The 68,218-nt window shown below is 36.5% G+C and overlaps 1 protein-coding gene across 1 annotated transcript; it reads left to right on the forward strand.

Moving 5' to 3' along the window:
- The first annotated feature begins 13,753 nt into the window (after positions 1 to 13,753).
- Positions 13,754 to 60,388, forward strand: LOC112046918 (hemicentin-2). The gene is made up of 16 exons (XM_052888180.1): positions 13,754 to 13,757; positions 14,074 to 14,206; positions 17,454 to 17,662; positions 26,104 to 26,214; positions 28,083 to 28,286; positions 30,387 to 30,538; positions 34,384 to 34,531; positions 35,536 to 35,666; positions 37,783 to 37,942; positions 39,846 to 39,949; positions 43,125 to 43,314; positions 46,204 to 46,337; positions 47,495 to 47,675; positions 48,559 to 48,803; positions 50,560 to 50,718; positions 52,841 to 60,388. The coding sequence occupies exons 1-16, from the start codon at positions 13,754 to 13,756 to the stop codon at positions 53,045 to 53,047; spliced, it is 2,472 nt and encodes an 823-aa protein (XP_052744140.1). The 3' UTR covers positions 53,048 to 60,388.
- The last annotated feature ends 7,830 nt before the right edge of the window (positions 60,389 to 68,218 follow it).

Genomic DNA, 68,218 nt, shown 5'->3' on the forward strand with positions numbered 1-68,218 from the left:
GCGAGTAACTTGTGATCAATGTTTGTAGAGTTGAGTCATTCTTTTAAAATCGATACAATATAAAAATTATTGTAAACAACAAATAAAGTTGTTAAATACCTCATTAAAGATTATATAAAGAAACAGAAGTACCAAGGCGACGACGGTGTCATGGCCTAGCGTAAGACCCTGTTTCAGACGTTCCAAGTATATTTTTTCTTTTCGTAACAAGATAGGATTTTCACGTGTTTTAGATGTAGCAAAATGTAATTATGCGAGTTGGATACGAATGTACTTAGCCTAACTGGCTAGCAGTTGTTACTCGTGCGTTTTTATACACTGTTTTTCCTTTCATTAAAACCAAATTTGTTTTTAATTTGAGTGTGCAATTTTGCATCCGAATATTCCGAGTTTACACTCCGAAATTGCAGATGCCGTTCTTTGCTGTGCAATTAACACATGGTGCGATTAAAACACTTTTAATAAATGTTTTAATAATCATAATTAATTAGAAAGAAAAATTATAATTCCATGATTCTGTAATAAGCGATGATTTTCAGTAAGAATCACAACCGTTATTGTGTAAATATATTGTTTTTGTTGTATGACAGTGTGTGTTTTGAACTGGTCTACATAGATATGCATTCGAGGCCATAATCTGAAGTTGTAGGAATATAATATATTCCTACATAGGTATTAAATATGACATTTAATGGTAATTCACCCCATACTAGTATTTTGAGCCGCAACCGCAAAAAACTGACGAATCCAAGTGACAACATCACCCAGATCCGAAAGAAAATTTTTCACGCACGTTTCATCCCTCACCGGAGCTTCCTCAAGAAATGTTTATTCTTTAACGTTCCGATGCAGAACGATATTTTTAATTTATGTAAATACCTATTTAAATTATTTAAATCATCATCACCATCATGATATCAGCTGATAGACGTCCACTACAAGACATAGGCCTTTTGTAGGGACTGCCAAACATCACGATACTGTGCCACCTGCATCTTGCGAATCCCTGCGACTCGCTTGATGTCGTCAGTCCACCTGGTGGGGGAACGACCAACACTGCGTTTACTAGTGCGGGGTCGCCATTCCAGTACTTTGGGACCCCAATGTCCATCGGCTCTTCAAACTATGTGCCCTGCCCATTGCTACTTCAAATTCGCAACTTGTTGAGCTATGTCGACTTTGATTCTTCTGCGGATCTCCTCATTTCTGATTCGATCACGTAGAGATACTCCTAATATAGCTCGTTCAATCGCCCGCAATATTCTGAGCCTTCTTATGCGGCCCAGAGTTAGCGACCAAGTCTCATTATCATCATTTCAGATCATTGGTAACACTGTGTTGTGCCTGTGCCTGAAGACAAAAGTCTTCGAACAATGCCAGTGCAGTGTTGCCAGTATTTAAATACAAACATTTAAATTACGTAATTAATAAGTGTGAGCTGTTATTACAGCTGGCATAATTAGCTCAACTGAAGAGTTCATACAAAACTTCATTGTAAAGGACTTCATTAATGAAAAGTTTTGAAGTTTTCAAGATGACTGTTCCACTTGTATCCGGGAATAATACTTTGACGACGTTAATTACGAGTAGCTAATTTTACGTAGTTTCATGGAATTTTGTCAACGCTACACGATTCACTTCACGTTATTAATTAAACTCGTTTACAATTCCATTAATATTGAGGCTTTCAGAACTAGTTGCTTGAATTTAATAATGTTTGAAAAATCAATACCACTTACAATGTAGGTAAAAAGAAGTTTTTTTTTAATGATGACTACTTATATACAACAAGCTAGTGCCGCGCGGTTTCACCCGCGTGGTTTCCGTTTCCGTAGGAATACGGGGATAATATATAGCCTATAGCCTTCCTCGCCTTCCTTATAAATGGGCTATCTAACACTGAAAGAATTTTTCAACTCGGACCAGTAGTTTCTGAGATTAGCGCGTTCAATCAAACAAACAAACTCTTCCGCTTTGTAATATTAGTATATATAATACTTACTACATCACATCACACCTATACGAGTATTATAAAGCCGAAAGTTTGTGAGTGTGTGTGTACGTTTGTTCCTCCTTTACGCTGCGGCTACTGAAGCGGTTTGGCTGAAATTTAGTATGGAAATATATTTTACTCCGGATTAACACATAGTCTACTTTTTATCCCGGAAATAATCATGGTTCTCGTGGGATTTGTGAAAAGCTGAATTCCACGTGGACAAAGTTGCGGGCGTTCGCTTGTATTAAACTACTATCTGACGCCGCGCGGTTTCACCCGCGTGGTTCCCGTTTCCGTACGAATACGGGAACAAATTATAGCCTATAGCCTTCCTCGGTAAATGGGCTATCTAACACTGAAAGAATTTTTTAAATCGGACCAGCAGTTCCTGAGATTAGCGCGTTCAATCAATCAAACAAACTCTTTAGCTTTATAATTATTAGTATAGATAACACTGAAAAAACTGAAAATAAAAAAAAAATTACATTATCTATAACTACTACCTCTTTTACTATGTTTAACCACTATAATATCAAAATAATAATGAAAGCGCTTGGAGGCCATTGGATCAGCTTCCACCTTCACACAGGAAATAAAACTATAAGAAATTGTAATTGTTATCAATTGTAAATTATAATACTGTATGACTTTTTCAAAAGAGCAACTGTTGAGTTTCTTGCCGGTATCTTCTCAGCAGAACCTGCCTTCCGAACCGGTGGTAGAATCTTTACAAATAGTCAACTGACGTGTCAAAAGTGCTTGTAAACTGAGCCTACTTGAAATAAATGATTTTTGATTTTGATAAACGTGCCAGCAAACTACGCGGATCAAAATCTAAATTTTTATACTAAAATTCCTATAGATGAATCTTGCGAATGGGATCTAATTAATATTAATAATATAATTACCCTATCAACGGCTGTAGTACCTATTAGAGGTAATTTCGTACTTGAATATCCAATGATAGACATCCCTTGAGGTTTCGTCAAATACGTCTCATTTAGTTTTTCTTTCTTTCATTTTTACAAGCCAACAAAGTAATGATCCACTATCGGATGAGAAGATATCGTGGGCTCAAAAGAAACCATAATGACTGTTGCTGATGTATTTTTCCCACGCTTCATATCAAAACACAGCAATGCTGCGAAACTAAGTCTCACTGTAGTACTTCCCAGTAGCTGCCACAAAAAGCTCTACTAGCTCGTAACACTCCTGATGGTCCGCGCGGTCCGGGCGGGGGGTAATGATGCCTCGTGCGCACTGCTTCTTACCCGCGCAATCTTTTTCCCCCGTCGGCTGCATATCATGGGAGTGTCGTCAACAAACTTGCCGAGCTATACAACCAAGTATAGCTTGGCAAGTTGAAGCCTCAATAGCTCAACGGTAAGAGCGGTCGGACTCATCACCGGAAGGTGGTGGTTCGATCCTGCCCCGTTGGTCTATTGTCGTACCCACTCCTAGCACAGTCTTTCCCGCCTAGTTGGAGGGGAATGGGAATATTAGTCACATTATAAAATATATGGCAAATATTCCTTTTAAAAAAAAAAAAAAGATTGTGTAGCATTAATGTTGCTTAAGTATAGCATGCCACGCTATATGCTACGCTTGCCGTAGAACACGCGTAGCACATCTGGTTACAACGCTCTTCATAACATTAAAAAGCAAGAAGTTTTTTAACTTCAAGCCATTTTTAAAGCCGCTTAATTTATTACTACTCAATCTCTCTTTATCATTCCGCAAAACCTTTTCAATACTCTCCTGAATAGTAAATACGAATTTATATAGTGGTATGTTTTTTATTTAAAGTAATACGTGCCGAAAGGTTTCAAGATATCATTTTACGATATCTATTGAATACCAAACAACCTTATCGAAAGGGTTTAAAAAAATACATACATTTTAGGGAATTTTTACGACAAAACAGCATAGGGTGGGGCTCTTTATAAGATTGAAAAGGGTTTCAGCGAAAGCATTGAGTCATAGGGAATTTAGGGGATCAATACCCTTTAAAATGTATGCAAATAACCAGAGACCGCAAACGGCTAAAGCCACGTTTATACTCAGACAATTGTGTGTAATGTAAAAGTTTCACAAAATGTTTCTCTGAGTAAATATCAGATTGCAATATTCTTTGTTCACAATTGAATTTTAAGTTACATAAAGGTAAATGGATACGGCTACATGTATATGTAAATAAAAATATTTTACAAGTGATATAGTTGATAGTAAAAACGCTTAGCCAAAAGTACCTACTAAAGGAATATTAGTCATACTTTAAAAATGTGCCGAATAAATTTGAAAAAAAGGAAAAAACATAAGCTAAAATTTGGAAAATATTTATTGTCTAGCATATAATAGATTAAATATGGGTTTTCTGAAATTATATAGTTAAAAACTTTTATTAATAGATTTCAACGACGATTTTGAAATACCTTTTCAATCTATTGCACTATTTTGTTACTTGTTTCTTGTAAAAAGTTTTTGCTTAGTTGGCGAGAAATTAATTTACTTTTTTTAATATGTTTTTTAATATCTTGCGTGTACAAAGATAGCTCTGTAACAGTATAAATTCTAGTAGTACATATAAAGCTGTGCCATTTTTAGAGTGCCTTTAGTCGCAGTGTAAACGTGGCTTTTGTGTAATAAATTATACATTTGATTCAAAGCACTGAAATCGTGAGGATTGAGATCGGAAAATCTTCCGCTGAGGTCTCACGATTTAATACTATTTGAATTTAAATACTGTTCGATCTCGGAAAATACCTATTTTGCTAATATTCAAGTTACTTACATTGTTCATTAAAATGTGGTAAATTTAAATGGATAGATATACTTATTATCCTGACGATATTCTTTATAGATTTAGTGTTCGTTTTGTCGTGTTTTGATGATGAGGTCCATTAATAGTCAGTTCAACGGGTGAAGATGGAAATCGTAACTTATCCAAGACCACCTTTGTAGATTCTAAGTGTTACTTGAAAAAATTGGTAGAACCCCACTATGTGGACCGAGGACATCAAGTGGGTTGCACAAGTCGCTGGATACATGCGGCGGAGACCTTGGTGTTTGGAAGTCCGTGCTAGATGCCTATGTCCTGCAGTGGACGTCCATCGGCTGTTAACGATGATGACAATGACTCATAAAACGTGTCAATATTATATTTCTTATCTAAGCGAATGCAAAGCGTTGAATGCTAGTTTTTCGCATATTTGCATCTAACATTTGCTAGATATACATGTCCCATCTAGACCTCATCATTGCCGTCTATCAGGCATGATTAGTTGACGCAAGCCATTTGACCATTACCATAATTATGCCTAATTTAACAGCCCAATAAAGGGCCAGGCCAAGGATATGGAACTCACCCCGCTCACACAATGCGGGTTGGTTGACTTAATCGTTGTTTTTAACGTCCACTGTCAGCTAGGCTATTCTGTAACGATATTTTTATAACTCGCAAGTGCGAGTTTCGAATTCACCTCTATCTCTCTCTGTTTAACACGATACTAGAGAATGAGAAAGATAGCGGTGAATTCGAAACTCGCACTTGCGAGTTACACAAAACATCGTTAGAGAATAGCCGTGCTCATGTCAATGAAAACCAGCGATGGCTTTACGTGCTTTTCGAGGCACCGTAAATTTCACTACTCCGGGCTGAGAAATTGTACTTAGAATTTCGGAGAATTCAGTATTTTAACACGTTCATTGGCAAGCGAAAATCTTGGAATTACGTAAATGGCCAATGTTTTATAGCTCGTACAAGATTGTCAGGGACCACCACGCGATGTCGCGTTACCGGCCACAGCGTAAAAGGCCGCTTCACGCGACGTCGCGTGGTGTGGCAACGAAAGTGTTAAAGCCTGACCCAAGATTCCCAAGGAACTCGTGATCCGAAGAGCTTACGTAGACTACTTAGAAACATTTAGGCTTACCACTGGACTCACAAAGTAATTAATCGTTCATAAAAAAAAGTAGACAATAGTACTGAAACAAACAATCCAATATGACCAAAGCCAGTGCGATATGTAAAGGAATAAAACTTACATATTATTTCTTCTATAGATAATCTCGACAATACCCCGCTGCTAATATAAAGAGAGTATAACGGCACGTCATATCTCGTAAGCGAGAGACGAGCGGGGATTTCCCTGAGGATATTTAGGGTCGTCTCATACTTGTGAATCTACTTCATACTTTACTAATCAAACTTGGGTAGGTAATATTTAAAGTTAATATGATATATTCATGTTAATTAAGATGCACGTTTAGTCATTATTATCAAACTATATTCAGCTCACTGCTGAACGCGAGTCTCTTCCCAAAGTGAGAGGGGTTAGGCCAAGTAGTCCACCACGCTGACCCAATGCGGATTCGCAGACTTCAAACACACAAATAATTAAGAAAATTTCAAGTCATGCATTTCTTCACAATGTTTTTCCTTCACCGTTTGAGACGCGTGATATTTAATTTCTTATAATGCACATAGCCGAAAAGCTGTAGTTACATGCCCCGGACCGGATTCAAACCTACACCCTCCAGAATCGGAGGAACATGTCATACCTATCCACTGGGCTATCACGTTTTATATGATAACGTTAATCAGTATAGCAGTTAGTAAAACATGTTGACATTGTTAATAAAATTTTCTACTAATTCTATCACCCACCTAGCGCTCGACCGTAACTTCGTCCGCCCTTAGAACTCCTTAATCCGGCCCTGTTACAAAATCCATTCTAAGCGAAAATCTACTAACTAAAAATTTAACGGTTTTCAATATTTCGTAATAAGTAACCTTACGCGTTTATATATTAAGATCAAATTGCAATTACACTGGGTGATACAAATGTTAGATTTTTTATACATAGAGCTAAATTGACATAAGAGTAAGATGAGAGACTTAATTATATGAGGCATTTCTAGGCCCAAGTCCAACTTCAATGTCGTATATGGAAAACCATTCAATTAACAATTACAGGTGCAGGTAAACATATCAAATTTATTTTAGATTGTTTTTATTTTAAAGCTTTTATGCTCTATAAGCTCCTTCTTAAAATATGAAATTGGATGTTATGAAAAATATTGTACTTATTTTCTTAAATATTTTTTTTTAAGAATAGCTAAGAAATTAGCTTCATTAGCAAAATACCCGAGAAGAATACTGAAATTATTCTCGCGCCAAAGCAATCTACTCCATTAAAAATGAGGACATAAATAAAACATAATATTAAGAATATTCTATATTCCCGACAATCCTTGCTAATATCTATACAAGAAGCATTTTACGTCATATCTCATATTATGCGAGAGACGAACGGGGATTTCCCCCGGGGCATACAAGGTCGTTTTGTACTTTTGTACGAATCCAACAAATATATTGTTGTAAGTAATATTACAATGTTATAAATGTATGCTGACTTTTTAATCGAATTAAATATGGAAGAAGACCTATTAAATTTTACTTTTCAATGGGCCTTTGGCGTGCAGTGATTCTACATACTAGGGACGGAGTAGTTACTCGGAGTAGTCCATTGAAATGTTACATTTTTTAGGCCTTACCTTGCGTTTTTTAGAGGACGCTATTTTCCCGCGGCCGCCATCTCGTAAACTATTTATCTGATAAAAAAAAATAATAACATTTTTTTAGCAAATTAAATTCTCTACAACTTTGATTCAGTAACTTTTTGTCGTAGAACAATAAATAAAAAAGTTATAAGCAAAAATGTTGAGAAACTCCAGAAATATAATAATTTATATTTTTCGATATAACTTTTTTTTATGATATTACGAAAAAATAACATCAGACCATTTTTTTGGAAAACAACTTTTAAACGAAACATTTTTTCATTAAGTCAACAGTTAAGGTTTTACAGCGCTCCGAAGTGACTACTATTTTTCAGTACTCTCAATTATACATATATTCTTTATTTTTGGTAATTTCAAGAACGAGTTTTTCTAAATTCTCAATTTTATGATATCAATGTTACAAACATTCAAGAGTGTGGTAAGCTAAATAAGACATTTCTTGTTCCCATCAATCTTCCGCCATAATTCACCATAGTGACACAATTCCTACGTTCAGTTGTGAATATCGCGTGCAGGTAGCTGATATGGGGAAATTATGCAGACTGTAGCACAATAATTATTATGGTGGTGCCAGGTTTACATTGTTGTGATTTAGATGAGTGTGCCGATGCTTATATTGTATTTTCTATTTTCGTAATATTTTTATTCATGAGTTATTGTGTTTTTTCTTATATCTAAGAGTAAGAGCAAATAACCAGAATGATTGTAAGTTACCTACTTATTTTAATACTTAGACGGTGTTATAGGCTTACTTTTTAGTAATTTTTATACAACATGACAATCACATTAATATTTTAAAGGCGAAAGTTTGTGTGTGTATAAGTCTTTGTGTCACCTACGAACAACGGCCAACCACAAATGGCCAAGTGCGGAAAAGGCCCAGGAAAGAAGAAGAAGTCTTTGAATATAAGTGTGTAGGTATGTTTGTTCTTCCTTTGTGCTGCGGTTACTAAAGTGATTTGGCTAAAATTTAGAATGGAAAAATAAATCGCTGTACTCTGGATTAACACAAAGGCTACTTTTCAACCCGGCAAAATCCATGGGTTCCGTGGGTTTTGTAAAAAACTGAATTCCACGCGGACGAAGTCGCAAGCGTCCACTTAATATACAGGTGACAGTTTGGGTAAATGTGAGTGTGTGTATATTTGTTATTCCTTCACGCTGCGACTATTGAACAAATTCGACTGAAATTTTGAAGATATAAAGATTCCCTGAATTAACACATGGGCTTTTTTTCATCTCGGAAAAATCTATGTTTCCCGCGGGAGTAATTAAAAAAAGATTTTTACACGAATGAAGACCCAGACGTCCACAAGTATGTAAATAAATGCGAATGTGAGTAAGATTGTTTGACACGCTTCCACGCCTTAACCACTAAACCATTCTAAAAATTATATCATCAATTAATTTGATTTATTTTTAGTTACGCTCTCTATTATAAGTTTGGGCTTACATATTTTTATCACGAGAATTTGCGAGTGCTTTTGTGCAAAATCAATTCAAAAAATATGACTGAAAAAGCGCACTGTATACTTGGTTGAACCGTTGATAATTGGTGGTAAAAAAATCTTCAATCCATCGCTAAAAATCCTTCAACCCTGAAACGAAAAATTCAGAGCTGAGCCAAAAGCTAGCGAGTGCTCTCAGACATTTTGCCGTGGAATTGGCACAATTGCAACTTTGAAGTCTACTAGAGAAAAAAATGGATGAAGTTTGCTCTTCAAATGCCCTAGAAGTTAAAATTACACGTTACTGTATTTTCACTGTAATACGAATTTTTACATTTACTTACCTTACCTATTATCTATATCATCATTATCAACCCATATTCGGCTAACTTCTGAGCTCTAGTCTCCTCTCAGAATGAGAGGTGTCAGGCCAAATAGTCCACCACGCTGACCCAATGCGGATTGGCAGACTTCACACACGCAGAGAATTATCTATATACATAGAGGTAAGTAGAACTGGCAAGTCACGGAAAAAAACATCCAAAAGGAATTTACAAAAGAGCAAAAGCAAATATAAATTGGCAATTTCTAAATGCAATTGCGTTGCTGCCAAGTTACCGTCTCAGCCCTTAAATTTCAAGCCCAGTTTCAATATTGTTAGCTTTATTCTAAAAGCATCAATAACTTAGCAAACTTCTATAGTAATCTATGACTTTCCTAGATGTTTTCACCAGTTAAAATCGATCGATTGACTTTAAATTTTTCTTTTTTCCAACTGAATAGGTAATTGTAAAAAAGCTTATGGTAAGAGTAGCACAACAAACGAGAAACTAGCGGATTCTCTTATAATCTAATTGTTTAAGTTTAAGGCTTCTTACAAAGTTGATTTTACCAAATAAATCGTAATGGGTCTTTTCGTGCAAATTAAATTAAATCCGAGACCTGGTCGCTAACTGTGGCCCTCGTAAAAAAGCTCAAAGTCACTCAGCAGGCGAGCTATGCTTGGGTTTTACTGTATTCTGAGGCTTGGGGTTTCTCTGCGTGATCGAATCAGAAATGAGGAGATCTGCAGACGAACCAAAGTCACTAATATAGCTTAACTGAAGTGGCACTGGGCAGGCCACATAGTTCAAAGAGCCGATGGACGTTGGGGTCCCAAGGTGCTAAATTGGCAACCCCGCACCGGAAGCCGCAGTGTTGATAGACCACTAGGTGAATCGAGGACATCAAGCTGGTTGCATGGAGCCGCTGGATGACTTGGCGGCTCGAGATTGTTTTGTTTGGAAGTCCATGCAAAAGGCCTATGTCCAGCTGTGGACGTCCATCGGCTGTTGATGATGATGATGATGAAATTAAATCGCTTATACGTCAATGGAAGACACCTGCGAGTTGCGAAGGAACCCGCATGGTTCCTTTCGAATCCAAGCGGCATACGTCCATTACTTGTTTTGTTACGTGTTTTATTTCTCAAAAGGTTAACTTTTTTATTGTGGGATACAATAATTATCATATCATCAACCAACCAGATACGCCATATTAGCGTCCTCCAGATGAATCTCAATCACCGTGTGGTACTGCAGTCCATCGCACAGTGCATCTCCTCCCACCCTCGTAGACACCTCTGAGTGAAGCAAAGAGCGCGTCGGGATGTAAAAGTGCATGCACTTCGCGATCCTTTTACATCCCAATAGGATGCAGGTGGTCCCGCTGGGTTTTAGTGGGTATTCTTATGTTCAGCGAGTCCCACATACCCGGCTGTAGACTGCACAGCTCTGACTGTGGAGTCTCCGCCCGGGATGCGTAAACGCATATCCCAGCGACAAAAAACAATAAGAATCATCAACCAATTTAGTACCTTGACAAATTATGTACCTAAACTTTCTTCGGACATCTCTCTAACTATTGGAAAAAATCGACTGAAACTCCGTACTGCAGTTTTGAGTTTACCGCCGACAAATTGACAAACGTGGTTTTTTTAATAATATTAATAGCTGTGTAGATATTATTAATAGCTGTGTAGTAGATCTAAAATCCATTGCCTCGATTTTGAGGGATTGGCCCATTTTCCTTATCGTCGCTACCTTACTTTTTGTCGGTTTGGATTTTCAGTTGGGGATAATAACGCTTTTAAACAATTTGGAGTGACGACGAATGGTCCGCCTGATAATAGCACTATTAACATAATATTTAAGCGGCTATTTCATCGGAACTTTGAATGACCATTGCGAGATTTGTAAGGATTATGCTAATGTTATTATAGAACTTTAACTTTATTCAGCTATGTTTTATGCAATATTAACATTATTTAAATATTTACCTATGTAAATAATAAATATTAATTGATTATGAAACACGGCTAAAACTCACGTGATATTACGTCGGAGTATGCCCGACTAGTTTCGAACCCATACGGGGCCCTTAGTCATGAGCTGGTTCTTGCATCGCGGCACGATCCAAACTGCGAAGCGGCTGCGCGATGCGCTGCTGCACGCATTGCGCGCGCGGAGAGGGGTTGAGTGGTGGGGAGTGAAGGTTCCGTTACACTCTCCGACGGTTCATTAATGTCATCTTCATTAGACTCGTCTTCTTGTAAGCAAACCGAACTAATGCTATCTTGTTCCAAGTTTGTTGTATGTGACAATGAAAGAAATAGCGGTTTCCACGCTATTTCTTTCATTGTCACATACAACAAACTTGGAACAAGATAGCATTAGTTCGGTCATCATGACTAAGGGCCCCGTATGGGTTTGAAACTAGTCGGGCATACTCCGACGTAATATCACGTGAGTTTTAGCCGTGTTTCATAATCAATTAATATGAATAACACTCACGATAGCTTAAATTCTAAATATTAAATGTTTGTTAATATTGTTAATTCTTCTTTAGATATTTGAATATATAAAGTTATAATAAAGAATAACTTCTGCGTTACTAATTCATAAGAAACAAAATTTCGATGAGTTGTGCAAAGATCAAGCCTCAATACAATGGTAAAGTTAGCCCCCTTCCATCTTAGATTCCAGGTGAGATTGTAGTCAAAGAACAAAAAAACATCTTATTTTGTATAATCTCATTTTGTAGAGCCTTAATAGCTCAACTGTAAGAGCGGTCGGATTCATCACCGAGGGGTGGTGGTTCAATCCTCGCCCCGTTGGTCTATTGTCGTACCCACTCCTTATACCGTCTTTCCCGACTAGTTGGAGGGGAATGGGAATATTGATCATATTAAAAGATGTGGTAAATATTCTTTTTTTTTTTTTTTTAAAAAAAAGGAAGTATGTATTGTGCCTACCCTAGCTAGTACCTTGTGCATGAAACAGATACTAAGTGAAATCTCGTATCAGGAAATAAACAAACTCTTCCGAGATGCTACCGAGTCTATTCGACATTCGGAAATTAATGGTATTTCCTGCAGCATCGCCGATAGCCAGCGAAGCACGTTACGTCTAAACTGTTATTCGATTCTACAAATGATCTAGAATGTTCGCTTCTACCTAGTCTGTTTAGCATGTAAATAGAACTGCTTCCTTGTCCAGTAGTTTAACTTTTTGGTTTGGTCATCAGGTTCTGGATTTGACTCCTGGGTCAAGCATTGCATACAAGCACGATTCGAACTCAGGACTTTGTGATTTGACGTAATCCAGAAAAAATTAACACGCCGGCGGCACTGATTTTTCTGTACTTTCCTCTGGCGCAGCACGAGGTTTTTTGACCTCCTAACTCTTGAATACGCTAGACGTACGAGGTCAATCGATCTCGTACCGCGTAAGCTAATCATGACTAACGAGGTAGTTTAATCGTCACTACTATTATAAATTAAAGCCCAGTTCGAAAGGCATTTACTCCTGAGAAGAGCGGACAAGAAACTAAACAGTTACTTTTTCCTACTACCTAAAAATCCTACTTTACTAACAAATTGTTCAAATTATTACAATTTCTTTTACTATTACCACAGTGGTAAGTGTTACTAGCGGCTTTAAAAGTTATAATAAGTTTAAATATATTAAATTCGCTACTAAATCAACTGAGTTCGCTATTTTTAAAATGAACTTTAGGTACTGAACAAGTAATTGGCTTGACATAATGGATTCTCCCGATGAAAAAGCAACAACGATTTTCCATTAAGAAGATCGTCCAGTATATAAATTAAAATGATAGCAGTTTCACGGCGTTCCCGTGCTATATTTTCGTTTTATCCGTACCCGGGTAACAGGATAGCGGAGCACGGATAACCGGACAGTAAGGAGCGGATATCCGGAGCCACCGGACGCCTTACTTATCCGGATCGCTTGTTTTTCTGTTGCACCGAGCTCGGATGCTTAAATTTTCATGATGCGATTCAAAATGTCTCTTGTGATAACTTTAGCTTAAAGCTATTTGACTTACGGTGGTCTTGATTTTATAAATTTGTAGCATAGTTTTTATGAAAGTTAGACATAAATTTCATGATATCAGCTATTTCTTATACGAGAGGGCTTAGACCCACCACGTTGTTTTAATGTGGGTAGGCGGGATGAAAAACTTGAAATTAACAAAATGTATACATTAAATTTAAAAAAAAATGTGCACGGCAGATTTCTACCACGAGACCGTTCATAGCGGAACTAATGTAGAAAATATAAAGTCCTAATCTGCTGCTTCTGCGAGCTGGGAATTCAACCCGAGACCTCTGTGTTATTTACAACACTACTTAATAATGCCCAGGTTGTAAGAGAGTTGTTACACCATGCGTATAAAAAATAAAGATTCAATACACCTCTAGGGATGTCAATGACATAGGGATGGAAACTTTTTTTTTTTTTAACGTAGGGAAATCCTCATGGATGCGATCTTGCCTTCCCGTGGCGAGACTTCGGACTATATTCGGACTGTCGGACTTCAAACGACTAAAACCCCACGGTGTTCCGATTCGTCGCCTGATGACTGAGCCACGGGAAAATGTCGTAACTACCACTACAATATCGATGGAACCTACCTTATGTCTATACGTATATTTTCTCTCTCTGCAGTTCGTACAATATTAATTTATTTTTTTCTTTTGTGCAGTGCCGATGTCAGCAGTGGTGGCGGTGGCAGGCGAGCCGGCCTACCTGCCCTGCGACATCGCCACGCAAGATGAGGACGACGCAGTGCTCTTGGTTTTATGGTATAGAGAAGATTTAGGCACGCCTATTTACAGGTAAGTCCTTTTTATTTATTATAACTTTATTTATTACACACAAAACACATGGTCAAAATACTGGAGCTTCAAGGAAGTGTTCAAAAGCGATATGCCTATAAACCTAAAAAAGAAGGTAATGGACTCGTGTCTTATCCCGTGTTTAACATATGCTTGCCAAACCTGGAAATTCACAAATAACACAAAACAGAATAGTTGTATGTCAAAGAGGAATTGAACGCAGCATGATGAACATAAAAAGAATACAAAAAATAAAGCACTCAGATATAAGACGAAAACAAAAACAATTGATGCTCTTCAACAAGCAAAAAATTAAAGTGGAAATGGGCCGGGCATGTTGTTCGCCTGAAAGACAACAGATGGACAAAATCGGCTACAGCATGGCGGGGACCGCCAGGCAAGCGTCGTACGGGTAGACCCTACACACGCTGGGAAGATGACATCAAGAAGTTAGCTGGACCGCAATGGAAACAAATTGCCCAAGATAGAGAGAAATTGCAATTCTTGGAAGAGGCCTTCACCTGAGAGGGGTTCCTAACAGTATAAATATGATTATGAAACAAAAATTGTACATTGTAAATAATTTTCGTTTTTGTTAGTTTAATTTTTTTTTAGTTTAAGATACCTAATTGTAAAATTTATATAGGAAATAAAAGCCTTTTTTTAATTTTTTTTTTTTTTATTTATTATTTTATTTATTATTTATTACTAGCGGACGGCACACCCACACTTTTAGAGCAGAAAGTAGTGAGATAGTCCACTGGACTATCACGACTCTCATTACTAAATTTTTAATTAAGGTCAGGTTGGCAATCATTTAACCTTCAAGGCTTTTGACTCTTTAACAAATAGATAAGTGTTTTATTAAATAATGAATAAAATAAAATAGGTACAAACTCTGTAATAAAAAATAAAAAAGTCTTTGAAGATTTACCAAACAACTTGTCAGTAAATTAAATTTGTAGGTAGTTACGAAGTCGATTCTTCAAAAACATCCACTAAACAAGACATAGCGAAAGAACAAAAAACAAATTAAGTTTAAGAATATGTTAAATCAAGCGAAAACTCTTTATCTTCTCAAGTTTACAAACGATCTCTTCGTTCCAGACGAAGAACCTTTCGCGCCCTTGTCCTAATGCTTGGAGTTCACGTATATTGCGACTAGTTGCTCGCTCTGTCTGTGCTCGATTCAAAAAAAGTGTGTGTCAGCTCCGTCGCTCGAATGGAGTTTACTCTTTCAGATCGACTGTCTATATAGGAGTATTTTGCCCCACAGCATACCATTATGTACGTCTTAATAATACGCCTGAAAGGTGCGCAACCGAAGAGCAGCAGGCAGTGGCGTGGTGCGCCAGCACGCGTGTGCACGCTGTGGGCGGCAGCGCACGGTAAAAGGTGTGCAGAATAGGTTGCGCACAAAAAACGTAACGCTGTCATTCGTTCATCGAATTTTACTGCTCATATTTTTTCATACCGGATGCTTTATATGAAAAAATAAAATAAGGAGCTAAATCCTCAAAAATTTTACCCGTTAACATCAGCCCGGACAGCAAAACACTTCGCATTCCGCACGGGGCAACTCTCCGGATTAGACTGCCCCAGCGCAGGATAGCGAATAATTGCACTCTGCGCGGGGCACTTTCCTCCAAGAAAACCTATTTTCACCTTACGATGGAGGAACGTAACGTAAAAAAAAACAAAAAAAATAAAAAATAAAAAAGGGAGAAAGTTCCTCCGCGACGTACCCGGGCAAAAAGCCCATACCTCCAACCAACTTCATGGGGAGGAGATGTCCCATCAGAATCAGATTCAAAAATTCTTCGTTTGTACTTTTTATTATTAGTAGTCCAATTTTGACAGAGAGCTTTTGGTCCTTACCAATCGCGATGCCATCAGTGTTTCTCCATTATTAGCAGTTGGTTTTATTGCGGGAACACTTGGTTATTGTGTTTTGTATTGCCTTTACTAGGTCCGCCCATCGAGTAAGAAACCTCCTGTTTCTAATAGGACGTCTGTCAGGTTCGTTGGTATAGGTACTATCATCATCTTCATAATTAGTAACCCGGCTCACTGCTGAGCTTGAATCTCCTCTCAGAACGAGAGGGGTTAGGCCAATAGTCCATCACGCTGGCCCAATGCGGATTGGTAGACTTAATCCACACAGAGAATTAAGAAAATTATCTGGTATACAGGTTTCCTCACGATGTCCTTCACCGTTTGAGACACGTGATATTTAATTTCTTAAAATGCACACAACTGAAAAAGTTGGAGGTGCATGCCCCGGACCGGATTCGAACCGGAATCGAAGGCAGAGGTCATATCTCTCACTGGGCTATCACGGCTACTATAGAATACTATATAATACTATAGGTACTATAGGATGTGATAAACTTAATATTAATATTTATCAGTGAGATTAATGTTTGATCTTATTTTCTGTACCACGTCTGTGGTATGAACTTAGCTTAACGTTGTTAAAGTCTCCCAGTATGTTATTCCAAACAACATCTTTTTGCCGCACGCGACATTTTCTTGTGATTTAATTTGTCACAAGTTCTTAGAGTATTGTGTTTCGGGGAGACGTGAGATGGCATTTATCTTGTTCCATCTAATTACACATCAAATTATGAGAAGGCTTTTAAAATGTTTCGCTAACATTTATTTTGTGTATGTTGTTTTTTACTTGTAATATATTCCTAGTATTTATACTAAGATTTGTTTCGTTTCATCTTTTGTATCATATGACCCAAAACCACATATTATTCTAAGTACTGGACCAACGATGCAGTCACTGGATTTAAAAGGAAATTTTTCAGGTTGTAATAGATAAAATATGATTATTTATTATTAAGTGTATTTTTCAGTTTAATGTTTGTGTAGATATTAGTTTAGATTATAAGGGTGTGTTGGCTGTGTTCGTGGCGTTACCCAATCTGTGGTTCCGGCTGAAAATCAGCGCTACGTGTCCTAATTCAAATGGTCTCGTAGCATTATGCTAAGCCGGAGCCATTTTCTGATTATGCCACACATCGCAGGGTATTGTCCTGGCTGATCTGGTGTACTGGATATATTGTGATGTGTGGCATAATTTCGAAATAAACGCATTTTTCTTACTTTCTTTCCATAAAACATCCCTTTTTTTTCGGTACCCCTAAATACTGTTGTTTGTAAAATTTCATAATAATCAGTAAATATAAAGCGGTATAACTTGACAAACGTCTATAATATTATGTTCTTCTGTTAACAGCGTGGATGCAAGAGAAAAAGACTTTGGAGTAGCAGAGCGGTGGTCGGACGAAAGCGTGTTCGCGTCAAGAGCATACTTTCTACCCGACAAGAGACCAGCGGAGCTCGGCGTAGATAGAGTCAGGGCCACAGATCAGGGAATATACAGATGCAGAGTGGACTTCAAGCAAGCTCAGACAAGAAACTCTAGAGTCAATTTAACAGTGATTGGTGAGTATTCATTATTTATTAAGTTACAGGTAATCTTTGATTTATATGCACTTACTTTTTCCCTACTCCTACCCTACTCCTGGCCTAACCTACCTTTACTCTAATTCTAAACTATTCTATCTGTCAAGTTAGATCAAACTGCATACGGGGTACAAATTTGATTGAAATTGATTAAAATAAGAGTCCATCGAGGACAAACAGTGTGACACGTAATTTATTATATATATTAAGATAGACGATTTCATTTCCTATGTTGGATTATGTTATCCATGAACATAGAGTGCTTCTATTGAAAAAGAATTGAATTGGCGGTGAAGTGAAATTTTTGCTATGTTACATGCAATGCAATACAAAAAACAAGCCAAATATACTAGAAAACAAATCTCACTAAAACAGGCACAGAAAATTTCACCAGTAAGAGGAAATTCACGAATAAATTTTGATACAGCTATATTCCCTGTATGCTTTGTAGGTACTTAATATTCTTCATAGCCTACAATAGTAGTATTAGTACAAAAACATTGTCATTCATATAAATGTATAACATCAGCAATTTATACATTTATTTTAATGTTACTTTGATGTAATAGATTGAGTAACTAAGCCCTAAATCCGTGTCAACTTTTAATGTAATATTATTTAAAAAAACCATGGAAAGGTACCGATCTTCCTTAAAAAGAAATAGACTTTACAATCTTAAACATACCTACTGAAGCAGCAGAAAAAGCTGAAACCGGTAAGTGGCTCAAGTATGCCTCTCTGACAGAGAGTTACATATTTGTACCTTTTGCCGTGGAAACCCTTGGGCCATGGAGTCGCAGTGCCAAAAAATTTTTCCGAACCATTTCACCGCGGCTTGTTGCCTCGACTGGTGACAGAAGGGCTGGCTCATTTTTTGCGCAAAGGATCAGCCTGGCTGTCCAGCGCGGAAATGCAGCCAGTATTCTTGCCACCATTCCACGTAGGCATGATTTGTATAGTTATTAGGATAAGTTAACTTAAGTTCCTTATTGTATTCTTTCTCAATAAAAAAAAAAAGTAACTATACAACATACCTACTTCACAAAATAACGCAAAAATGTGGTAAATTTTTGAATTATGTCGCGCAGAGAGCCAACATAAGCTCACCGGAATATGAACATCGTGATTTAAGCAAATCGCTAGGAATGCGAAGATAACAATTTTTTTTATAAAAAGCCCCAATCCGGATCCAATTTATTTTAAAAATGTATGAATCCAAATTGAAGTAAAATACACACGAGGCGGCAACATGTAGGAGAAAATCAATAGCTATCGTAATTTGAGTTGAAATCGCGTTCGCGTGTCCCTCTGCTAACGTAACAGGGTTGAAAATAGAATTGTGTTGTACCTATTTGTAAAATTATTTTATTGTGATGCTGAGGCGGACGTAAAAATGGAAATGATTGTGGTAAATCCGCTTTACGAAAAAGTGCCGGCCATTCAGACCCCGGAGGCTATTGACAGGTTAAACTCTGACATTAATCCAGTGTTGTAGCGTGTAATGCGATAATAATTATGCTGCGACGGTCGTTTCTACGGCTTCCGCACTCATGTCGCGGTCTGGAGGTTTAAAAATATGAAAAACTGAGATGTTGATTATTTTTTATTGGCTTACTCTTGACTACAATCATGTTTGATTAATAACAATTATGCGGCAGAATTACGAGTATTATATCCCAGCTCAGAAGTTTGAAATCACGCTTTTTTAGGAGAAGCCTATCCATTTTTGATAACACGTTCGCTGCGGAAATGAGGTTTTTTGACCTCATACTAGAACTTTATGTGGTCCGACACGAGGTCCATCGACCTCTTGAATACGCTAGGCTTACGAGGTCAATTGACCTCGTACCGCAGCGAATGTGTTAATGGTATACAAATCATACTTGGTACGAAATACAAAGGTCGCAAGGCCATTTCACGCCTTATGCACGTTTCGTACTGACCTAATGGTGTGTCACCATATAAGGATTCTTATACAAATTACTGAGAAACCAGATAGACGCACCAAATCTGCTAAGCAAAATTAACTTTAGGGCACCTAGTAGATACCCTCGCAAAGCCATTACTTTACTCGTACCATAACGCACTAGAACTGTTTTTTGCTCCTATTCTACTATGCCTAGGCTATGTAAATTTTATAACGCATTTAGTCGGTCTATAGATATCCACATAGACTCACCAAGGACATATCGCAAGTTAGTTTTACTAAACTAATTTTTCTTATTAAAAATTTTAGTTTATACTAATTTTATTTTATTCTTTGTATTATATAATACTCAAATAGTAGTTGTAAAATGTTTCTTTTTTTTATTATCTGTAAAATGTATTTTGTTTTTTTATGTAATCTTTAATTTATTCTAATATTACGGTAATAAGCATGCCGTGTCTACTTTAATTTGATTGTACAGAGCCTTGTATTTGTATTTTTTTAGATTGTAATTATGTGAATAATGTAACAATTACTAGTGGACCAAATAGATAAATAAATAAATAAAAAGGATATATATTCGATGTAAAAAGTAGAAGGTAGAACAAATTGTAAACTTTCTATAGTCTAGTTCATCCTTCTTCTTTTGTTCCCTCCTACCTAACTTTGCAATTTTACTCATTTCAACAATTCGTGCCCCAAGATAGATTATTATTCATAGACCCTTAGCTGTAACCCTACTTGCGCAGCGATTTAGCTAATTTAATGATGCATTAGATCAATGCTGCACCGAGCTGGTATTTGGCAGAGTCATCCCTAAATTGGGAGGAAGTAATGCTTGATCGAATCTGTTAAAATCGCTTAAGACCTTTGTTAACCGACTTCCAAAAAGGAGGAGGTTCTACGTTCGGCTGTATGTATGTTATTTTTTTTTTCCTAAAGTGAAAGATTATTTTCAAACAGCGTACATAGGTTGTTTGTCAAAGTCAAAATTCATTTATTTAAAAGTTAACTGAAACTCAAAAAAGAAGAAAGCTATATATCTAGAGTGCCTAGCAATAAAAGAATCTATAAAATATTGGCAACACTGGCTTATGGGAAAAGTATTTATTGTATATTCAGATCATAAACCATTATAAAACCATTTATTTAAAAAAGGTTTAGTTTACAAGTTCTTTCGAAACGTCAGGTTTTAATACTAAACTTAAAGTAATGGTGATAATAATCATTGGAAAACTTAAAATTAAAGTTACGAGGGTTCCAAACGCGCCTTGGTCTGAGAAGAGCGCACAACAAACTCACAAACAAACTTTGAAATATTTTATCTCAATTACTTTATAGAAACAAAATATCCGCAAATAGGTACCTACTATAAAAAAAAAACAAAGAAGACACTCAAGTTAATTTTAACGAAAATTGAGCTGAAATTTTCAAGGTATTTCATTTTAGAATTCTATAAAAAGAAACAATATTTTATTGCTAGAGGAAACATGTTAAATTGTTTTTCGCTACGTAAAAAAAAGTACTTCGGCAACCTCACTTTCAACGAAATCCGGTCCACTTTCATCGAGAAACAGCGAAGGCATTTCAACTTTCCGATGTAACATTTTCAATGGCACTCTTGAACCTTTTTTAAAAGGAACTCGTTTTAAATAACAGGAGCCAAGTGGAATATCAAATCTTATCGTATTCGTACACATACACATGGATCCCAAAAAGGCACTTTAAGATACCCGCACGTGTATTATAAAGAAGTGCACTCAGCTCTGGCGAATAAGATTATATTGAGCTTTCTGCTATGGTTGCTTTTAAAGCTACATACACATTGATGCATAGACTTGAATTGCTTGATATTCTGGACTGGTAAGCTGCCGAATGCAACCACGCATCAGTGTTTTTTTTTTATTTTATTCTTTACAAGTTAGCCCTTGATTACAATCTCACCTGATGGTAAGTGATGATGCAGTCTAAGATGGAAGCGGGCTAACTTGTTAGGAGGAGGATGAAAATCCACACCCCTTTCGGTTTCTACACGGCATCGTGCCGGAACGCTAAATCGCTTGGCGGTACATCTTTGCCGGTAGGGTGGTAACTAGCCACGGCCGAAGCCTCCAGCCGGGGATCGAACCCAGGACCTCCGTCTTGTAAATCCACCGCGCATACCACTGCGCCACGGAGGCCGTCAATGTGGGTGAAATTGTATAACCACCAATTTTCCAACACCAAGCTTTTACTAAGAGGTAAAAGAAAACAAGATTCGAACCCAGGAGCTCTTGATTAAATGAAAACAAGATTCAAACCAGAACCCAGAACCTTATGATCCGAAGTTATAAGATTAGGCGTTTCAATAAATCATAATCAAAAATACATTAAAATATTATCTTTTAATAATAATAGTAGATTATGAAACGGTTGCATAATGACGGTCATCAAAGCACGAGTTGCATTTTATAAAACGAACGAAGTGAGTTTTATAATAGAGACACGAGTGCTTTAATGCCAAGTTATGCACGTTTCATACTCTACTTTATCTAATCTCATGGAATACGAATCTAACAAAATTAAATACTACTACATTTTCCGCGACTTAGAAGGTATAGGATTGGTTATATTTGTAGCACTTTCCAATATATCCAGTCCGTTTATCCGGGAGAGTTTGTTCCACATCAAAACTCGCGTCCGTGATTTTGCTAAAATACAAAGCTAAAATGCACTTAAAATATAAATTTGTAATTAAAACAATAATGTTATTCGAGTGGCACCAAAATTATATTACGAAATACAATATTTTTTTAAATGTAGGTATACTAACAGGCAAAGATTGACACCCGTACAGCCATGTTTTCATACTCGTATTTGCATCACAATTTAAATACTGTTCAAATTGATAATTAATTATTTTTTATTGAATATTTTATTAAAATGTACCAATTTGACATTTTAAAATATAAAATATAAACAAAACATTGTAAAAATTAAGAACCCAGAGCTGCACAAAAGATCAAGAACCCAGAGCTCTAACTGTGCTGTAATAGTAAAAAAGTTATATTATAACACAGTTTCCATACAAAGAGCAGTTTTATAATGCAATTTTTTTAATTTATTACAGTATGCATGTGAATAATCTATGCCATTATAATATATTTTTTAATTTCATAATTGGAATATTAAGACACGAGATTAGATAATGCATAATACCTCTTACTTACAAAACCGTAAAAAATATTTAGATATATAGTCTTTCTAAACATTTTAAATAAAAATAAGCCTTAGCCAAATTTAGGATACCTTACCTTGCATGGTGCTCTAAATGTATTTTATTTGTATAATAAAACATCTTGAAAATAATTTTCAAGAACTGATAATTCTTGAAAAATCACGCCAAAGTAAAACTTGAAACCAATATGAATGTATATTAAAATCCAATAACTAAGACAAGTATATACCTACAACAACATACATAAAACTGTCTGAACTAATACAAAGAAAAGGCGTTCAAAATGAAGCAAGAACAAAATGAATTCGTGGACATGTTTTTATCTCAGTACAGTTTATCTTTCTTCACATCGTTGGTAGTATGCCAAGCGGCTTCTTAGACTTGCTACCTAACAGGCGACACTTTTAGCTACAATATTCTACAGAGCCACCCTTGGCAAGCTATTTAAAACATTAAAAAAAACCTAAATTTACTGCGAGTGCTTTTAGCTGCGCCTTAAGCTGAGCTCAGTCGCGCCGTTTGCTCTGCCTTATCAAATATTTATGTTAATGTTAACTTTTTTAAGAAAGTATTTACGAGTATGGTCTTTCTGGCGATTGAATTCGTCATTTGAATTTGAATTTGCGAATTTATTCATCATCGTTTGACCTACCTACAACAGAGTCAGGCCTTATGTTATAATTTTTTTTTGTTTTCAAGTTACACTTGATCTCCCCTGATGGTGAGTGATGATGAAATCAAAGATGGAAGCGAGCTAACTTGTTAGGAGAAGTATGAAAATTTACCTTTTGGTGTCTACACGACATCATACCGGAACGCTAAATCGCTTGGCAGTACGTCTTTGTCGGTAGGGTGGTAACTAGACACGGCTGAAGCCTCCCACCAGCCAGACCTGGTATAGTATTTAGGAGAGGATTTGATTTTGTTAGAGAGATAGAATGGATTTTCATAAACAACCCAGACTTTTGTTTTGTCTCACGCTAATACGACCGCGCAACCCAATAGTAATTTGTTTTCTTTCTGCATACACGGCCGTGGATTAAATTACTACTACTAGCAAATATTTTGATCTTATTAAGTAGTGAGCATGGGTGTTTTCCAGTGTCTGAATGTGTTTATACTTATATTTTAGGTATTTGTATTTATATGTATGTAGTATAGGTATGCAATAGTTTCAGAATGTTGGATTTTCTTGTTTTTTTAATAGATTGGCTATTAGTGTCATAGTGTCATGATAAAAAATTGGATGTTCTAAATGAAACGGAAATAAAACTGATAATAAAGCCATTTTTTAATAAAGAAAATTTTTTCAGTCCATAATAAAACCTCCTGCCTTCGTGCAGGGTGCTTTGGGAGACATGAAACAAGTTTTAGACTCTCAATCAACCAAGTTATCATCATTATCAGCCGATAGACGTCCACTGCAGGACATATGCCTCTTGCATGGACCTCCAAGCACAACAATCTCGAGCCGCCACCATACAGCGGCTCCCAGCAATCCGTTTGATATCCTCAGTCAACCTTGTGGGGGGTCGAACAATACTGCGCTTTCGGTGCGGGGTCGCCATTCAATCACCTTGTGACCCAACATTCATCGGCTCTTCGAACTATGTGGCCTATTGCCACTTGAGCTTCGCGACTCGCTGAACTATGTTAGTGACTTTGACTCGTCTGCTGAGTAATTGACCAAGTATAAAACATATCTTTACACCATTTTGCATTTAATTTTAATCAGGAATTTTCCACTAAGTTGCAACATAAAGAAAAAACAAAGCATCTGCCAGCTTAGTATAAAACTTACATGGATAACCAAGTAAAAAGTTTCCCAATAGTAATTTACGTGATGTCTTTTAAAAGCCTTGAGTGAAATACTTTGTTACTTTAATGGAAGCTACGCCCAAGGGAACCCTACGGCGAGATAACGTACGATAAAAAGTTAAAAAAACGAGTGTATCTTTATTATTGAATAGCCTTTGCTTCGTAGTTTATGCACACTTACTTCACTGATGTTAACATTTCATTATTTAAATTAAGAATATTTTAAATGCTTTTAAAACTACTAGTCAGGGATCGATTGAGGTTTTCATAGTTGGTCCAGGTCTGGCTGGTGGGAGCCTTCGGCGAGATCAAAGACGTACCGCCAAGGGGTGTGGATTTTGATCCTCCTCCTAAAAAGTTAGTCCGCTTCTATCTTAGACTGCATCATCACTTACCATCAGGTGAGATTGTAATCAAGGGCTAGCTTGTAAAGTATATTAAAAAAACAATAGATCATTATAAAATTCAGCTCGTTTAACTAGGGATACAGCTTTCGTCCGTCAAATTGGGGTCTTAATACACTCCATCTTAGCCCAATTTATAATTCAAGTCTTTAGGTATGTAAGGTACCGCGCCAGGGGGTTTCTACCTAATTTTCTAAAACTTTATCCATACAATACAATATTCATCATATCTTCAGAGGGCCTAGGCAGTTTCATACTGTTACTATCGCGTTAACGTAAACGTGAATTTCTAAGGAATTGAAACAGCGCCATCTAGTAGCACTACCGCACAACTGTTTCAATTCCATATAAATTCGCGTTTAGTTAACGCGATAGTTACAGTATGAAAATATTGAAAAATCCCACTAGGCACACAGATCTACCCAACAAAATTAAACGTTACTATAGAATAAGTATACGATTAGTATCATATACTTATTCTATGCGGTACGGTATACTACAGCCCCCCTAGCCATGTCGCATGTTGATTCTCTTTCTACGATCGCTAACGCAACAAAAGGTCATACGGAAAACCAAAAAAACACTCCAACAATTCATAACATTTGTAAGGACAACTTAATAAAAAAATCAAACTGCAACCAAAATAACACCTTACAATGGCAGAGAATGACCTTGAATAGAGTCACGAATTTGTGATCGTTATATGTAGTGTTAAAGGCGCCTTTGACAGTTATCTAACACTCACCTTTTCCACTCAAGTCACTCTCCCCGCCTATCCCAAGTAACCTATAAAGAATTACACAACTAGAAATGTGGACGGCTCGAACACCACGAGGATACTGAAGCCGACCGCACGATGAGCGCCATATATCGCAAGTCGTTCCCGCTAACCAATCGGTACCCCTCTCTAACTCCTCACTGTTTACAGATACAAGTCGCGCCACCTGACGTCATATCCGTCTCAGACTACTATCTCCTACTATAGATTATAAATTATGAATATATGATTTATGAGACAATTTTGATGTAATATAATGGAAATATTTGTCTACAGTGCCACCAACCAAAATGATCATCACAGACGACAAGGGGGATGTGAAGCAAGCAATCGTCGGGCCCTACGTTGAAGGGGACACTTTCACGTTGAAATGTGACGTATCTGGAGGTCAGTAAACTTATTTACTTTAATTACCTCAAATCTTCACAAAATACCGTTCGTTCTCCCTCGAGAAGAGGATTATGGAGCTTAGACCCACAACGATGCTCTAATCGGAGTTGGTGGGGTTAGAGTGATAATCTTAAATTAACGGCCACTATCAGTTGATGATAATGATAACGAGACGGTTTGACGTGCTCTAACTTCTCATTTCCGTCCTGCAGGTCTATTCACTAGATTTGGTCTATTAGCAACTTAATGTAATTGACATCAAATCGGTAACAATATTTTTCATGTTCGATAAAGCCCATTGTTAACGAAAAACCCCGCTGTCAGTCTCTCTCTCTCTATAGTCGTTCCTTCATTGCTGAAGATCGTGGTCCTGGTAAGATCCCAGCCTCCTGCGGGTCCACGCCTTCCACCGGCTTCTGTTGGTGGCCATCGCTGCTATTGTGTAGAACTTCGTCCCTTTATCCTCCTTCAGCTGGTCAACCCATCGTGTTAGTGAGCGGCCCCTCGGTCTTTTCCGTCAGTGATGCCTGTTATTATTACTCTTTCAGTATTCAGTAGTACTATTCAGTAATGAGAATATTATGTCTGTGCCGTTATTGTGTATGTAGAGTAGACTCTACCACATCAAAAGATATTAAACAAAGTAACTTCAAGTATTGTTAAACAACTTCACTTTGGTGCTGACCTTAGCATATCTCGCAACTTTATACTTGTAGTACGCTTTCAATAGTAGAACTTTTCATTAGACTCTTGAATTTAATCGAAATCGCTTTAACTTGTTGACTTGCGCAAGTCTAAACCAAATAGCATTTTAATTAAATTACATTAATATGTCAACTTACTTTATGTCATAGGTGGACTAATGACATCGATGGGGTTAGGGGAGGTTTCCATGAGGTATATATTTCTAGCAGTGGACGTCTGTTTTAAATTTATTCGGATATTACATTTTACAGGTTTAAGAAAAAAATATAGACTTATATTAATAAGAATATTAATACACTATAATTTTAATTTATTAGCCGAAGAAGATCATGATCTTGATGTTGCCAGTAAATTGTTTATGCTGTAGCCATTCCAAAGCATCAACTTGCATTGTCTATTGTCTAACATACAATATGTGTTATACAATGCGTACCTACGCTTTATTGGTCAACCTGAGTCGTAGATCTTAAACCAAATGTAACTTTACCTATGGAATTGGAACTTAGCAATGCTCTTTGGCAGCATTATTAAGTATTTAGTTAGTAAGTGTTATCCAAGTAAGCTGTCTCAAGAGCTGAACAAGGAAGTAATGGCTAGGTATTTTTAGCTTATATGCCATAGTGGATTCGAGAGGAGTACCAGCAAAATCTCTTTATACCCAGCATAAGTGTTTGGCCTCACTACAACTGCAGCAAGTTGTATTTAGAATGGGTATCAAAAACTGATGTAGCAGGATCTTACCAAAGGTTGAGTGAGCTAAGAGAACAACACGAACATAAAATTTATATGTTATGAAGGAGCTCCTTAACCCTACGCTCGAGACCATAGTTCCGGACTCTCTTCATAACTTTTCTCTTTAACATACGATTAACTAGTCACATACAGATAATACATAACGTCCCAATATTTTCCTTACCCAAGGCCGCGATAAGGTCTTTTGACCTTGTCGCGACAAGGTCAAAAGCGACAAGGTTTTTTGGTCAAGGTCAAAAGCGACAAGGTCTTTTGACCTTTTGGTCTTCGTCTTGTTAATTTTCTGTATCGTTTATATTCTAATTATGGTGAACAAAATAAAGAGTAAAACAAAAACTTGGAACCCGCACGGTGTCCACGACATGCTCCTTTGGATTTATCTAATTTTTTAAATCTTTCTTTACCAGGTCGTCCACGTCCTTGGGTCAAATGGTTCAAAAATGAAATAGAGACCGACACCCCAGCAACGGCTCTCCAAGGAAACACAGTGAGGGGGGTCCTCAGGGTGGGTCCTTTGACTCGAGCCGACGTCAGAGCTACACTAACATGTCGAGCTTCGAACCACTTGAGAGCGCATCCTATTGAAACTACATTGACTTTGGATATGAATTGTGAGTATTTAGTGACCATTTACAAACAATATTTAATTATAGCGGAATTTGGTTGTATATATTGCTTTATAAAATAAATAAAGCGACGTATGTATAAACGAATTTATTCGCACATACATTATTGTTTTTATTAATAACTAAATAGATAGATCACTGACTCTAAATTTGCCCTATAGTTGTATTTTGAAAGCCATCAGCAATCAGACTATGTTCCTACCATAGACAAACGTACGGTAATCAGTTATGGAGTTTGAACTATAGGCTTTGGAAGGTATCGCCCTCATCCACGTTGAACTACTTTTGTCTGTTCTAGTTTCCTTTAACACGTTCACACTGATATTTCTGTACTTTCCTCTGGTACTGTGAGGTTCTACCTCATACTACCTCATACTAGAACCTTATGTAGTGCGGTACGAGGTCCATAGACCTCGTAAATATTGAATGTACGTACGAGGTCAATTGACCTCGTATGTCACCGAACGTTTTAAGTGGTTTTTTTTTTATTTTTAACCGACTTCCAAAAAGGAGGAGGTTTTACGTTCGGCTGTATGTATATATTTTTTTTATGTATGTCCAGCGATAATTCCGTCATTTATGGACCGATTTTGAAAATTCCTTTTTCGTGTTGTAGGGTTTGATTCCAGGGTGGTCCCATTTTTTTCATTTACAAGTCAGCCCTTGACTATAATCTCACCAGACAGAGGACTGAGGAAACTTGTATACTAGTGTAAAAACAAATAGTTGTTTGTTTAATTAAGAATATCTCCAGACTGTTTCCGACTTTTCGAATAATAAATGAGGAAATTTACAAGTTACATTACATAGTATGCATGTAGACTGTAGTGCTATATCTTCTCCTGTTACTAAGTTAGTTCTCAAAGCTAACTACGTTCTTAAGAACTTAAAACTTATTTCTGTTTACATACAAGATGACCTGAATTTCAAACACGGTTCCGCTACTTACTAAAGGACACGTTAAATATATGTTAAGAAATATTTTTAAACTTCGTACATCCATACCAGTCTATACTGTGTATTTATTTTTTATATACTCAGAGGCACAAATATCCGCCCACTTATAATAGCGTCATACCAAAGAGGGCGGAAAATTGTGACTCTGAGTATATATTACTTCTACCATATTATGTATTCTGTGCTTCTACTATTATTATATTTGCGTCGGTTTATTTTAATACAATAGATTTCCTACTTCTGAAATTTAAATAATGTGCTGTTTCTCCAATTTATTTACAAGTACGGCTTATAAAAAAAAAACACTTAGAAAGTATTTTAAAATAACCAGTGGTCAAGGCTTCAGAGGGCCTAGTGGCAGTTTGATACTGTGACGATCGCGTTAACGTAAACGCGAATTTAAGGAATTGAAACAGCGCTTTTTATTGGCACTACTGCACAACTGCTTCAATTCCACATAAATACGCGTTTACGTTAACGCGATAGCAACACTATGAAAATATTAAAAACTCCCACTAGGCACACAGAATCTAGAGCGTCCTTGCAAAACGCACCTTATTAATAATTACTGCCATCTATGAGAAAGTTTTTGATAGCATTGTAGTCAATTAATTATTATCAATTATTAACTAAACTGTTATCGGAACAAATAACAGCTGAGTAATATTATTATCAGTCCGTTGTATCTATACCTACAAATAATATAAAGCTGAGTTTGTTTGTTTGCTTGAACGCGCTAATATCAGGAACTGGTCCGATTTGAAAAATTCTCTCAGTGTTAGACAGCCATTTATCAAGAAATGCTATATGCTATAGAATTGTTTTTAGTATGGATATTTTTATATTTTGTACATAAACAAAATTTAATGATCACGTATTTTTTCTTTTTTTTTTATGTTATTTTTGAGTCATAAATTAAAAAAAATATATTAAATAAAATGTACCGAGTTGTTTGTAGATTTATGTTCTATTAATTATACAGAACCACGAAAAAAAATATCCGCACTAAAGACCGAATCACCCTGTATACTATGCCTACGGTAACGGGAACCACGCGGGTGAAACCGCGCGGCGTCTGTTAGTATATAAATAAATGCCGTAAGTCTAAAACACGATTCCCTTTTGCAGTTCCACCCTTAAATGTACACATACTCGGATCGAATCAGCCTTTATCAGCAAGCAGAAGATACGATCTTCTGTGTCAAAGTTCCGGATCTCGACCACCCGCATCCATCACTTGGTGGAAGAACGGCCAAAGGATAAACAACGCTAAGGAAACGGTGAGATAATTCATAATACAATAATTGATTATTATTTTTAAGCGGACTTAAAAGTGATTACAAATATAAGAAAACTAATGTCGAACAAAGGTTATGATTCACAACACGTGTCAGGACAACTTAATTAACAAATCAAACTGTAACCAAAACAAGACCCTAGAATGGCAGAGAGTGAGCTTGAGTGGAATTACGCACTTGTGAACGATGTGTGTAGGGTTAAAGGATCCTTTGACTGATATCAAACACTCCCCTTTTCCTCTCAAGTCTCTCTCCCCGCCTATCCCAAGTAACCCATAAAGAATTACACAACAAGAGATGTGGACGGCTTGAACGCCACGAGCACACTGAAGCCAACATGAGATTGAGATTGATTGATCATATTCGTCACAGACTACTATTTCCTACACTATTTATTAAAAACATGTAAATTTAAAAGCGGCCAACGCGGCGATAACATATTATAATTTATTTTTTCACTAGATAGCAGGTTTATAAAGATAGCTTAAGAATATAATAAGACCCTGATACTTTCTACAATAATGACGAACCAACGTACGTACATCTTACGTTTTATTTAATGAACCAACGAACGTCCAGAACCAACCAACGGTTTTATATATAAGTTGTAAAATGCCAACGCAGACCAATATCTAGACAAACTACAATAGAAGAGAGAGAGTTTAAACTTGTAACCAAATGTTATTTTCGAAAAAATCAATAATAAAAACAGCTTTTATTTTAATACCTTTTAACCTATAGTTAAAATTTTAATTCTTTTCTGACGACCTCTTTTTCCTTTTTTTTTCGTTTCTAGGCACAAATACCGTACTTAAATTTTTTGGTAATTTTTTCGTTCTCTAATCTATACAAATTTGGTTTCTACGTTTAATTATTTTTTTCACTCGGTAGACAATCCATCTAGTTAGCTACGACCAAAGCCATGCACCAGACCACGAACCAAAAACGCATTTCAATTTTGCAATAAAAGTATGCTAATAAAACCATTACCCTTCCTTTTGGCTTCGCCGTAGTCGGGTAAAAAACTGTGACTTCGGAATAGTTGTATCATACATGATGATATAAAAAACTTAACTTAAAAAAAATACCATTATTTTATAATTTAAGTTTGCCAGTTTAGATTTGGCACCCCATCTTATTAGTTAAAAACATGATATTTAAATAACTTTTCTAAAGTGAATTGAAACCGACTAAATTAAAATTCATCTTGTTTAATTTAAATACCACAAGTTATATCAATCTTCAAAACTTTTCGCTCGCTTCTTTACACTTTGTTTATTGAGTATTTAATTATTGGATATTGATAAAACTTAACAAATATTTAATTTCAATTTTCATTAAAGGAGACTGAAACATCAACAGCGAGACGTATTTATTACTTGTTTGCACGTTATGGTTGATATTTCAGTCTGTCTGTCATACTTGCAGTCTGTCGGTATCGGGAATTAATTTTATCATACAAGCCATTTTCTACGATGATTTTTTTTATTTTGCTCCATGACAACTTGCCGTCGCATAACACTATCATTGTGACTAAAATATTTACAAGACGGAGGTCCTGGGTTCGATCCTCGGCTGTGCCGATTGAGGTTTTCTTAATTGGTCCAGGTCGGAAGGGTTCGGCCGTAACTAATTACCATCTTACTGACAAAGTCGTACCGCCAAGCGATTCAGCGTTCGGGTACGATGTCGTGTAGAAACCAAAAGGAGTGTGGTTTTAATCCTCCTCCTAACAAGTTAGCCCGTTCCACCTTAGATTGCATCATCACTTACCATCAGGTGAGATTGTAGTTAAGAACTAACTGGTATAAAATAAAAAAAATACTATTGAATAACCGTCGTTATTCAGCTATTTTTTTATTTCAAAATTTATACTACTACTACGAGGTTAGCGTTTCGGTACGATGCTGGAACTTAGACTTAGACTGTATCGTCACTTAACACCAGGTGAATGAGCAGTTAAGGGCTAACTTGTTATACAATAAAACTACAGTCAAATATTAACTCAATCCAATATTCAACGAGACAACATTTTACATGCAAAACCAGTAATAAAAGTAGGTACCATTGTCATGGCTAATCAATTTTCAAAAGACAAAGCTAATTTCGCGCCAACTGAATTTATCGAGGCGACCGTAATCTTTATTACCATGAGAAACAACATCGCGAAGTCAACTTAAAATAAGGGCACGTAGTAGTAATAAATGTAGATTGAATGGGACAGGCTGCGCCTTGGGCGTACTCGAATCGGCTGTAAGGGAGGGACGAGTCGTAAGGAGTGCACGCCATGGAAAATTTGGGCAATTTTATCTGATAAAGTCTTGGGCAATTATATTTTATTGGAAATTAAGTATGGAACGTTTTATGGTTGTTGAATTTTTTTTTTAAACTCTATTGTGAAACTTTTTTCATCAATTGACTTATTTCCCTACGGATTAGCGTGGAGTAGGGGTAAAAATAATGTCACTCGGCATAGCAGCCCACCCAAATATGACGGAACGTATAGTTTCTCTTGCATCGAGGTTTCATAAAAACAAATAATGTTTTTTTTTAATCATACTTTTAATTAATGTTCTTTTTAGCATTTAAATCGATCTATTTATTTAAAAATGTTCTTCTAAGCTTTTAAATCCATAGCTATTCTGTAACATCTTTTTTTTATAATTAGAACTTTTCTTTTTCTCTCTGTATCTAACAAGATACTATAGATAGGTAGAGGCGAATTAATATGTAAAGAAATAAAAACAAAGACTAAAACTTCTTGATGCCTGAGCGTATTTTAGTTTTCTTTAGGAACCTGTAAAACAAATTAAACTCCAAAATGCGAATCAAGACTCGATTAATTCGTTAGACGACAATTTAACGGCCCTGTTAAATTACCTCAATAAGCTAATTAATTTTGTATTAATGAAAGCAAATTAAATTCTCCCTTTAATAGAAAAGGGTTTGGAATTTACAGTCTTATTTTTTATAGAATTTATACTCACTTTACTCCCTTTCTATCCTTAATAACTTCCATGATTATTGAGTCAGGCTAATATTTTAGAGGTACAGGGTTCGATTCCCTCCTTTTTTCGTGTATAAACGATATATTATCTAGCGAGGATTACGTGTTAACTAACATTTAGTGGTGCTTGTACACCAAAATTATTGATTTTATGAAAAGGGAGATAAATTGAATTTTTTTTTCGTCAAAAATTCAAAGTGCCAAATGTACCTACATTTGAAAAAAGCACCTCAAATCCATAAATATGCCCTTTTCAAAACTCCCGGAAAACTAAGTAACACAAATTAAATTTAAGTTTAATTTCAATAGTTTTTAATTTCATTTAAAATAAAATAAATATACTTAAACAATACACATCACTATCTAGCCCCAAAGTAAGCATACAGAGTAGCTTGTGTTATGGGTACTAAGATAGTTGATATTATAATATTCATATACATTTATATACTACATATAAATACTTATATAATGTATAAATACACACAGACACTGGAAAACATCCATGCTCATCACACAAATATTTTCCAGTTGTGGGAATCGAACCCACGACCGTGGATGCAGAAAGCAGGGTCACTACCCACTGCGCCACGCGGCCGTCAAATTCATTCATTTGTTGTAAAATAATGGGAAATATTTACAAACTTGCCTAAAATAAAAAAAACAAACAATTTAGAGTGAGCGCACGGTGCGGGTGACAGTAGCCTTATGACGTTCATAATACGTATAGTACTATTATCGTGAATAGCGACAAACTTTCAAAAGTGAACCGCCGCACCATGTTAGAGCGCACAAACTGTAAAATATTGTTTTTTTTCAACAGCTATCAACGGATGGCAACACAACCACATCAACCGTCTCCATACAGCTGACGAAAAGTGACGCGGGAGCCAAACTTGCGTGTCGCGCGTCCAACCCTCAGATGCCATCAGAACCTGCTTTGGAAGACGATTGGCTATTAGATATCCAGTGTAAGTAGACCCTTAATAGTTTTTATGAAGGGAGTTAAATGACATCCTAATGGTCCTAGAATCAATATTCAGCTAAAGTACTATTGTCGTTAATTCTTTTCAAAGTCAAAGACATGTTGAAGCATGGAGTAGTATTTTTTGTTATACTGAACGCAACTTTTACTGGCAGATTAATTCCCAAGATCACTGAGCTGTCAAATTTGACGTGAAAGTATACATCCCAAAGCCAGTGAACTGGCCAAAGAGTGAATTAAAACTGGCTAAGGGACTTGTATTTTACACATGAATTTAAGTCAGGTGATGGCGAATTAGTGTTACTCGCATGACGTTATAATTTGAGTTATTATTTCTTTATTTTATTTATATATACTTTATTGCACTAAAGATAAAACAAATAGACAAAGAAAATAGAAGAAACAAAGTAAACAATTATTTGTAAAGGCGGTTTTATTGCCTTTAGCAATATCTGCCAGACCCAGACCCAGGTCTTTAACCTAAGATCTCAAGAGGAAATGCTCAAAATTACTTAGTTCGACCTAGGCCTAACCTAAGATCTCAAAAAGAAATGCTCCAAGTTACTTAATTTGACCCAAGTCTTTAACCTAGGACCTCAAGAAGAAATGCTCAAAATTACTTAGTTCGACCCAGGCCTAACCTAGGATCTCAAGAAGAAATGCTCAAAATTACTTAGTTCGACCCAGGCCTAACCTAGGATCTCAAGAAGAAATGCTTTAAATTACTTAGTTCGACCCACGCCTAACCTAGGATCTCAAGAAGAAATGCTCAAAATTACTTATTTTGACCCAGGTATTTAACCCAAACGACCACAATACAACGAGGCAGTTTGTCATTAGGTATACATTGCAATTATATTATCACTAAGCATATTCAATTAACTAAAATAATTTAGTACATCCTACTAGTATCTACACGTTATTATATACCGTCATAACTTGAATACACAGTAATTATAACATGCCGGTAAAATCTAATTTCCTCAACAGATGTCCCGGAGACCGTGGTGCGACTGGGTACTAATTTAGACCCGACCAATATTCGGGAAGGCACCGACGTGTACTTTGATTGCATCATTAAAGCCCATCCCTATGTGTATAAAGTCGAATGGAGGCACAACGTAAGTACTGATTTAATAGTCTAAGAACACGTAAAAGCCAGACCTACCTCATTTTATAAAGGGTGAAAAATTGTCAGGCCAAGATCCTTAAGTACCTTAAAACAAAAGCCAATTATGGGGTTTGGACTGTGGTGGCTTTGGAAGGTAGGAGATTTCAAGGGTCTCTTTGTAAAGCGTATTTTTTAAACGGCTGCGTGGCGCAGCGGGTAATGACCCTGATCTCTTCAGCCACAGCGTGGGCTGGATGTTTTCCAGAGTCTGGGTGTGTTTGTATAACATATAAATATTTATATGTAATCCGCTATCTAAATACCCATCCAATGCATTGGCGTTGAAACAACTCAACATCTCGAAAAGACTTTCCACCACCTGTCTTCAGAGGATTCTCGAGTACTTCGGTCACATTGCCAGGAGATAAAGAGATAACTTGGAGACACTTGTTATCACTGGCAAAGTGGAAGGGAAGAGACCTCGAGGACGTAGCTTGATGCGTTAGTCAGATCAAATCCTCACCGCTCTCGATACAAAAGTACACGAAGCTCTACAAGTCGCGAAAAGCCGAGCCGCATGGCGTGACATTGTGCGGGAAAGAGTCATGAATGTGTGATAGGGGTCATGACCCTCAGTAATGAGGAACACAACGCGGAGAGAGAGATCTAAGTACCCATAACACAAGCTACGCTTACTTTGGGGCTACATTTTGACGTGTGCATTGCGTAAATATGTATTTATTTCTTTTTTTTTTAATATTTTCCTCGGCAAAATATCTTAGCGACAACCCTTGGAAACGTAAATTAAATTTAATCTTAATATAAAGAAATAAAGTTAGTGGTACTGTTAGAAAGTAATCTACTGAACTGATTTTGAAAAGGATCTGTACACATGAAACCTGCTACCTTCTAAAGTCCAAATCCAAGCTGCACAATTGATTATCGTACTTATAACTCGTGCCCATTGACTTGACACCTGGCTATCGAACACAACCAAACAAACACAGTAGAAACATCATTCGAGCCAGTCGAGGTAATCCGCACGAGCTGTAACTACGGTACGAGCATGACCTAAACAATTTTCTGCCTTCATACAATGAAGTACATCTAGCCATCGCACCCTCTTATTATAATGAGCCCCATAAAAAGCGCTTTTGATCTCGAATGTCTTTATTTTATTACATATTCAAATAAATCAAGATTCTGAATGAAATGAAAAGTATAATTATGATGATATAAGTGGATGTCAAAGCGATAGCAGCCAAAGGTTCTCTCAGATCGTATAATGATGACACGGAATTCCAATTTGAGCAAAAAATATATAATATTATTTGCTCACGATTTTATAAAATGTATTATTCAAATGTTTATTGAGTTCGGATGAATATTAATAAGTGGGATTTGAAACAAGCGGATGTATGAAAAATATCTTTTAATTGCGAAATCATCTACATAATAATTTTACATCTAATTTATTTTATCGGATATTTGTACATCATAGGTACTTGCGTATTATAAATGAAGTCGAACATTTAATTTTCAGTCACTTTTAAGTGCGATGCATTTCTCTAAATAGACTTTATAAGCACATCGTGTCAATGTGTGTGTGTGTGTATAAATTCGATTATAAATTAGTAAAAATTTCATATTGACAAAAAAAAATCTCTTAACAATCTTATTTTAATAATGTTATATCCTTATCAAAATTGCAATACGAACAGAAATAAAAAAAATAAAAAAGACGACAATAATGAATGACGTCACCTTTACGTCCTTTCCTTTTTTTATACCTACGTTTTTGGAAAATTTAAACAGTCTAGGATGACCTAAAACCTAACTGAGCTATCTGAGCTAAATTTTCTATGATTTGTTGGTTTTAAAGCAAAGCCTTAAAACCTTACGTCGAGTCCAAAACTTAGGCATAGAAATGGACAGGAAAAAGATGTCATACATAGCCATGATTTTTCCTGTAATTTTCATGGTGCGTTATATTATTATTCAATACAAATGCTGTAAGTTGTGCATATTTTCAACCTTCCTTAACGCATCCCGTTATGAAGTTCTAAAACATTGTAATTTACTCTATAATATTTATTTTTGTCATAACAGTATTTGTGTCTTAACAGGGTAAAACTCTCCACCACAACGTGGGGCAAGGCATCATCATCAGCAACCAATCGCTGGTACTCCAGGGGGTGGGGAGAAAAACTGCTGGCAACTACACTTGTGTTGGATTCAACGCTGAAGGAGACGGGGAGAGCAAGCCATTCTCTTTGGATGTTTTGTGTTAGTTTGATCATTTAATACGTTCGCTGCGGCACTGATTTTCTATACTTTCCTTTGGAGCGCTACAAGGTTTTTTGACCTCGTATTAGAACTTTATGTGGTCTGGCACGAGGTCAATCGACCCCCTAACTCTTGAATACACTAGACGTACGAGGTCAATTGACCTCGTACCGCAGCGAATGTGTTAACCTATTAATTAACTATTTTAATACTCCCTGTAAAAGTATAGCGCGAGCACTCGCGGGGTGTAACATATGGAACACATGGGACCCCACGAGAACTTTAACATGTCCTTACGAAGAAAATATAGCTTATGCACTAACTTTTTAACCGTATTTCGTTGCATTTAAAGGCTACTTGAAGATACTCAGGTGGTAAAGTTCATAAATTAACAAATTGATAGTAAATTTGCACTTTAAAATTAGCTGGGGTGCGGGTACCACCCCGCGCGTGTAATGGCGGGTTAAATCGCAAGGCCAGGACTCCCTATTTATAGGAAAGGGGTTATGGGACTTAGACCCACCACTCTTCAATGCGGGTTGGCATGATTAGGGTGATGTTAAATTCAATAATGATCACTATCAGATTTTAATGATAATGACCGGGATATTTAATGTGCTCTCCGAGGCAAGGCGTGTAGCACCACCAACTTCCTGACTTCGAGATGAGAATTTTACCTAAAAATTTCTTAGAAAAAAGAAATCTTTGTATCTCTTACAATATAACCAGGATTCGAACCCGGGACCTGATGATCCTATACCATAACGTGACCATTGAACCAACGAGGCAGACAATGAGTTTAGTTTGATAACTTATCTATATTGCTAAAGTTGGATACAAAACTAAATCTTTGGCTAAAGTAAATATTGATGAGAGGCGCGATTTCATCGAAAGTCTGTGAATAGTTGTTATATTTCTTTATGTAGTTCAGATTGTTTTTGTTTATAAGCTTATTAGATGTTTGCAATAAAATTTAAAGACAATCTTACAAAAATACCGCCTTTTTAACTCAATTCCAAAAATAGGATTTTCTATGTATGTACGAACACAATTCTACATAAAAATTTAATTACCTATGTAGACATTCTTCCATATAGGTGAACAAAGTAATTTTCATTTTAATCCAATAAATGGATAATATGTGAAAATATCTCCTACATTGAGGATTAAACTATAGTTGTGTTTTGCCGAAATAGTCAAAATAATTAACTTTTATACAAATAAATTTGCTGTATTATAAATAGACCAAAAAATATATTTTTTATTAATAATTTTTACCCAAACGCGTTAAGGCCTCATTCGCACGAGAGTTAAAAAAGCGATGCCTTAAAACCCAGCGTAGCGTAGCGTATGAAGTTTTAAAAACGCTGTCATGTGAACATCCTGTTCACATCACAGCGTTTTTAAACCTCGGCCTCCGTGGCGCAGTGGTATGCGCGGTGGATTTACAAGACGGAGGTCTTGGGTTCGATCCCCGGCTGGGCCGATTGAGATTTTCTTAATTGGTCCAGGTCTGGCTGGTGGGAGGCTTCGGCCGTGGCCAGTTACCACCCTACCGACAAAGAAATACCGCCAAGCGATTTAGCGTTCCGGTACGATGCCTTGTAGAAACCGATAGGGGTGTGGATTTTCAACCTCCTCCTAACAAGTTAGCCCGCTTCCATCTTAGATTGCATCATCACTTACCATCAGGTGAGATTGTAATCAAGGGCTAACTTGTAAAGAATAAAAAAAAAAATACTCGTATAGTTGTGAATGCAAGTGTTGTATTTGAACGCTTTTTTAACGTCCGTTAAAAAAAACTCTCGTGCGAATGAGAGTTAAAGTTTATTGACCTACACACATTATTTATACCTACTTACTCATATAATAAGTATGCTAATTTCAAACTTTCGTTATGCAGACGCCCCGACATGTAGAAGCTCTCAACAAAGAGTGCACGGTGTCGCAAAACAGGAGCGTGCTCATATAACATGCCACGTCGACGCCAATCCGCCTGAAGTCAGTGTGAGTATACCTTTAGATGATAAAAAAAAAACAATTATTAATGAAAAAAATGTGAGCCGTCACGGGACGCCTGGCAGATGTAAAACATCGACATTATTTTGTAAAACTTAAAATTCAAAATAAGCATGCTCATTATTAGCTATGTTGCGATACACATGCTAATAAGTAGCATCTGCTCAATAGTAGCATGCTTTCTTGCTAAAAATGAACATTTGTAACAGTAGCTCAATGCTAGATCAGCAGGCTAATATTAGTTGACATGTAAGAAATTGAGATTCTATGGAATAAATGTCATCCGGTGCCTATTGACTACCCTTTGTAGATATCATATAGTAGGTATATGACATTTCTCCGTTGATTTTATGTTTATTTTATCATCATCATAATCATTATCAGCCCATGAACGTCCATTGCTGGACCTATAGGCCTTATGCATGGTCTCGAGCCGCCAGCATCCAGCGGCTTCCTGCAACCCGCTTTACGTCCTCGATCTACCAAGCAGGGGTCGACCAACACTGCGCTTTCTGGTGCGGGGTCACCATTTCAGCACCTTGGGACCCCAACGTACATCGGCTCTTCGTACTATGTGCCCCACCCATTGCCACTTCAGCTTCGCGACTCGCTGAGCTATGTCAGTGACAAGACAAGAGTTTAATAGATTGTTAATAACCAAATTAGTGAATAGGCCAACTGATGTGAACTTTTAAAAAGTATAAACTCCTAAATCGATTCGAGTTAAGAACCAAGCTCAATACGTTTGTGTTACTATAAAATGCATACAACGCCAAAGATGTCATTCCTCGCTGAACTATGTCAGTGACATTGATTCGTTTGGGTTATTTTAATAGGTTGTTATTAAGGATCAATTTAGTGAATAGGCCAGCTGATGTGAAGTTTTAAAAAGTATCTCCTAAATCGATTCGAGCTAAGAACCAAGCTCAATACGTTTGTGTTACTATAAAATGCATACAACGCCAAAGATGTCATTCCTCGCCGAGACACTTTTGTGTGTAGCAAAAGTTTACTGTGTAAAATTTTCTATTCGATCATGCAGCTGTTTCTCTTTAAGTCACTTTGAACTTTCCTCTGTGATCAGCTACTTCCTTTGTTTCTCGAGTAACTTTGTCTTACACAACTTATAAATGAGTTATGAATTTATGCGGAACATCTAGACATAACGTTGGAGTCTAATTTCGTTTACTGCAAAAGTAATAGACCCTGGCACTCCTCCAGAGCTTATTATTATAATTCTGGATTCCTCATTCATTTCTGTTAAAATACGACAGCTTCCTTTTCTCGTTCGTGAAGTAATTGTTATAATATTAATATAACCTATTTTTAACACTACCAAAATGTACAAAATATTAAACTAAAAAACTAAACATCATAATATGTTCTACCTGCTGATCAGCACGCTGCATGAAGGCGGTGCTTAGCCGGTGTTATCTTAATTTAAGCCAAATGGGACCAAATGGGGACTATACCGTTTCAAACAAAAAAAGAATTTTTGAAATCGGTCCAGGCGTCTTTGAGTAATCTGTGTACATACATAAAAAAAACCGACTGAATTGAGAACCTCCTCCTTTTTGAAGTCGGTTAAAAAAGATTACACATAATGTGAAATGTTATCAATACACTGAATGTTTTATGTACCAAGTGCAAAATACTATTTTTATTTTTATTCTTTACAAGTTAGCCCTCTACTATAATTTCGTTTGATGGTAAGTGTAAAGTTAGAAGCGGGCTAACTTGTTAGTATAGGAGGATACAATTCCACATCCCTTTCGTTTTGTACACGACATCGTACCGGAATGCTAAATCGCTTAACGGTACGTCTTTGTCGGTAGAGTGATAACCAGCCATGGCCGAAGCCTCCCACCAGCCAGACCTGGACCAATTAAGAAAACCTCAATAGGCCGGGGATCGAACTCAGGACCTCCGTCTAGTAAATCTGCCGCGCATACCACTGCACCACGGAAGTCGTTATAAAATACTTTGTTAATTTACATCTTTATTGTATTTATAATTGTTCAGATTTGGTATAGTAATAAAATTATTATAATTGGTGATTTTATGTGTGCATAGAGCTGTCCCTTCTCTGATTCCGGAGGGTGTGGGTTCGAATCCGGTCCGGGGCATGCACCTCCAACTTTTCAGTTGTGTACATTAAAAAAAAAATATGACGTGTCTCAAATGGTGAAGGAAAAACATCGTAAGGAAACCTGCATACCAGAAAATTTTCTTAATTCTCTTCGTGTGTGAAGTCTGCCAATCCGCATTGGGCCAGCGTGGTAGACTATTGGCTTAACCCCTCTCTATACTAACTAAAACTAAAGCGTATGTTGTCACTTACTGCCTCCAAGGCCAAAATGTCTTCCTACAATAGAATATCTATATATTCGCATTGAAAAACGGAGTTATTGCCACATAAAAATATTTCAATCAACATATTTTTTTTCAATCTGTAGCTTCAGTATTAAAAATAGGCATAACTCGAATTATTTACCAATTGCCTCCAATCACGTATTTGGAATTGACAATTGATACAATTCAATTTAGAATCGATCGACGAAATTTTCCAGTCATAGAATAGACAATAATGTCTTTGACCGTCTCGAGCCACTTATATTGTTTCCAAGATTTACTGATTTTTTTGGAATATTCACACCTTAGAGTATTTTTAACTGACTTCCAAAAAGGAGGAGGTTCGGCTGTATGTATGTTTTTTTTTTATGTATGTCCAGAGATATTTCCGTCATTTGTAGAACGATCTTGATCGTATTATATACTAATGGATGAATTCGCAAGAATGTAAACTTACTTTCGTGACATTGTAGAAGTGGGTTAAGTAATTAATCTATATCTACTTCTATACTAATATTCTATAGAGGTAAAATTTGTGGGGTTGTAGGGGGTAATCTCTGGATCTACTAAACTTATTTTAAAAAATATTTTACCACTAGAATGCCACGTTATTTGTCAATGACATTTTATCCTCACACTCTTATGAGAATGGGATTTGCGCGGGTGAAACCGCGAGGCGTCGGCTAGTATATTTCTTTGAACGTAGTCAAGCCAATGCAAGTCCTCATGTGACCTTTAGTGCGAGGCCGTCAGCGATGCCCCATTTCGCCCACACCTAGCTACGCTACTGATTATCAATTTCTTCCCACAGTTTCGATGGACTTTCAACAATACGGCGAACAACAATGAAGTCAGTAACACCTATGTCTCGAGATCCGGCACAAGCTCCACAGTGACCTACACACCGCATACTGAGATGGACTACGGAACACTGCTGTGCTGGGCACACAATCGTATTGGAAAACAACGGGTGCCCTGTGTTTATCACATCATTGCTGCCGGTAAACATATCTTTTGTATTTTGGAAATAAAAGTAGGTACCTCCCACTTTAGGGTTATACTAAAGAAGCAACGACAATAATTCTGACTTTCTGAGATGAACGGAAGGCTATTGCAATTAAAATGTTTTGCCACCTACATACTTTGATTTAATTTTATAAGGTTGAAGAGTTTGTTTATTTGTTTGTTTGGTTGAACGCGCTAATCTCTACGGCACCGTCGGTGGAAGGATGTGATCCAGTAAAAAGGATTATTCCGAAAGTCTGTCAAATCCGAAATGAACGTCTGTCAGTTCTGAAAATTTTTGATATTATATACCTATATTACACCTATATTTCTTAATTATGTATTCAATATAATCTGACACAGTTAGATTGTAAAATACGTTAGGTTATAATCTCACTGGTGATATTATAATCTGCCGTCATATTGTGAACTGAAAATACTGATTACAATTTAACGTGTTATTTTTCGATATATTATAATTTATCGGAAGTGAAACCGTTAAATTGTCAATCAGGATTAATTTACCATAGAGTTACATGATGATAGACGGAATATCACGAGTGAGATTATAAACTAACGTATTTTACAATCTAACTGTGTTAGATTATATTGAATACATAATTTTAAATTTTAAGAAATATAGGTGTAATATAGGTATATAACTTTCGGAATAATCATTTAACTGGATCACATCCTTCCACCGACGGTGCCGTAGAGATTAGCGCGTTCAACCAAACAAACAAATAAACAAACTCTTCAGCCTTATAAAATTAGTATATATTAGTCTATGGACTGTCTGACCAAGTTTTTATTCTACTAGCAACATTCTAAAGCTTTATCATTTCACTGAAATGACGCGCTACAATGCAGACCACTTGTATAATAAAACAATTGAATAAAACGTTAATGTTCTGATGTAATAGTCTGTTAATTCCATCATGGTGAAAATTTTTGGAATATAAAATTTAACAATGCGAAAATTTTGTTGTCACCAATCCACTATATTTTATATTCAATATTTTATTCACTTTCTATAAATTCTGTGAGATGTCATGTAATATTAATTCAAAAGCTTTCACATTCGACGGACAACAAATAACACCAATTATATACCGAACAATACACAATTAGGGTGCGTTTCCATTATGTCGACAATGAGCGACGTCGACTGTCGTCTCTAGCTGTTCTCACTATAACGACTTCTATCGTTGAACTGTTAAACGACAATCGTGGCTAGCTGCTCCTATTGTATCGGGTCGATATTTTACTGTGTCGGTTTACGTTCTCTGTTTGTGGTGACGATCTTTTACCGTTTTACGATTGTCGTGCTAGCCGTTCACGATAATCTGTCGTCACAGTAAAAAAGGCGTCGTGGACGACAGTTGGTAGTGCCGTCCTACATGTGAACACCTCCATTTAAAGTATATTTCATGTAGGACGGTGCGGGTGACAGTTCGTTTCACTCTTTGTGTTGAATGAAACTTTGCCGCAATTGCCGCATGATAATAGAACGTATTATTAACGTCATACAAGCGACTGTCACCGTACCCATGCTATCTGATAAACACTTTAACCATTGTTCATCCAAACCATTTGACACCTAAATGGACGACCGGTCGCCCACCGGTCGTATCCGTTACGTCACATGTAAAAAAATATAAAGTAAAATAAGCGAGCACAGTATCATGCTCCGCGTGATAGAGATTTTTTAAATGGCTCACAACGGTAGATTAAAACCGCATTCACTGACTGTCGGCTTCTACAACGCAGACGGGCTTTTCGATAAAATACTCGCGGGCAGCGAATGGTTAAATGCACAAACCACGACACTGCACTGTAAAATGTCGCTCCGACATAATGAAAACGCGGCCTAAGCTTTATGTAAATGTAGTCCTCTCATTATTTATGCCATATTTTCATTTGATTTAATGTTAACGACACGATCTGGTGCCAAGTGTCTATACTCTCCAAGATTCTCATCTCCTAATGTAATGCTCTTTGGGATATTGACAGACTTTCTTCAAAGTTACAAAGTGGATGCTTATGTAAATTCACTTTTTCCTACTCGTTTGAAAATAGCTAGTGCTAAAAAAACAAGACGACAGTCGGGTATTTTTTATCCCCAATGTAATGTTTTTGTCCCAATAATGTCCAATTGGACTGTAGTGAAAATAGCTTAGTAGTAGTAAATTATAAGGTTATAAAATTCCACTGTTCTTATTAAGTTATTTTTGTTACACGATTTTCCACCTCCTATAACTAACATCAATATGTTTTAAACCGATTTTGTCTAAAAAAGTATGATTACTACTCTTCCTACCAAAGCCTTCATATATTTTGTTAGGTCTGGCTGACTGACGTTTGGATTAGTTTTTTGATCAAAATAGCCCAATTAACAAATTATACTACGCGCCATGAAACAAGTCTCGTAGACGCGGCGCTAACTAACATCTTAATGGCGTTCACTGTCATTAGATAATGGCGACCTTATTCTCATTTGTTTAAGGCGCTGTCAATTTTAGTTGAGGTTTTAGTCGTGGGACTTCTTTCGTGGTGCGGAGTCTATATTTGTCGTAATTTTGATATCGCTTTTTTTTTTATTTGCCATATCTTTTTTTGTTAAATATGACCAATATTCCCAGTCCCCTTCAATTAGTCGGGAAAGACTGTGCTAGGAGTGGGTACGACAATAGACCAACGGGGCGGGGATCGAACCACCACCCCTCGGTGATGAGTCCAACCGCTCTTACCGTTGAGCTATTGAGGCTTGAACCTAACCATATTATTATTAGCAACTATGTGAATAGTTTTAGTTAAGTAACCAAGTGAAATGAATTTCCATTTAACTAAACATTTAATTAATTAATTACTAATTTTTGTTTTAGGTCGACCAGATCAAGTCCACAACTGCACAGTGGTGAATGCGTCGCTCACGTCGTTTGGTGTTCGATGCTCGGAAGGCTTCAATGGGGGCATGCCTCAGTCATTTTTGTTAGAAGTTAGAGATATTGTTACTCAGGTAAGATTACAGCTATCCTATCCTAGATATTTAAAATTAGATTATTTCTTTGTACATCAAACTTTGTATACTTTTGTATCTACATATTACTATTATTATTGTCTATTAGTAGGTAGTTATCGTATGCTATTTTGGTATTAAAGTTTTTTTTTCCTTTTATAAATGACTATAAATGACTAAACTTATCACTATGTGACCCAGAATATTATTTCCTTATTATTGAAGTGATATATAAAGTTGCACCTAGCGCATGTTAACTAGTTACGGGACCGGACCCTCATTCGCACGAGAGTTTTTTAAACGGACATTAAAAAAGCGTTCAAATATAGTATGAAGTTAAATGAAGGTCCATTTCCAACGCCTAAAATTGAAAATGCAACACTGCTCCAAAAAAACGCCGTATTTTAAAATCGCTGTCATGTGAATATATACTTGGGTATGTATTTGTTGTATTTGAAAGGTTTTTATCGTCCGCTAATAAAACTCTCGTGCGAATGAGAGCTTTATGTTCCGTCACAATATCAGATAAGACGGGACGTCGCAGTCACGCTGAGCGCAACGGCTCCATATAACGTATTCCTTAATAACTAGTAGGTATATTACAAAACAATAAAATGCTCTACCTCGTCCAATTTTGGATTGGGAGAAATGTAAATTGCTACCATAACTATTTGTAGGCCATTTCTAAGTTTGCATAATCACGCACAAATATCTCCAACAACTGAGCGCTTAACATTAACATCGCTAACGTGTGGAATATTTTTTTCAATATTTGGAGTCATAATATTAGTAATATCATTTTCATTTTGGTAAATAGCTACCCTACCTTTTGAAACAGTATCTTGTTTGAACTGAACAATACAATTAAAATTAGGTATTTCAATCGGATTATCATGCGTCAACACATTTGTTTGTATCGTAACTGAATCTTGTAAACCGTATTTGTAATCGTATTTGTTGCCCGTCGGAGTGGGGAGCGTGAGGTTTTCTCGTTACGGAATTTCTGGATTCGGTCCCCACGCTCAAGGCCCGGATAGAAGCTATGCAATAGCTTAATAACTACCGATAGCGTCACGTCACCGTCCCGTCCCGTCCCGTTCACCTTATGACTAAATATTTAGCAGTTTAACATCTTCGGAGCTAATTTCACCCAACAGGAGATCGTAGCCAACGTGTCGAGCGCCGTGCCACGCTTCACGGCGGGCGGGCTAATACCGGGACACACATACGCCGCTGCCGTGTTAGCGTACAACGCGAAGGGAAGAGGAGACCCGTACCCTTTAAGAGCTAGCACGCTGCGACCGCCCGAGAAACACCACGTTCATGATAAGAGTTTAGGTAAATAACTTCTGCCTATTTAATGCCTATTTTCTATTTTGAATGTGGATTTACTGCTCATATGTTTATGTCTATCTTTATTGACACCAATATGGGTGATTATGACCGCATATGTGACTCTGTTCTCATGGTCATCCTTACCTTTTTCTCTTTGTTTCACTTACATGGGGTTGGAGAAATATGTCATTATCATATTGCAACAACATCGTCTACTTCTTTTACGTTTCTCCAGCGATGAAGACGTTTCATTAGTCGACCGTCATGCATGCAGCGACCAATACACGATCAGTTATAGTAGTGGGTGCTGCAGAAACGTAAGAATAATTGATCGTCAATGCCGTGCATTACGATATTCTCTTTCAAACACTCCGGCCTTTTCGGCCTTCCTCTTCTCTTGTGTCCATCCATTTACAAATTTCAACATTCTTATGTTATTAAGACTTTTATCTCTCTACAGTAAAAACCCATATCAATAGTCAACTTCTCTGTCACTGGTGCCATTTTCAGACTTCCTCTTTCCGTCGGTACAATAATTTTCAGACGTCCCCCGTGATACTGTTCTAAATAAAACTTATATTAATTACTTGACTATGACCTACGACTTAAAGTGCTTTTCAAGGCACTCAGTGTGACAACACCGATTGCCTAACTTTAAGTAAAAACAATGATAGAGAAAATCTGGGAAAAATAAGCCTCATTTCACAATTAAGACTTATAAGAAAGAAACTATATAACTACCAGATCGACGAGGCAGTTTCGGTAACTATAATGACGAACTATAAGATGTGGTGTTTAGAAGTCCTTACAAAGGGCTATGTCAATCAGTGGACATCTAAGTGGATAATGATGATATTAAAACTTTATGATATATTCTCTTTCCTAGATATACCAAAGACTGCCTTTCAAATGTCGGGAGCGATGTCAGCAGCGGTGGGTGGTGGCGGGGTTTTTATGGTGGTGTTGGTGTTGTTCATGGTGGCTGTGCGTCAGAGGTGCACCAAACGCAAGTTGCGCTCCGGAGGCGCCACCTCCCAGCCAGCCTCCCCGGATAAACTCCGGGAGAAGGATGACAGCGAAAGTGATGACAGGAACCCGGATATTATACCGTCTGATACTGATCATTTGCAGGTAGGTTTGACGACCTCTCTAGCGTAGATATGCTATAGTTCTCAACATAGAGGTTGTGGGTTGATACCCAGTATCAGTCAGCTCAGTACCCAGTGACGCTTAGTTTACAGGCAAAGACATACCAAGCTATTAAGCGTTCCGGTACGATGCCGTTAGAGACCGTAAACGTAAGCATCTACTTATCCGGATCGTAGGTATCGCACGCATCGCATCAATCAGTTTTTTAATTTTACGGTAGGTAAAATCCGTTCGATGCGGATCTGTTGACGCACTATGACTTTCTTTACCAAGAATATTAAAATTCATTTGATGCGATACATCCGATGCGTACGATGCGGTTCAGTGGACGCTTTCCTTTAGAGTTATAGGTAGAATAAAGATGTACCTCTTCAAAGTAAGCCTGCTTCCAACAACTGCATCGTCACTTTATATCAGATGAGATTGAAGTCAAGAGCTAACAAGTCAATAAAAAATAGGTATACATTTTTCATAAGGAATCACTTTTTAGCCTCAATATCTACAGGATAAAAATAATATTCAATTTACGTTTGCTTATTTTTGCTTGTGTTATTGTTTCTTTATTCCTAAACCAACCACCAATCAACAACCAAAATTCTCCAACAACAACAAAGGTCGAAATTCTCAACCCATTACATTATTACATCATTCTAGCTATAATTCAATAGAGTTTGATGTACTTGAAATGACTCTTGAGATATAAATTTTATGAGAATATTTCCGCTGCATCATTTCACGCCTTTCACTCCTCTACAAAGTACTACATTGATTGATCTAACAGAGCCTTTGTACGAAGTGATAGTATACTAAAATATATTAGTAAGTTTTCTTGGCAATTTGTCAGCTAGGTAAAATGATTTAGTAGTTTTTTTGCATAGCACAATGTAGGCCACAGTAATTTATCATACTACGAGTATTCTTAATTAATATTTTGAGACCTACGCCGTATTCTATGTTTAAATATATTAAACTAGCAGACCAAGTCAAACTTTCCTTTCTTTAAATATTTCATGTAAGGTTGTCTGGAGGAGATCGCTTTTAGCAATAAGACCGCCTTTGCGCATCTTACTTTTCTATTTTTTTTTTCTTCTCTTATTTTTATTGTATCTTATTTGTGTGCAATAAAGAATTAAAATAAATAATAAATAAATAAAGCTATCGGTGACAAACAAAGTTTTTAGCTGCATAAGATGTTTAGAACTTTAGATTCCTTAGCAGTATGAGTGACGTGTCCGCATAAATGCTCTGTCTACATACTTATCAAAAGTCATAGTAACGAATTATTTGATTTATTTTACTATTAGCCTTACGTTCCTTAGCCGTTCTCTTTTTTATTAACCGTACTATTAGGCGTGAAGTTTTGTTTTTTACAAATCCCATAGGAAACATAGATATTACTGGAATAAGAAGTATATGTTCTGCTCCAAGGTCGAATCTATCTCCATACCAAATTTCACCCAAATCGGTTCTGTGGTTTAGTCTTGAAAAGGTAACAGACAGAGAAACTGTCGCACAGTCAGTTAAGCAGACTTTCGTATTTTTAATATAAGTATGGATTCTTAGCGAAAATCCAAGTGGATCCGAAAAATCTTTACAAAGCTGTAGAGGCGACATTTATTGAGGATGCACCGGTTTTGGCGTGAAACGCAAAGGGATACTTTATCGAATCTGGGCAGATTTTACGCAGAAAATTTAAATATTAACCAATTAATCAGTGTAAAATCTTTTTTCCAAACAGCAGGTGGATTACTTCCGCCAACAACAAGTGTCAACAATATCACCGCCCAACAACAGGGCGCCGAGAGGAAGCATCGCCGGGGTCCGCGGCAGCATCCCTGGCTACTGCCCGCTGCGGACTGCGCCGCCGCCTTCGCATCCTCCCATACACGACAATACTGTAAGCAATTTATCAATTTATAATACGTAACAGACTAAGAGCCTGCATATGAATCATGTCATCAGTTGCCTGACCATTACCTTCGTAGCAACCCTTACCTTACCTACCTACCTTTTACCTTTTACCTACCTTTTACCTACCTTTGTAAAACTTTGACGGCCTCGATGGGGCAGTGGTATGCGCGGTGGATTTACAAAACGGAAGTCCTGGGTTCGATCCCCAGCCGGTGGGAGGTTTCGACCGTGGCTAGTTACCACCCTACCGACAAAGACGTACCGATAAGCGATTTAGAGTTCCGGTACGATGTCGTGTAGAAACTGAATAGGGGTGTGGATTTTCATCCTCCTCCTAACAAGTTAACCCGCTTCTATCTTAGACTGCATCATCACTTAGCATCAGGTGAGATTGTAGTCAAGGGCTAACTTGTATAGAATAAAAAAAATAAAAAGCCCTTTGTTAGAGACCTTTAAAGTTCTCTTTAAAAAAAACTTTAACGGTATTCTTTGGAGGGTTGCTGTGAAGCTAAGTTACTACGCAATGGAGATAAATATGATATCTCATTTTATGTCGAGGAATAATATTTATAAAACATACTTGAACGGTCTGGATCTTTCAACTCTGCTACTTTTCTGCCACACAATCCACACTCTATCGTAAATTGCTTATGGTGATAGCCCAGTGGATATGACCTCTGCCTCCAATTACGGAGGGCGTATGTTGAATCCGGTTCGGGGCATGCACCTCCTGCTTTTGAATTATGTGCATTTTAAGAAATTAAATATCACGTGTCTCAAACGGTGAAGAAAAAACATCGTTAGAAAACCTGTATGTGAGAAATCTGCCAACCCGGAAAGGGCCAGCGTGGTGGATTGTTGGCCTAACCTTTTTTCATTCTGAGAGGAGACTAGAGCTCAGCAGTGAGCTGAATATAGGTTAATAATGGTGATTTGAAAGTTTGTCAAAAAATTTTGACAAACTTTCAGCCTTTATAAAATGGCTCATAGTCTAACTTATTAAGAATTCAGCAAAATTTAAATTAATAATAAATTATGGTCATTGAAAAAAACCTGCAAATTCCCCTGTTTCGCTTGAAAATTAATGACCATAATAATTACTGTAATAACAGTCACATTATTTCTCTCTGCAAAGTTTCTTAATCCAGACGTAGCGCGAATGGGGACTTAAGTCAAATTTTAGCAAAATATTTGGCTTTCATAGTCGGATCTTATGCAAATTGTGTTATGGTAATGGCTACACACGAATTACTAGCTTACGTTTGCTGGCTTTATTTCGATTATGTTCCTTCTATCATTGTTATAGGATTAGAAAACATTTTTAAATTCGTATAGCCTTCAACAGTTTTTAATTTTTAATAATTAACCCTTTTGAATCATCATCATCATATCAGCCGATGATCGTCCACTGCAGGACTGAACATCACGATACTGAGCCACCTGCATCTAGCGAACCCCTGCGACTCGCTTGATGTCGTCAGTCCACCTGGTGGGGGGTCGGCCAACACTGCGCTTACTAGTGCGCGGTCGCCATTCCAGCACTTTCTGACCCCAACGTCAGGGTTGGGGACCCTTTTGAATAATTTTAAATATATCTAAATCGACACCTAATAACTCATTTAGAGTATTTATGAAAATCATATGAAAATCCACTTAGTTCTTAAGTTAAAGTAACAGGATAAAAAAAAATGTCTTTACTTAGCAATAATCTGTTTATATCAAATTATTTTCTTTAACATATTAACGTGTGTAATTAACTGAACTTTGTTTTATAAACAAGTTTTTATGTTTCATCGTCAGCCTGCTTTTATTAAGATATACAGAGCCTGAATTAATTTATCATAGAAAAAGGGAACTACCTATTAGATACCATTAGCTCCAGCATATGCTTGGTTCATGCAGCAGAGTGATGAGCACCTTTTTCAAGGTTGTGCCTAACATGACAGTGTGGTTGTTTCATGCTTCTGCTACTTGAGTTTTTGTCTTGCCTTGTTCAGGTGGTTCAGGCATGACACTACGATGGTGCTTAGGCATTGTGGTGTGTGGTTTTATAGTAGACGTTTTTTCTTTCTTTCTTATTGTATTAACTTCGATATTTATTTCAACAGACGTCAACTCCAGGGATACCGCCGCCAGCAGGTTTCGCGGGTGGCTCCTGCACTCTACCTCGTAACACGGGTGCCGCGAACGATCGTTGCATCCCCCTCCAGCACCTGCGCACCCTGCCCCGTGCGCACCCACATGCGCACCCACACGTGCACCCACATGCGCACCCGTCGGCGCACGCACACCCAGCGCGCGACACCCCCCTTTGACAGACCACGCAGCTATAGGGCCTGTAAATAATGCTCAAGTAACAATGAGGTGAACGTTTCGGTGATTTCATGCAATTATTATATTTGGACAATATGTTGCTGATTCATTCATTATGACAATTTCTATTTGAAAGTGATCATCGATTTGTTGAAAAGACTTTTATCTGTGAATAATGTTTATAATTGTAGCTACTTATTTACGGTTAACGAATTCTCGCTTAGTTTATAGGTATCGTATTTTATATCTCATAATATCACAATGCTAGTTCCGATAAAAAACTGATATTACATTGCCTAAATATTGTACAACTTCATCAAAATATTGTTATATGGTATGAAAATACAAGCAAGGTTTTTAAGAAACAATTTCAGTACCTCGTAACTGTCAATGTGGTAATAATGCTTTCATTTCGTCCGTTATGTATTTTGTCAATTTGGTGTCATATGCCAAATTAGATATGTTCATAGTTGAGAAACCCCTATATTAAATATCATTAATAAACGCAATATTAAAATAAATATTATAGTTAACAAGACGCCATTTATGAATTTTACTTTTTGTCTTGCGCTTGACTTCAATCCTATCTGATGTTAAGTGGCTTACAATCTAACATCTTAAAGCACTAAATTTTATGTTGTGATATTAAATCATCTGAATCACTTAGCGTTACAACATTGCCGGTAGTTTGCTACCAGCATGTACTATCCGATTGCCTGCTAGAATAAACCCTATTTTATATTAAAGAAAATCAAAATTAAATTAAAAATCGTTGACCCTGAAAATCAAACCCAGAAATTTTCGAGTAGAGTTATAAATCCACAGTTATATACGTCAACACCAGATAGATCTGTGAATCTATTGATCAAGGTTAATCACGTTTATAGGAAAGTTGCGGTTAACTTTAAGTTCGAGCGCGCTTGCCAGAAAGTAAAGTTGAAAGATTAAACTCTCGTCTTGAAGGAAATCGAGTTATAAATTGTGACAATATTTTGAAGCTTAGATGCATTTGGATGCTTCAGAAGAGCTTTTCACACCGCGGTTTGTATTTCGAACGCTGATAAAAAGTTCATTTGCATGTAATACTTTTTTATGATGAAAGTTCTGTTTTGTTTGTGTTAGTAAGGTGTACGCAACGCACGACTAGTGCGTTTATGTGTGTAAACTTATGGAGCGTGGAAAGCAGAAACAAAGCATTTTTGCTTTCCCCGCTCCATGTCGCTCTTTTAGTTTCATTCATGTCTTCACGCTCCATCTACTACACCGTGAATAATTTAAACTTCTGAGCATGGTTGTAATCATAAAATATGTATGAATAATAAATAATTAATTTTAATACATTATTAATTTTAATTTGTTTGATGCTAAGCAAAGTGATCACAATGTAATGTACTAGTAATAATGTACATTGTTGCGTTGCTTAGCTTTCATGTAGCTCAAACAATGTCTGAAATTGCCGAGACTGTTAAATCTAATTTTAATTACCTAAATAGTTAGGATGAACGAAATATTGGACTTTGTTACGGTTTGTTTGTAAATTGTAAATATCATTGATATTCCACGAATAATCTAGATTCAAAGTATTTGATATGGGTTTATAATACGTAATAATATAGGTGACACATAAAAATAAAAATGTTTGTTTTAAACAATATTTGATATTAATTCATTGAAAGCTTTATTTTAAAATTAATTTACAATGGTTGTGAAAATTGTAAAATTTCATATAAGAAATTAATATTTTAGCCAACTGGATACGTTTTCTTTATTACAATTGTAACTAGTATATCAAAAGTTAAACTTAATTATTATTATTTGATTATGAAACACGGCTAAAACTCACGTGATATAAGGTCGGAGCATGTCCGACTAGTTTCGAACCCATACGATGACATTAATGAACCGTCGGAGAGTGTAACGAAACCACCACTCAACCCCTCTCCCAGCGCGCGATGCGATCAGCTGCGCGCCGCGCCGCCGCTTCGTAGTTTGAATCGTGCCGCGTTGCAAAAACCGGGTCATGACTAAGGGCCCCGTATTGGTTCAAAACTAGTCGGGCATACTCCGACCTACTATCACGTGAGTTTTAGCCGTGTTTCATAATCAATTAATATGAATAACCCTCACGATAGTTTAATTATTATTCTTAACGACGACAGTTTTTTAAAAGTAACCAACGTTATATATAAAGGGGGCTAAAGAAATGGAATTAAATTGCGTTTCACATTTTTTTCTATAGATTTGTACAGTTAATAATATTTAAATATTTATATAAAAAAGCAAGTTTTTATTTAAATAAATGCCCTAACATTTTTTAAGAGTAGCGTTTTACCGTTATGTCATCTTATGGTAAGTCAAGTTTTAAGTTGTAAGGACAAGTTTTCCTAGAGTATGTCTTTTTACTTATCTTTTAAAGATACCTATCATGAAACATCAGAGCGTGATTAGGTTTGTCGGCTTGAGCCATGATGAGCTGAGATAGTACGAAGTATTCTGCGAGTTTGATAGGGAGTAGTGGGAGGCCGAGTGCGATATAGGCGACTAGCTCATTCTTGTCATGGCGTTCGATCTGTCAGCACCTTTTGTTGGATTATTACTTGGCGGGAAGAATAACTTGAGTGGATATGGGGAGTGTTGACTAGTTTTAAAAGACGTCTTTAACCCTGCATCCTTCGGTCACAAGTCCGGGACTTCGCTCAAGGTTATTCTGTGCTACTCGAGGGTTTATTGGTAACATTCTTAGTGAGAGTTGTCAGACCTGTTTTGCTCTTTAAATCCGCTTCTTATGTCAACCCGTTTCCGACATGTTTGCTATGATATACATTTATCAATTAAAAAAAAAGCGGCTGTCAAGGCGAGTTACAAAATAACTTGCATGATTTAGACACCGTCTAATCATCATCAAATCAGTTTCATAATATTACCATAGCGATTATTGTCAACAAAAATACACAAGTACCTATATTAAAAAGTCCAATTGCATGCCTGAAATTAAGTCTAATTTAACTTTAAAAATTTGATCAAAAAATAAACAGGGCAAGTTAAATAAAAGCTTGTAAAATTTAAGTAATCAAAAAACTCCAAAGTTGTAATAACATTTAAAAACTTATACTAAATTTAATTTAAGTTATTTATTTTAAAACACTAATACTTCTATACTATAATTTTTGAATATGACCCTCATCTTACCTTAAAAAACACACGGAAATTATTATATTTTTTTTGATGATGCTTTAGGATAAGCAAATAAAAAAATGTCCAAAATCCTTGAAATATTTATATTAGTTAATTTACCAATGTGTTTTCAAGGTTAATTTTATAGTCATATTTAAGTTCAAAAGGCAGATGTTAGGTCACGTTCGGTCTATTTTATTATTTTAGTCGAGTACGAACGATATTTGGATTTACCGCCCAAAAATTTTTCGTACTCGACTAAAATACTAAAGTAGTCTGTACGGCGTCTTAGTGTTTTTAATATTAATAATTCCTAAGTATTGACATTTACCTATTTGTTAATTCATGTAGTCAAAAAACCAGTGATGGCTGGACCTTCGTCGTCTTATAAAAGGTGATTTGATAACTTTGACAAATGAATGATTGTCACAAAACTGTCTATATAATAATTTCTTTATTTTGCTATTATCTGCGAAAAGCCTCTATTTAGAGAGTATTTTGTCGGACCTGGGTGACGTTGTCGAATGGGTTCGTCGGCTTTTCGCGGATAATAGCAAAATAAATAAGCTATTATATATTCATGATGAACTTCCGCAAAGTAACGCCTGATTCTATCCAATACAAAACATTATGTCGACGGAGGATGACTTCACATTGATTTTCTAAAAGAATACGAAATATGCGAGGAGAATGACTAGATGCGAGCAGGTTAGTCAAGTCGGGTTTTTATATTTTTTTTAATTATTTTTTTTTTATTAGAATTCAATGGTATGTGCTGACTAACTTTTATACGAAGATCTGGCCATCACAGGTTGTCGTTCTATTATGTGTTGTTAATAATAATTAACAAAATTCATGTTGAGGTGAAATAAAATAATTTAAGTTCATATTATCAAATTGTCCGTTACGGAAGACTTGTATATATACAAAGTTACTAGTGTAAATGTTTTGTATTATACAATTTAACATAATTTCTGTGTCGTCAACAAAATATTGGGACACGTGATTAATTTAAGACATTCGCTTTAGATAAAATAATTTTGACAAGCAATGTATTGATAAAATTTTTGTATTATATATTTTTAGTTTAAAATTGTCTATTCCGGTAAGTCCACTTGGCTATGGATGCAGTGGCAAGATGTACAGACAAGCATTTGACAGGTGTGTTGGTGAGTAAATATAATTACATATGTTTTTATAATTTGACAGTGTGAGCTTGGAATTCATGTGTATCTTTCTCCATCTTTACTATGATGTTAGACAGTGAGAGATATAAACGAATTTGAGACACTGCTTAGTTATTACAACAGTAATTATAACGGAATAAACGGATTATAAATGCAAATAAATCAAGAAAGCTGAATTTAGATATGGCGTGGGGGAAACCGAGAAAAAAAAAGAAAAGGGAAACTTCAAATTCTCGACCAAGATTTTCTAAGTGCATTTTCCAGCTTATTGAAAAAAGGGTTGAATTCAGTTTTTTTTACAAACTCCGTTGATATACGAAAATTCTGATTTTCGTTTATAAGCTCTATAAATAAAGTTCTTTACATTTCTCAGTTATTGAGATATTGATCTAAGTCAGATCCCACGTCATATCCAAAATTCAGCTTTCTTATTTCATTTACGTTTCCATATTATGTGGAATAAATAAGAAATACAGATTAACGCTGCGTGTGTGTGTTGAGAGATAATTCTCCTTCAGTTCTCGCTTGCACTATCATCTTACCTCTACATTTAAAGTCAAATAGACTTCCCGAAATAGATTAACTATAACATTTTCCTTTTATGATTTGGTGTTGTCGAACAACTTATGTGAGGTTCATGTAAAGACGTCAATACACAGCGACCAGTATGTAGTGACTATACCTACTATAATTTCAGGAAATACCTAGTTTACTGGATCCGATAGGCCATATATTGTTTTCAAATAATCCATAGGGTTCTTAGATTTTTTTCAGTAGGTAGGTTCTTAAAATATCAATTTATAAGAATTATAATCGAAACAAGTTGTATTTTTCTGTCCAAATATTTCAGATAAAAGTATCAAAAATGATATATTAATTTAAGGTGGAGTTGTCATCTTTCTTGGTAGATCACTGAACAGGTGGTAGAATTACTGTTCACTGAATTAAAAAATAAGCAGTGATAGCCTAGTGGATATGACCTCTGCCTCCGATTCCGGAGGGTGTGGGTTCGAATCCGGTCCCGGGCATGCACCTCCAACTTTTCAGTTGTGTGCATTTTAAGAAATTAAATATCACGTGTCTCAATCGGTGAAGGAAAACATCGTGAGGAAACCTGCATACCAGAGAATTATCTTCATTCGTGTGCGTGTGTGAAGTCTGCCAATCCGCATTGGGCCAGCGTGGTGGACTATTGGCCTAACCCCTCTCATTCTGAGAGGAGACTCGAGCTCAGCAGTGAGCCGAATATGGGTTGATGACGACGACAACGAATTAAAAAATCGCAATTTTTTAAATTAAGTTGCCTAAAGCGCAATTTTCTATCGTGGTCATGAACTATAAAATAGGTACATTGTATTTGCAGCGTCAACCTTAAGGCTAAGTTACACAATGAGAGTTCACGTTTGCGAGCGACCGTTTCTTTCTAGATTACAATCTTATCGCCAAAGTGACACTGAGATAAAATTGTTGCTTATATAGAAGAAGCTAAACCTCGCATCCAAGAAACTCTCCGTGTGTAACTAACCCTTTATTTTATAAAGATTGCGACTGTTTTATAGCCGGTGTAAAATTTTCTTCTTTAAACTCTATTATTCGAAACAAGTATGTCAAACCATTCGTCATTAATTATGTTCCACTATCGTTAACCACTAGTTTTTCGCAAATCCCTCGGGAATCATGGATTTTTCCGGGATAAAAAGTAGCCTTAGTGTTAATACATGCTGTAATATATTTCAATGTCAAATTTCAGCTAATTCGGTTCACTAGTCGAGCCGTGAAAGAGTGACAAATATTCATGTCATCAAAATCATCAGTTTTCGCAAATCTCGGAAAGCCATGAATTTTTTCAGGATAAAAAGTAGCCTATGTGTTAATCCAGAGTAAAATCTATTTTCATTCCATTTCAGCCAAATCGCTTCAGTAGTAGCGGCGTTAACGAGTAACAAAAATCCAAACAAACATTCAAACATCCATACAAACTTTCGCGTTTATAATATTAGTAGTATTATATTAACCGCAATACTAAATTAGTTTGTCGGGTGCAAGAAATGCAATACAATTATATATACAATATATATACAATTATATTTTTGACGCTAGACGCGTCAAAAATATTATATTTTCACGAGAGTTAAAAAAGGGATACGTTAAAACTCAGCGTTGGCGCTTTTAATAACGATCTTAATTTAATTCATGGTCTATTTCCAACGCCCAAAATTGAAAATGCAACACTACTCGATAAAAAAGGGTCGTGTTTTAAAAACCCTGTCGTGTAAACATATACTAGGGAATACATTTGTTGTATTTAAACGCTTTTTTAACGTCCGTTAAAAAACTCTCGTGTAAATGAGGCTTTACTGTGCAAAGTAAACCTTAGGACCTGGCCGTAAGATCACGAGATATACGAGATATACGAGTAGTACATATCTAGAACTACCTTGAACAAAAATACATGCACTTATGTATTTTTTTTGTTGCTATAATCATACATGACTTGGTTATAGCCTAATAATTCAGTCAGTAAGTTACACTTTACTTGGTCTCTCAAAAATATTGTATATAAAAAAAGATTGCGACGAATTGATAATCTCCTCATATTTTGAAGTCGGTTAAAAATGTCTGAATAACCACGAATACCTAATATGTCGCAAGTGTATTGGCGTCTAATATAAATTGTATTACAATTTTTTTTTTTATTTATACAGTCATCGAAACTTTTTATAAGAATATCTTAATTTGATAGTAAAATGTTAGTCAATAATAATTATTTTAAAGCAGATATTTAATATCTATAATTATGTTACTAGCCAATTGTTTTGTTATGACTAATAATATCACTTTTATAGAGAATTTTAATTAATTATGTTTGTTAAAAGTTAATGAAATGTAAATAGTTTGAACGAAGACTTTCTAACTGTCGGGATGTCGGTTTTCAATAAAATATTGAGAAACGAAAATAAAGGAAAAATATTCTAAAACGTTTTCCAGTGTTTGATTTTCTATCTAAACCTATACAAACTTTACAAATATCGTAGATAGAGAAGTCAATAGACAATTATTAATCGGCGTGCCGATGTGGGCAAAAAAATACACGATTTTGCAATCCCATAACACTAAACTCGACTGAACTATTTTAGTTAAAACTAGCCAAATCGGTCCAGCCGTTCTTGAGTTTTAAATAGTGTAAATAACACGACTTTGTTTTATCTATATAGATTTTAAGCTAACTTTTACTTATATTTTGCAACAAGTTAAAGCAGTAACTTTGTCCTCATAGTACATTTATTCTTGTTTGAATCATGACTGAAAAAAAAAGGCGGCAAGTATGTATTCAGTAACAACTTTTGTGTTGGACTCTATAAAATAAGAGATTTTACAAATGACCACGTAAAAGTGTTTCTCCTTTTTGAGAGAATACAATGAACGCTTAGTCTGTCTACTTATTTCTCGTCTACGACATATATTCGGTAAATCATACAGCATATCAATTAGCTGTGAAGATTATGCGAGCTATAGTCATATTTACTAATTACTTAACTAACAAGTTATTGAGTTAGAAAATAATATTATTATTATATCTGCACATAAACATCACATAATGATGATTATGAATAAGTTGTTCTTTTAGAATTAAAAACGACCTTCACCCATCTGTTTAATAAATGTAAAGTGTTTTTATTAAAATTTATTGCGAGTAAGTTGCCTAAAAATCTCCTAACCAAAACATTAATAACTATCATGAATTATGGCTTGACCAGGAGTTTTTTAGGCAACCTACTCGCAACATATTTTTAAACATCCTAATTTTCATATAAAGCACATTTCATCCATTAAACAAATGGGTGAAAGTTGTTTCTAATTCAGATCTTCTACTAATAGACTGAAAAATAAAGAGCCGTGATAGCTCAGTGGATATGACCTCTGCCTCCGATTCCGGAGCGTGTAGGTTCGAACCGGTCCTGGGTATGTACCTTTTCAGTTTTAAATATCAAAAATCGTGAGGAAATCTGCATATCTGAGAATTTTCTTAATTTTCTGCGTGTGTGAAATCTGCCACATAGTTCGAAGAGCCGATGAACGTGCCAAGGTGCTGAAATGGCGACCCCGCACGAAAAAGCAGTGTTGGTCGACCTCTTACTAGGTGGACCGAGAATATCAAGCGGGTTGCAGTAAGCCGCTGGATTCTGGCGGCTCGCAAAGGAGACCGTTGTGCTTGGAGGTTCATGCATGAGGCTTATGTCCAGCAGTGGACGTCTATCGGCTGATAAGGTAAGCTAAGGCAAGGTAAGAGTGAAGTCTGCCAATCCGCATTGGACGTGGTGGGTTAATAAGGCCTAACCACTCTCATTCTGATAGGAGTTTAGCAGTGAGCCGAAAATGGGTTGACAATGATTACTATACAAGACAAGGTTCACTTCTAACGTCTCAGTAAGTATTTAAATTTTTAGTAAAATCTTACGATGAAAACCCACTTACTTTTACCTCACAAATATCACAAGCCGCAGGCCAAAAGTAAGCCCGGATAACCGTTTTTTGTTCCATTCCTCTAACTAAGCCGGGTAATCCGGTGGAACGTATTCGGTGGGATTTTTTTCAATATGCCTTTCAGGTGCGGATTGCATGCGGTTTTTTGGCTCCGAGCGAGAGATATCGAGTAATGAATGGATTTTGCGTATCTTGTTTCAGATGTATGAGTGCGAGCCAAGAGCGCGCTATTTGATAAAAATGTACTTACCTAATCTATACTAATATAATCTATACTATAAAGCTGAAAAGTTTGTTTGTTTATTTAATTGAACGCGCTAATCTCAGAATCTACTGGTCCGATTTGAAAAATTCTTTCAGTGTTAGATAGCCCATTTATTGAGGAAGGCTATAGCTATGTATTATCCCCATATTCTTACGGCAACGGGATCCACGCGGGTGAAACCGCGTGGCGTCAGCTAGTTAATATTAAAATTGAGACTTCTCTTGATCCCAGGTAAGGGTCAAGGGGAAGTCTAAAAGAAGCGTCAGTGACACTAACGTTGAGGAGTAAAAGGTTAGCTTGGTTTGGACTTAGGTGTAATATTTTAAGAATCCGGCTATGACGTCTTAATTCCTAAAATTAAGACGTCATAGCCGGATAACATTGAATATGACCTCTGCCTCCAGTTGCATGGACTTCCAAGCACAACGGTCTCGAGCCTCCAGCATCCAGCGGCTCCCTGCAACCCGCTTAATATTCTCGGTCCACATAGTGGCAGAGGTCATATCCACTGAGCTATCACGGTTATACTCAAACCCACACCCAGTGGATACCTCTGCCTCCCATATCAGAGGATGTGGGTTCGAATCCGGTCTCCTCCTCCTCCAACTATCCAGTTGTGTGCATTTTAAGAAATTTAATATCACGTGTCTCAAACGGTGAAGGAAAAACATCGTGAGGAAACCTGCATATCAGAGAATTTTCTTAATTCTCTGCGTGTGTGAAGTCCACCAATTCGCATTGGGCCAGCGTGGTGGACTATTGGCCTAACCCCTCTCATTCTGACAAGAGACTCGAGCTCAACAGTGAGTCGAATATGGGTTGATAATGATGATGATATAATAAAAGAAGAATATAAATAATAAAATCAATAATTTTAAGGTAAATTATTATATATAATAATTATGAGAAGAATTATTAAATGAAAAATGGAAGGACCCAAGATAAGAGGACATGCTAAAAAGAAATGGTTGAAGTATGTGAAAGAGTATATTTTATTTTAAAAGAAGTAATTGGTTAGTTGACGTATCATAGAAGCGAATGGAAGAGAATAACATATTTTTCTGACTTCCCACAAGGATGGAGATGCTTAATTGAAACTTCGTGTTGGTGTTATTGTCAACAACCGTAGTGTAATGCACACCATTGACGATCAATTATTCTCACGTTTCCGCAGCACCCACGACTATAACTGATCGTGTATTGGTCGCTGCGTGCATGAAAGCTCGACTTATGAAACGACTTCGCTGCAGAAACATGATAATAATTGACCGTCAATGGCTGACTTATGGTTGTTATGTATCCTTGATTACATAGTAACTCTGTATTGCGGCAGAGAGAATAAGTACGCTGTAGTACTACCTTAGACAAACTCTGTCACATAAAGCTCTACTACTACAGTAGCGTGCAATTCATAGATGCAAAAATGCTTTGCATACCCCGAGGACTCAATATGAACCCTTATTGGAGAATTTTACATTTTGTTCAATTGTACCTATAATGCCAACCGTCGTTAAAAAATTTGTGCACGCCATCGTTACAACTGAAACGATTTGTAGAAACCGAAAGGGGTGTAGATTTTCAACCTGCTCCTAACAAGTTAGACCGCTCCATCTAAGATTGCATCATCACTTACCATCAGGTGAGATTGAAGTCAAGGGCTAACTTGTAAATAATAATAAAACGAATCTTTTTTTATTTAAAGGTATATTGCCGTATTTTTAAATTAGACCAATCTTCCCCTCCAACTAGTCGGGAAAGACTGTATTAGGAGTGGGTACGACAATAGACCAATGGGGCGGGGATCGAACCACCCACCCCTCGATGATGAGTCCTACCGCTCTTTCTGTTGAACTATTGAGGCTTTTTGCCTCTTGTGAAATTTAAAATGTATGCCTATTACGAAAATGCAACATTAATAATATAATTCAACAATGTGTCCTCTTTTTATTCGTATAGAGAAAGCTTTGCCGCAATCTCATCTGATGAAAAGTGACGATGCAATCTAAGATAAAAGTGCGCTGACCTGAAAGGGGTATGGAAGTTTATTGAACCCATACCCCTAATCGGTTTCTACGCGGCATCGTCTCCGAATACTAAACATCTCCGATAAAAGGCAAATTTTCACAACATACTTTTTATTTATGGATGAAATGTTTTTTTTTTTGTAATAATTGGTGAAAAAAATCTCACTATGTTTTTCAATAAAATCAATTTTTAATAGTGTTTTGTATTAACAATGTTAAAAATTAAAGAAATTAAACTAAAAAAACTATATTTTGTTTTTTTTATACCATACTCCTAGATATAATATATTCATAATAATGTCGGTTTTTTACATAATGAAATGCAGATGTAGGTAATATGTAGATTTTGAAAAAAAAAATTAAAACCTAAAAAAAAAGAAGAGAATCGAAATCTTTTTGTTTTAGATACAGAACTTTATTAGTATTACAGAACTATGCCCCTTCTAGTAATTACATTTTTTTTACCAAGAAGTATAATATACAGGATGCTCGGGAGTATACCCCATAACCCTAGGGTTATATTTAAAAAAAAATCAAAATGTTCAAGGAAAAATTTTGTCCTAAAATGTCTATTTTCGGAGTAAATAATATTTCTTTTGCTTATATCCATAAGATAATGGCTGCATCATTATCTTATGGATATAAGGGATAAACTTATTCATTGATTGCACGATAAAGGCGTGTGTTACATGGATAGTCGGATTTATTTAAATTATTACTTTGTATGAAAACATAAAAACCTTTTTTTAATTAATAAAATACTAGATAAGCTGTTAGGTTCCTAAAAGTGGTCTTTTTAACACCTGGAAGTTATGAAAAATACTCCCCAGCACCCTGTATATATCATTCTGACTACTTAATGAACATCCCTCGTACAAGTATTTTGATACTTTTCCATTACTGCTTTTAACAGATTATTACAAATAGAAACAAAAATATAAGTGTTTCATGTTGTTATTTATGCATTCACATAAATTTAATAGAAGTGGGCAGTAAACAATTTTCAAAACTTTCTACTTAGCTAGCCAGTTTAAAGTTACGGTATTCATAAGTTCACGGAAACATTTTGGCTAGAACCAACATTTCATTTGAAAACTAGCATTGTTGCTAATTGCTGAGGCTGAATTAACTACTAGTCTCAGACCAATTATTGTATAAGTATACCTGTCCCTCTAGCCAAGTGGCACTTCACGCTAGATCATTGATCATATACTTTGACAGAAAAGTAACGTAAGCGAGGCAGCCCCCCCTAGCCTAGTGGCACGTCGCTCTCTTTCTACGATCGCTAACGCTTAACTAGAAAAATGTATGGAAATGACCGATTTTGATCACGCGTCTATTCCGGAGAGAGTCGGATCGAATTCGGTCCGGGACATGCACCTCCAACTTTTCAGTTGTGTGCATTTTAAGAAATTAAATATCACGTGTCTCAAACGGTGAAGGAAAAACATCAACAATCTCTGCGTGTGTGAAGTCTGCCAATCCGCATTGGGCCAGCGTGGTGGACTATTGGCCTAACCCCTTTTCATTCTGTGAGGAGACACGAGCTCATCAGTGAGCCGAATCAGGGTTGATAATGATGATGATGAATATGTATATATTACATTGTTGTTCAAAAATGTTCATTTATTACAAGTGTTTTACCACTCAGTAAGCCATCTGCTTTACTTTGACTTTAAACATATCTAAAACCATAATAATCTATAGGATTATTACAAACGTACAACCTAGCGTTGTTTATCAGTGCATAAAATATTAACATTAACGCCTTACAAAAAAAAGGAATCAAAGTAGCAATCAAGCAATATTTCATTCCACGTCTCTGCTTATAGTGCACGAAAGTTAAACCTTTATAGCGCATTAAAAAAACAAATTCATTTTCACGTAACACGAAACCATGAATGCCCCGTAAAATATCCCTCTATTAACACAACGCCCATGCCACGGTGGTTCAGGAGCCAAAATTTACGACCTCACGCCGACCTTCTAACCGCCTTCCCGTTACTAACACCGTATTATACGCGCTGGCGACTCACTTGGTAATTTTAATTGCCAAAACGGCTGCTTACGCTATCTGCTAAACAAGGCAACGTCCATAGAGATTGGCTTTCATCGAATACTGCGAAATTTACATTGTAAACGTTACCTTTGAACCGCAACCGCCAACCTGTGACGTAAATATCAGATACTATACCTACGATCAAAATAACGTCACAAAATTGTATGTGCCGACATGGTGTTGGTGATTGGTGTAGCGACACATCGCCAGACTAAAATTGAAGCTGACTAGCCAAAGGTTAGTGAGTATCTACAAATGAAATGTCCGCATCAATATCTTATCTGTTATTGATTTTATTTGTACAATGGATCTCAAAACCAAAAAACCGATTTTGATAGTGACAAATGCACTATCACTATAAAAGAAAGTTACAAAGATATGACAGTAAGCCATTAAAATAGGTTGACAATGATGACAATAGTTACGAAATAGTATAACTAACGTGATTTTTACAAGTCTTAGGTACCCAAGCACATAGTTATAGAAAAACCAATGGTTAACAATAATGCAGACATTTCACAAGTTTATATTTTAAAGTATCCAAACCGCAGACCTTAACAGAAATGTCTTAGAAAACGCTTGATAGCTTTCTACTTGGGGGGTTTATATAAATAAACTACCCAATTCAAAGTACCAAAGCGAAGCTTTAACGGGAGTGTCCCCTCAACGCTTTGAGAGTGAGCCAAGGGGACTGTCCAAAGAGAGTGGTCTAAACAATTTGCATTTATTAGGTACCTAACTGCTTGCGCAGGTAAACCATGTGCAAAACAAAGGACTGGGGATTTATATCAACACAGTGTTTACTTGTTTAAGATTTATTACTCGGGAGTTTTGTGTCTTCTATACTAATATTATAAAGAGGTAAAGTTTGTGTGATGACTTACGGATTCGAGACTTGGTCGCTAACTGTGGCTTTAAGTTTCTCTCCGAGACCGAATCAATCAATCAATCAAGGATGAAGAGATCCGCGGAAGAACCAAAGTGACTGACGTAGCTCAGCGAGTCGCGAAGCTGAAGGGGCAGGGTACATAGTTCGAAGAGCCGATGAACGTTGGAGTCTTAAGGTGCTAGAATGGCGACCCCGCGCCGGAAAGCGCATTGTTGGTCGACCCTCCACTAGGTAGACTGAGGACATCAAGCGGGTTGCAGGGAACCGCTGAATGCTAACGGCTCGAGACCGTATTGTTTTGAAGTCCTATGTCCAGCGGTGGACGTCCATCGGCTGTTAATGATGAGCTTGTAAGGTTGTAGGAATTTACAGATTTTGAAATGAGTTGAAATGGTTGAAATGACCGAAGGCGTTATTTGTGATTGTCTTGCTTTATTTTATCTACGTATCCATTGAAACGGAAGTACGCAGGCGGAACCGCGGGGCGTTAGCTAGCTATATATTTTGTTTTTCCTACAAAATTCCATGAATGGTAAAATGTTTTATTTTCCATTCTTTACTAGACCCCTTATTTTTATAACTTTTCTGACAAATTCTAACCCGGTAGCGACCTGTCATATACATACAATCCGCTTTCAAACCATGTGTGTTTTGTAAATAATTAATTCAGTAAAATTTCACTCAGTTACTCGGAGCAAGGTTTATAATTTAATCAAAAGAAAAAAAACCCGATCTGAATGAAATGGAGCCTACGTATTGCTCCAGACTTGGCTTTCTATATGTGAAATTTTCATGAAAATCCGTCCAATAGAACCCGTTTTAAATATTGCACCTATCAAACTGTCGTATTTTCTAGTGTGAAAAGCCCTTGCTCCTGCCTCCTACAATTTAAACGCCTTCATAGGCACTTTCTAGACGAGCGTGTTTCATTCCATCAGGATTGTAGTCAAGCGTAAGCCTATTGACCATAAAAAATAATTAATTGATAAATAGCATTATATTCCGTCATAGTGAAATTTTCGCGATAAAATAATAATAATAATAATAATAATAAATAAATGCCGTGTGGCACCGGCAGAGGAGAATGTTG

This window comes from Bicyclus anynana, chromosome 21, assembly GCF_947172395.1.
Source record: "Bicyclus anynana chromosome 21, ilBicAnyn1.1, whole genome shotgun sequence".
NCBI classification, from domain to species: Eukaryota; Metazoa; Arthropoda; class Insecta; order Lepidoptera; family Nymphalidae; genus Bicyclus; species Bicyclus anynana.

Bases quoted from the DNA above. Each gene is read 5' to 3' on its own strand.
- LOC112046918 (XM_052888180.1), top strand. The intron at 28,287-30,386 runs GTGAGTATTTAG...TCCCTTTTGCAG, and splicing joins ATTGACTTTGGATATGAATT to TTCCACCCTTAAATGTACAC. The intron at 50,719-52,840 runs GTAAGCAATTTA...TTATTTCAACAG, and splicing joins CTCCCATACACGACAATACT to ACGTCAACTCCAGGGATACC.